General features: G+C 39.9%; 1 long non-coding RNA gene across 5 annotated transcripts; it reads left to right on the top strand.

Moving 5' to 3' along the window:
• The first annotated feature begins 6,649 nt into the window (after window positions 1-6,649).
• LOC117081959 lies at window positions 6,650-45,472 on the top strand. Of its 5 annotated transcripts, none has more exons than XR_004436398.1 (6): window positions 6,650-6,686; window positions 6,904-7,304; window positions 11,961-12,163; window positions 13,965-14,102; window positions 15,786-15,897; window positions 24,608-26,027. It is a non-coding gene; the product is annotated as an uncharacterized LOC117081959 (long non-coding RNA). The 5 variants fall into 5 exon arrangements; XR_004436396.1 differs by lacking the exons at window positions 6,650-6,686; window positions 6,904-7,304; window positions 24,608-26,027 and adding exons at window positions 8,094-8,273; window positions 44,281-44,409; window positions 44,765-45,472; XR_004436395.1 differs by lacking the exons at window positions 6,650-6,686; window positions 6,904-7,304; window positions 24,608-26,027 and adding exons at window positions 8,095-8,273; window positions 44,281-45,472.
• The last annotated feature ends 15,476 nt before the right edge of the window (window positions 45,473-60,948 follow it).

Genomic DNA, 60,948 nt, shown 5'->3' with positions numbered 1-60,948 from the left:
AACAGAAAAAAGATATTGTAACTGATACGTTGGTATTCCCAAAACAGGACGCATCCAATTAATATCCCCTAAAAGCTTTTGAAAGTCATTTAATGTTTTTAAATGATCGCGTCGAATTTGAATCTTTTGGGTCGAATATTTTGTGGTCCCAAGGCATAACCTAAATATTGAATAGGAAAATCCATTTGAATTTTTTCTGGGGCAATATTAAGTGAGTATAAAGAGAGTTGCGTTTGTAAGGATGTAAAAGCATCTTGCTGCTCTTTTTTAGTGGGTGCAGCAAGAAGAATGTCATCCATATAATGATATAAAAGAACAGAAGGATGACATTTTCGAACAGGATCCAGAGCTCGATGAACAAACTCTTGACACAAGGTGGGGCTGTTTAACATTCCTTGAGGCAAAACCTTCCATTGATATCGAGAAAGTGGCTGAGAATTATTAAAAACAGGGACAGAAAAGGCAAAACATTCACAATCGTTTTGATCCAAAGGAATAGAAAAAAAAACAATCTTTTAAATCAATAACCATAAGCAACCAATCTTGAGGAATCATAAAAGGGTTAGGAAGGCCAGGTTGTAAGGATCCCATGGGTTGAATACATGCATTAATAGCACGAAGATCTGTCAATAGTCTCCATTTACCGTTTCTTTTGCTTGTTTGTTTGTTTGTTTGTTTGTGTTTTTTTTTTTTTTTTGAACACAAAGACAGGGGAATTCCATGGAGAAGTACTAGGTTCTATCTGACCTAGGGATAATTGTTCCTGAACCAAGTTTTCCAAGGCCTCCAGCTTCTCACGTGTTAAAGGCCACTGTTCAACCCATACAGGAATATTAGTTTTCCATGTCAAGGGAAGGGCTTGAGGCTGCTGAACAGTGGCTACATGTTTAAAGATTTTTCAAGGGGATTGTAGCCCATGCAGAACATCATATTCTTGGCAGAATTAGAGACATGAGGAATAGAAACAAAAGCTCCAAATTGTTGCAATAAATCTCACCCCCATAAATTTAGGGCAATAGGAACAATACAAAACTGAACTTGGGCCACTTGGCCATCCGGCCCTCGGCAATTTAAGGATTGAGAACTTTGATACACCTCAGAGGCGGAACCTAATCCTGTAAGAGAAACAGCAACAGGCTGTTTAGGCCACTGCAAAGGCCATTGATCAGAGGCAATAATGGAAACGTCAGCTCCAGTGTCGACCAAGCCCTGAAAAATTTGTCCCTCTACTTCGAGGGGAAACAAGGGTTTTTGTTGAGTTACTAAAGTTTCCCAAAAAATATGTTTACCCGTGCTTCCAAAACCTCCGGTTCTTTCTTGCCTCTGTGAAGGAAATTGAAAATAAGGCAATACAAGGAGTTGTGCAATTCGCTGCCCCTTTTTCAGAGATATAGGTTTATGAGCTTGGGCCATAATTTGAATTTCCCCTTTATAATCAGAATCTATAACACCCAAATGAACTTGTAAACCTTGTAAAATGCTACTACTTCGTCCTATAAGCAACCCAACAGTATGTGGAGGTAATGGCCCAAAAACACCTGTGGCCAATTTAACAACTCCCATTTCTGGGGTAAGTTCAACAGCCTGTAAAATCGCCACATCAGCAGCGGCGCTACCAGAAGTAGCAGAGAAAAGCTGAGCTAATGAAAATTGGGGGTTAACATTGGCTGATTGGTCTGCTGATGCTGAACCCCTGAGCTGACTGGAAATTGCAAATGAAGAGGGCTTGTATTGTTGTTGCCCCAAGCTGAAGGGCCCCTTTGCAAGTTTCCTGATCCGGAGGTGAGAGAATTACCGTTTTTGTCCATTTTAGAGTGACATTCATTAGTCCAGTGTTGCCCTTTGCCGCAACGACGACAGGGCTCAGTAGGAAGCTTTTTAAATTCTACTTTGGAGGAGTCACTCCTATTAGATAACTTACGGCACTAGATAACTTACAGCACTCCTTTTTTTTTTTTTTTTTTTTTTAAATGACTGGTCTTTCCACATTGGAAGCAAACTCCCTTTTTTCCCATGAATGCCTTAGATAAAGCTCTAGCAAACAACTGAGCGTTGTAGGCAGCCCCTCCCACTCCTGCACAGGCTCTAATATCTTCTATTTGTAAGTTTTCAGCAGCTTTTAGAGGACGCAACAACCTCTGACATTCCTGATTAGCATTTTCAAAAGCTAGTGTGGTTACCAGGATTTTGCCTGCTGCCCCGTTACCCGCAGTCTTTATTACAGCATCTTGGAGCCGAGCAACAAAATCAAGATGAAGTTTATTGGCACTCTGCAAAACCTTAACAAAAGACAAGGCAACTTTCCCCGATGATTCTACTTTACACCAACCCTTTAAAAACAGTCCTTTAACTTGTGCTAATGCCATATCATCGAGTCCAGACTGAGCCCCTACGGTAGTAAACTGACCAGTATCTGTTAATTGCGCCTCTGTTGGCCCTGGAGGATTTTTAGCAGCAATACGGCGGGCCTGTTCTTTGGCATCTTCCAGCCACCAACTGCATAGCTGAAGCCACTGAAAGCGGTCCAAAACAGCCTTCCCCAAAGTCTCCCAAGCAAGAGGCAAAAACAAATTCTCAGAGGAGAAAGAATCTAGAAGCCCCATGACAAAAGGAGATTGAGGGCCATAATTAGCAACAGTTGCCTTCATTTCTTTAAGAAATTTAAATTGAAGAACATTATACTGCACATTTATACCCCTTGAGGAATTGGTCATTAGGACCAAAAGGTTGCCTAATAATGGGGAACAATTGTAGAGGATCCTCATCCTCTTGAGAATCCAATACCTTAATTACAGCTTTGGCAGTAGAAGCAGGAACAGCAAAAACTGTGCCTGAACGAGGCAGCATTTCCACTGACGGTGGCGGTGGGGGAAAACTGTCCTCCTCCTCCGCCTTAGGTACTGATGGGGGTGGATGAACCATGGGAAAAGTAAAAACAGGAGTGGGTGGAGGAGAAGATTGGGGGGGAGATAACTGCAATTGCAAAATTTGTTGTAACAATTGAACAACCGGCTGCAGCTCCTTTCGAATCTCTGATTCCTTTCCATGAGACACATTATCACACAAAGGACCTTCTCCTTCAGTTACAGAATTATCCAAAAGAGGGGAAGCAGCTATAGGAGACTTCAAAGACTCTACATCCCCGCCTTCTCTCTTTTCCGAATCTGTCTCTAAGAGCTCCAAAGCCTGAGTAATTGAGGCACAAAGGGTCCACAAAGACGTTGACATTACATCGCCGCGCTGATGCGCTCGACAAAGGGTTTTTAACAACCTGTTGCCATTCTCGCTTATTTAATTGTACTTCAGTTTGATATTGAAACCAAGAGCAATGTTGTTCCACATGAGCAAACAATTTCCGCAAAGTTCTCGCTTTTATATCAACCCCAATAGAAAGTAGAAGTCCTTGTAATAATCTTACATATTCCGAGGCCAAGGAACTGGAATTCCCCATAATGAAAGCTTAAGAAGGTTCCCCTTAATAATTAATTCCCGGGTTTTACCCGCTCCTATGGGGTTCCCCTTCTTGTTCCCCACTACTCACCCTGTGCACCCTGCTCGCTGCGCCACTTCTTGGGGCCTGTGCCGGGGGTGGTGGAAAATGAACAGACACAGACACAAAAGACAAAGACAAACAGAGAACATGGCGGCCGCGCCTAAAGCCTCCGCCTCACTTTATTTATACCCCATAAATCCCACGTCAGCAAAAATGACATAATACAAAACAAACTTTCTGCACCCAGATATAACCTACTGCTTAGTTCTTTGTTTCTAAGTTCTTTCTTATTTTGTCTGCCTTCTTGGCGCCTACTAGAGTTCATTAAAAGTTCAACTAGAGATAGTATCCTTGACTACTGGAGTTCATTGAAAGTGCAACTAGCTAGAGATACTGTCCTTGAGCCCTATATATTCTCAGCATATTATTTTCAACGGCCCCTGCACTCACCCAAGAACCAAACTGTCCCCCACTCTTGCCCCTGAGAGATCAAGCTCTAATCATGGCCTCCCTTGCTCACACATTCTCCATGGTTCCACACTGGCCTTGTGAGAAAATTCCTGCACCCAGCCTGGCATTCAAAGACCCTGCCCTAATTTGCTCCTGTCTACTTCTCTCTATCTTTGATAAATATTTCTGTCTAGAAGGCCTTTTTTCCCTTCTTCACCTGCCCAACTCCTATTCACACTTCAGAACTCAGCTCAGGTCAGATGAGGTGTCTCATGCCTGTAATTCCAGCACTCGGAGAGGCCAAGACAGGAGGATTACTTGAACCCAGGAGTTCAAGGCCAGCCTGAACAACATGGTGTAACCCCATCTCCACAAAAAAATACAAAAATTAGCCGTGTGCAGTGGCATGTGCCTGTAGTCCCAGCCTGAAGCAGAAGGATCAATTGAGCATGGAAGGTCAAGGCTGCAGTGAGCAGTGATTGTGCCACTGCACTGAGCTATAGAGAAAAAATAACTCAGCTGAAAAAAAACCCATTCCTCCAGCAAGCGCTCCTTGCCATTCCTCTGGAATCCTACAGTCCCCATCCTTCTCCTCTAATTCTGACCCCATGGGGCTGGCAGTAGATCTATCCAGACTTGTCTCACCTAGACTAGACAGCCCTCTAGATCAGGCCTAGGAAAGGACAGTAAAATTTGGAGAGTGCAACAGGTCAAGAGAGACATTACTGACTCCCTTCTCTTTAGCTTCCCTTGACAACTTCCTCTCAGACTGCCCCAGCTGACACCCTGCCCTGAAATACACACGCTTGCAAATCCAGCCACTCACCATTGACCTGTCCTGGACTCAGGTGTGAAGAGCCAACCAACGAATGCAGATGTGGAAGCCCAGGTTGTGTATGTGTATTCATAGTCATGTGAGAATTCCAGCCAAGTCCAGACAGACCCCTGGTACCCCATTCTGCAGATGTTGGTGAGGCTGGTATTTCTGGGGAGGTGTCAGCAAACGCTGAATGTGCCAGACATAAGGCAAAAGACCAAGGTTTAGGGAGGCATCTTCTATACACACACACACCTGCCCCCCTTGGCTTGTCCAGCCAGAAAGCAGAAAGCTGTGGCATCTGCCCAGCGCAAAGGAAGATGGGTGGATCCACTGACCCGAGGATAGAGCAGAGCAGAAAGGACAGGAAAAATCCAAGAGAGCTTTTAAGGGGAGGAGTCATGTAGTTTGGCTTAGATGCAGGGGCTAGACAGGGGCCTGAGCAGATGAGCAGGGGACTGGGCATTTGAAGCTGAGAGTCTTGCACCTCCCTACCCCTTTCTTTGCACCCTCATGCTTAAGCATTTATTATCAACTTGTGCTAACCACTGAGCTAAGCTGACCTCCAAATAATTAGAAAGCCGAAGTAAACCAACATCCATAGAAGATGAGACAGGTGACTGAGGGCCTACTGTTACAAAGCCAAGGTAGTTTGAGGCTGCAATGAGCTATGAATAACTGTGTTTTAGCCTGGGAGACAGAATGAGACCCTATCTGTAAAAAAAGAAAAAACAGTAAAAACAAAGCATAAATTAATCTCAATTAAAAAAAAAAAAAGGCAGATCAGATGGCCTGTAGTCCCAGCTAACCAGGAGGCTGAGGCAGGAGAATGGCGTGAACCCAGAAGGCGGAGCTTGCAGCGAGCCAAGATTGCACCACTGCCCTCCAGCCTGGGTGACAGAGCGAGACTCCGTCTCAAAAAAAAAAAAAAAAAAAAAAAACATGGCAGATGGTTTTACAGTTGTTTTATCAAAACTCAAAGAACAGGAAAGCCCAAGTTATTTCACCAAAGTCAGACCTTTTAAATAGATGGTAGCTGCCCAAGTCATTTTTATGAAACAACTTTTTTTTTCTTTTTATTTTTGAGACGGAGTCTCGCTCTGTCACCCAGACTGGAGTGCAATGAGGCGATCTCGGTTCACTGCAAACTCTGCCCCCCGGATTCACACCATTCTTCTGCCTTAGCCTCCCGAGTAGCTGGGACTACAGGCACCCGCCGCCACGCCTGGCTAATTTTTGCATTTTTAGTAGAGACAGGATTTCACCGTGTTAACCAGGATGGTCTCGATCTCCTGACCTCGTAATCTCCTCGCTTCTGCCTCCCAAAGTGCTGGGATTACAGGCATGACCCACCACGCCTGGCCAAAACTTCTTTATGTCAAAACCTAAGTCTAAAAAGGAAAAAGTGTCGACCATGATAGGGGCTGTTAGGCAGGGATTTCAAGGAAGTCCTCTCCAAAGAGGTGACATTTGGAGAGGCCTGAAGCACCAGAAAGAGGCAGCCAAGCCAGGAAGAGGCAGGAATGGGAAGGTCTGGGGAAAGACTGGTCCTGGCAGGGGGAACTGCAAAGGCAAAGGCCCAGAGGTGATCAGGAGCTTGGCATTTGGAAAAATAAAGAGTCTATGTGACTGGATAGCATGATAGTGTGGGTGAGTGGGCAGAGGAGGAGATGGTGACAGGGTCTGCACTGGTCAGGCCACCTAGGTCCTGGAGCCCACAGTGAGAAGCACGTGCTTGACTCTGAGAACAAGAGAGAGCCACTAAGAGTTTGGGGACAGAGGAACGTTGGCATTTAATTTTATAGCTTTTTGAGGTTGTTTTGTTTTCTTACAAACAGGGTCTCAGTCCGTTACCCAGACTGGAGTGCAGCTTGAAATATTTTCAAATTTATCTTGTGGTTTCTTTTTTGATCCAATGATTTAGAGGTGGGTTGTTAAATTTTCACATATTTTCAGATGTCCAATATTTCTTTCTGTTGTTAATTTCTAATTCTGTTTCAGTCAGATAACTTATTTGTTTTTCCTCTCTCCTGTCTTCTGATCCTGTTTTTCCATTGACTACCATTTTTAAAATAAACTTATTTCAGTGTGGCATTTACAATCCTATTTTATTATTTTGCTCTATTTCTGATGTGTTTTTCAGTGCTTGTTCCAGGGATTATGATGTGCTTTTGATTTTTTCCAACAAATGACGGACGAAGTGATAGACTTCTTCCCCGGCTGGGGCTCTGGAGCGCTGCCCGGAGGCAGTGGATGGAGGGCACGGGGCATGGCATCAAGAGCTCTGCAGCCAGGGTCTGGTGCATCCTCTTGTTCCACCTCCCAGGAGCCACGCAGCCAGCACCCGCAGCGGCCTGTGCGCCCCAGCCAGGCTTGACCTCAGCGCTGTGGCAGCCATATACCTCACCTGGGCAGGCCTCGGGCTGCATGCAGACCGTAGAGTGCCCAGGCCCCTTGAGGCAATCAGAGGGCTGGATCTGCAACACGGCCCCGGGGAATGGATGATGCAGAGGCGACGAAGCTACACTGTCTTTCCTTTTGGAGGTGAGGGGGAAGAAAAAAGAAAACAAGGAAATGAAAGATGGAAAATGTATGGGCTCTCCTTCCTTTCCTTTGCTCCTGCGTGCTCTCTGGGGTTGGGGGGCACAGCGAGCTTCAAGAGGTGGCCGGGATTCCCCCTGCCTCGCCCTCAGTTCCCTGGGAGAGGTCAGCACGGCCCCTCCCGTGGGCGTCACAGAGACCAATGCGGGTCCCCCTCTCTGGGAAGGGGCGAGTCTGGAGTTCGCAGGGCCCCTCACGGGCGCTGACGCAGAGAGAAGCTGAGGTGGCACCGTACCCCAGGGTCCCTGCCTGCCTTCTGGGGAGCCCGGTGACCCAGGCAGCCCCGGTGAGGCCGCGGTTGTCTGGGCCCTACCGAGGCCCCCGGGCTCCCACAGGATGGATGGGGACAGTGAGGCTGGGGAGGCCCTGCTGCCCTCGGTACTGTCCCTCCAGCTCCCAGCTTTCCGTAGTTCTCTGGGCCCCCTCAGCAGAGGGTCAGGGGAGCCCATCCTGGATCCTGAGGCGCCGAGTTTGAGGGACCCCAGAGCTCCGGTCAGGCCGCTTCCTTTGCTGATGGTGAAGCTGAGGTCCAGAGGAGGGCAGGGGCAGGTCCCAGGCGCTAGGGAGCCGATCTCGGGGCTGGGGTCCTAGGGAGGCTCCTGCGACCTCCAGGGCCCTAGAGCCAGGGAGGATGAGAGACCCGGCGCCTTTCGTCCAACCCTGGGGGTGGGCAGAGGCTCAGCCTATGCCGCAAGGCAAGCTGCTTCTGGCCAATCCGTGCCGCGACCCCTTTAAGAAAGGGTGGTGCTTCAGCCTGGCGCGAGGGACGCCGCCAGCCTGCATTCCCATACCGAAGCCGAGACTGCGCGTCCTGCGCGCGGTCCCAACAGCCTTAGTTGCTTGGTCAGAGCGAGCTTCGGAGAAGCAGTGGTGGTTTCCATGTGACGGCGGAGGAAGAGGGAGGTCTTGGAGGTAAGTGGCGGGGGCATGGACACCACGGGGAACCCTCCTGGCCTCCCTGCACCTTCCTGGCCGCTCCCTGCTTTCGGGCTCTGACTTCTTGGTAGGCATCTGGGCCCGAGTTGTTTGCGTGGGGCCGGTTGTGGGACCCTGGCCGCGGCAACGTCTACATCCCTGTCAGGAAGTCTATGCCCCTGTCCGACCCGCGTTCGGTGTACAGGAGCGCCCTGGCCCAGAGCCGGCGGTGAAGCGCGGGACCTGGGTCCCTGTGAGCCCCACGGGACTCTGAGCTGGGGTCTAGGGTTATTTTTGATGCCTCAGGACCGTTAGAAAGAGACCTTGTTAGAGCAAGGGACAGCTGTAGTCTCAATTCTTTGAGGAGTCTCTAGCTATTTAGCGGTTTTCCATGGTGCGTATCCTAGTTTTCATTTCCACCTACAGTGTGTGTGTGAGTTCCCCTTTTTCGAAAAGCACACACACATTCCTTTTTTTTTTTTTTTTTTGAGATGGAGTCTCGCTCTGTCTCCCAGGTAGAGTGCAGTGGCGCCATCTCGGCTCACTGCAACCTCTGCCTCTCAGTTTCAAGCAATTCTCCTGCCTTAGTCTCTGAAGTAATTGGAACTACAGGCGCCCACCACCATGCCTGGCTAATTTTTGTATTTGTAGTAAAGACGGGTTTCACTATATTGGTCAGGCTGTCTCAAACTCCTGACCTCGGGTGATCCTCCCGCCTCAGCCTCGCAAAGTGCTAGGATTACAGGTGTGAGCCACCGCTCCTGGCCCCTCCTATTTTGAAAAAAATTTCTAGGAGTATTCAATAAGTGTGAGATTATCTGCGTGTGGTTTTGAATTACAGTTTTCTAATGAATAGTTAATTTTGAGGACCTTATCTCTTATCTGTTGTTAGATTTTATGTCTGCGCAGACTTGTCCAGGTTCTTTGCGACATATTAGATTGGATTATTTTGCTACTTTGTAGTGTTTTTTTGTGTGTGTACACATTAGATGACAACTCTTCATGAATTACCTGATTGCCTGAAGTTTTTGCCTAATCTATAGGATGCTTTTTTATTTGGAAAGTAGTTTTCTTTGCTGTGTAGAAACTTTTCAGGTTGATGTAGTCCCATATGTTTATTTTTGCGTTTCATGCATGTAATTTTGGTCACCCATATAAGAAAATATGTATCAGTGACAAAGCATTTAATTGTCAATGAGGTTTTTCTTCCAGGGTATTACTTTTCCTCTTTGCAAAGGTGAGCAGAGATTCAAGTGACCCAAAGTATATGCTCAACCTGTGTGTTAGTTAAAAACATTTTGTGATTTATGGCCTTCAATTTGAGGGAGGTGATTTTCATACATTGTGTAAAATAAGGGTCCTATTTCTCGCTGCTGGATCCGGATATCATTTTTCTTAAAGGTATTCATTGACCAGACTCTGCCTTCCACATTATGATGTTCTTTATCAAAGTCGTTTGACTATGTCCATATTTGTGTTGGTCATGTTTTTGTTCTCCTTGTTTTTGTCCATAGTTGTAGGTATTTGTTTTTATGCAAGTACCATATATCTGCTGCATAACTACCCCTTGGCAGTTTAATTTGATATCAAGCATTGTGGGTCCTCGCTTTGATTGTATTTCTCAGGATTCCTTTAGATATTCATTACTTTTGTGGTTCCCTGTGATTTTTAGCAATATCTATTTATTTCTTTTAACATTTTTTTGCAACATAAAGGTCCATAATTAGGGGTACATTTTCATACATGTAGATTGGGTAATGATCAAATCAGAGTACTTAGGATGTCTATTCCCTCATGGAGGTATTTTTTTTTTTTGTGGAGAGAACATTCAAAATTCTACCTTCTTGCTCTTTAAAAAAATGTAATTTTGTTAACTCCAGTCACCAGGCTGAGGAGGAGAACACTCAGATTTATTCCTTTAAAGTTAGGATAACTCTGTTTCCTTAACCAATCCTTCCCCATTCCGCCTCTATCTCCCAGACCCTGGTAACCAATATTGTGCTTTCTACTTCTTTAAGATAAACATCTTAAGATTTCACATGAGTCGTATCCTACAGTGTTTGTCTTTCTAGGCATAACTCATTACATTTAACATAATGTTTTCCAGGTTCTTCTGGGTTGCTCTAAATGACACTGTTTCATTATTTTGATGGCCAAATAATATTCCCTAGTGTATGTATATGAGAGTTTCTTGATCCCTTTACCTGTGAATGAACAGGTAGGTTGAATGTGTATTCAGTAGTGCTAGATGGTATGTTATTTCTTTTTTTTCTATTATTTGCAGGACCCCCAACTGTTTTTTATACTAATTTACATTTCCACGAACAGTTGTACTTTCTGGAAATTTGTACCAGGAATTATCTTTTTAAATATTTTTATCTTTTTGTAATATTCATTCTAGTTGGAGTGAGATGAGATCAGAGTGTGGTTTTGATCTATGTTTTTTTCCATGAGTAGTAATGTTAACCACATTTTTGTAAACATTGGGTCAGTTTCCTGTCTTCTTTGCACAAATAGCTCCTCAGGTTATTTGCCCCATTTTGGTCTGGTTATTTTTCTGTTTTTCTTTTTTTTTTTTCTGCTAGCTGGTAGTATTACTGGCCTGTACCTTTTCAAAAATAACCACTTATTCACTGTATGTTTGCCCAAACTTTTCTTATAATTTTTAGTGTACTTTTTCATTGTGTTCATTGTTTCCTTTGTTGGGCCCAAACTCTTCGGTTTGATGTGGTCCCAAATGTGTATAATTTCTTGGTTTGCTGTGCTGTTGTTTACTAATCAAGGAAAAACAAAATCACCAAAGCAGTCCATTGTCAATTATTTTTTTCCCTTGTATTTTTGTTACTTTTTGCATACATGAGCAAAAAGTGAGCGTACATCCAAGTATATGCACATCCCTAAGTATATGCACACTTGAGGTTGTCTTTATAGTAACTTTATGGTTGCAAGTTTTGTGTATAATCTTTAATCCTTTTGAGTTGATTATTGTTTGTTTAGTACCGTAAGAGTCTTGTGTTATTCTTTTGCATATGGATATCTAGTTTTTGAAACCTTTTCCATTGTGTCATTTTGGTGGTGTTTTGAAAAATGTGTTCACTCTATATAAATTTGTTATTTGTTCACTCTATATAAATTTATTATTGAGTGTCCTCATTTTGCTTGTTGGTCTGTGTTTCTCTGTGTATGCCAGTGACATATGGGTTGGTTAACTAGGGATTTTCATTTAATTAGAACTCAGGGAATGTGATGCATCCTGTATGGTTTGTATTTCTCAGGATAGCTTTGGAAATTCAGGGTGTTTCACATTTCCGCATAAATTTTGGCATTGTTTCTTATATTTCTTAAAACACCATTTGCCATATACTAAATGCATATAATTAGAGAGTACAAGGAAGATTTTGATACATGTATATGTTGAGTAATGATAAAATCAGGTTATTTAACATCTCTATACCTCATATAGTTAATATTTTTGAGTGGTAACAATATTCAGAATCTTTCCTTCTAGCTACTTTGAAATATATGATACATTTGTGTTAAGGCTAGTCACCCTGCTGTGGAATGGAAAACCAGAATTGATTACTCTTTTCTGAGAGTAAGTTTGTACCCATTACTGATTCCTTCCCAGACCACCTCCACCTCCCCGGCAGCCTCTGGTAACTCTATTCAACTTTCTACTTCTAGGAGATAAAACTTTTTTCAGTCTACATGCCTGCGATCACATGGCATGGGACTTTCTCTACCAGGCTCATTTTTTAGATCTGATGTTCTCCAGATTTCTTTATGTGGCTGCAGATGGCAGGATTTCTCAAAGCTTTGTGGCTGAAACATATTTCATGGTGCATCTGTACAGCAGTTTCTTCATCCCTGCAGCTGTGTACGGACAGGTAGGTTGGTTCTGTACCTTGGTCACAGCTACAAATGCTTTAGTACCCACGGGAAGGCAGATAGTTCTCTTCAACCTAGGGATTTCAACTGCTTCAAATGTGGAACCAGTGGTGGGGGCTGCAAGCTGACATGGTAGTTCTACTGTGAATTTTTTTCGGAATCCCTAGCTGTTTCTTCATAGTGTATATACTAATTTACAAACCCACCAATAGCGTGTAAGAGGTTACCCTTCTGTAAATTTACACTGGCTGTCACCTTCAAAAATTTTGTTTTGTTTGTTTTTGATAGTATTCATTCTGAGAGGAATGAGACGGAATCTTGGTGTGGTTTTCATGGACATTTTTGTGAGGATTAGTGATGTGGAGAAAGTTCTTTGAGAAATCCCCACATTGCTTTCTATGGTGTCTGAACTGGTTTGCATTTCCACCAACAGCAGACCAGCATCCCTCTCCTCCTCTGCCTCGCCGTCATTCATTCTTGTGGACTGTGTCATAATTTTCATTCTGACAAATGTAAAATGCTATCTCATGGACCTTTTGCTTTGCATTTTTCTGATGATTACTGAGGTAGAGAAATGTTGTCCTGTCCATTAGTAGCTGTAAACCTTCTTTTGAGATGCGTGTTTTCATGCCCCTTGCCCTTTTTCTTCATTGAGTTTTTGTTTTGCTGATTTATTTGCTTAACATATTTGAGGTAGATTCTCGATAATAGACTTCATCAGGTGCATATGTGGGAACATTTTCTCCCGTTGTGTAGGCTATCTGTTTACTCTGTTGGTAATTTCTTCTGCTGTGCAGCAGCTCATTTGTATATTAGGTCCTACTTGTCAATAATTGTTTTAGTTGCACTTGCTTTTGGGGACTTAGGCATATCCATGCTCTGCCAAATCCTCTGTGAAGAAGGGTATTTCCTAGGTTTTCTTACAGGCTTTTCATAGTTTGAGGTCTTGCATTTACATATTTCATTCATCTTGAGTTAATTTCTGCACACGATGAGACACAGGGGCCCGCCAGTTTTTCTTCTGCAACTGGCTAGACATTTATCCCAGCGCCATCTATTGAGAGGAGGGAGTCCTTTCTCCAAAGCTTATTTTTGTGGATTTTCTTGAAGATCAGATGCTATTAGGGGTGCAGGTTTATGACGGGGTCCTCTAATCTGTTCCACTGCTCTGTGTGTTAATGGGGTCCTTAGCTTTTCAATGAAATTTAAAATCGGGAAGTGTGACACAACTGATGTACTTTGGATTTCTCAGGATTGCTTTGGAAATTCAGGGTGTTTTGTGGTCCATATGAATTTTAGCCTTGCATATTTACATATTTTTCAAAAGGTTGGCCACATAGTAAAGTTATACAATGGGGGAAGTTAGAATGGGGCATTTTGGTTAATGCAGACACAGAGGAATGGTAAAATCAGGATATTTAGAGTCTCTATTATCACAAACAGTTGTTCATTTCTTTGTGGTGAAAACAATTTGGAATCTTGCATTTGCAAGAGTCTGTATTATCACAAACAGTTGTTAATTTCTTTGTGGTGAAAACATTTGGAATCCTTTTTTCCGGATTTTGTGAAAAAGGTATAATGTTGTGTTAACCTCTAGTCACTGTACTGTGGAACAGAGAGGAACAACTCGTTCATCTAAGTGTAACTTTGCACCTATTTCTGATCCCTGCCCATGCCCCCTCTTCCTCCCAACATCTGGTAACCACTATTGTGCTCTCTAGATCTATGCAATAAAGCCTTTTATTTTGGATTCTACGTGAGTGAGATGTGGCAAAGTTTTTCTTTCTCTCCCTGGCTTAGGTCATTTACCATGATGTCCTCCAGGTTCAACAGTGTGGCTCCAAATGATGAAATTTCATTCTGTTTTTCTGGTTGAAGAATATTCTATTCGTGTACATCCACCACAGTTACTTTATCCCTTCATCTGTGGATGGATAGGTAAGTTTGTCCTTTATCTTGGCAATTGTGAATAGTGCTGCAGTCCACATAGGATGGCAGATATCTCTTGCATGGACTGATTTCTTTTGCACTGAAAGTGTACTTAGTAGTAGAATTATTAGTGAATTCTAGTAGTTGAATTGTTAGAACTACCACTGAAGTGGTAGTTGTAGGTTTAATTTTTGGAGGAACCTCCCACTGGTTTCTGTAGTATGCACACTAATTAACATTCTTATCAAATGAGTTCCTTTCTGGAAATTTACACCAGCATTTATGTCTCTTTTAATATATTTTATCGCTTTGGTAACATCCATTTGAATTATAGTGAGATGATATGTGTGCTGTTTTGATTTACATCTTTCTCATCATTTGTGATGTTATCCAAGTTTTAAAAACTTGTTTTCAATGTTATGTCTTCTTTGCAGAAATGTCTATTCAGGTTATTTTGCCCCATTTTGTTTGGTTATTAGTTTCTCTTTTGTGTTTTTGCTAGTAAGTAATGTTAGTTGCTTAGACATTTTGAAGACAATCTTTTTTCAGATGTGTGTTTGCTGAAACCTTTCTTGTAAACTTCAGGATAATTTTTTATTTTTTTCATGGTTTTCTTTTTTTTTTATCTGCTTGGGCACAAACTCTAGAGTGTGAGGAGTCCCATATGTGTCTGTTTTCTTGGTTCCCTGTGATGTAGGTGACTGATGAAGAAAATCAAATTATGACCAAACTAATCCATCACCCATGCATTTTCCCCCTGTATTTTTTGTTTTGTTTTGGCATACTGTGAACACAGGTCCACGCTGACCTAAATATACCCACACCGTATGTCCTCTCATTGGAGGAGCTTGATGCTTTCAAGTTTTGTGTGTGAGTTTCTAATTCATCTGAGTTGATTGTTGTGGCTTTTACACAATAGGGGTCCTATTTTATTATTTTACATAGGAATATCCAATTTTCAAAACTATTAAACAGATTCCGCTTTCTTCATTGTGTTTTTTGGTGTTCTTTTACAAAATGTGTACACTACCTAGGAATTTGGGTTTGTGATTGAGCTCCCTTATTCTGTCTGTTGGTTTGGGTTTCTTACTTAATGCCAGTCATCTATTGTTTAAATAACTAGCTTTTCAATATATTTTGAAATGGAGGACAGTGATGCATCCCATGTGCTTTGTATTTCCAGGATTGTTTTAGAAATTCAGGATGTTTCATGGTTCCATGTGAATTTTAGCATCATTGGCATCTTTTTTTTTTTAAAGAAATCACCCTAGAGTGTATGTATATAACTAGAGGGTGCAGGAGCCATTTTGATATAGGTACACCTAGCATATTGATCAAATCACAATATTTAGCGTTTATGAAGTCCTCTAAGTATTACTTGTCTGTGGAGAGGATATTCAGCATCCTTTCCAGCTATTTGGAAAATTCGCTGCAGTATTAACCCTAGTCACCCTGCTATAGAAGAGAAGGGCCGGATTGATCTCAGTTTTCTAAGTGTAACTTTGTACCCATTACCAATCCCTGCCCAGGCCCCCTCTTCTCCCCAGCCTCTGGTAACCACTGTTGAACTTTGTACTTCTATGAGGTCATTTTAGATTCCACATGCGTGTGTTTTAGATTCCACATGTGTGAGATTATGCAGTATATGCCTTTCTCTGCCTGGCTCATTTCATTTAACATAACGTCCCCCAGGTTTTTCCACATGGCTGCAAATGACTAGATTTCACCCATTTCTATGGTTGAAGAATATTCCGTTCTGGATGAACATTGCAGTTTCCTCATCCCTTCATCAATGGATGAAAAGGTAGGTGTATTTCCTATCTTGGCTATTATGAGTACTACAGTATAGAGGGCAAGGCGGGTGTCTCTTCCACGTAGGAATTTCATTGGCTGTAAATGTACAGCCAGTGGTGGGTGGCTAGATGAAATGGCGTTTTTACCTTGTTTGAGGAGCTTCCAGCTGTTTTGCCTAGTCTGTGTACAAGTAGACATTCCCACCAATAGTGTATGAGAAGAGTTTCTGCTAGTCTATACTGGTGGTTTCCTTTTCAAACTTTTATTTATTTATTTATTTTTTGTTTTCAGTAACATTCATTCTATGTGGATGGAAGTGGTATCTCAGTGTGGTTTTCCTTGACATTCTTGTGAGGATTAGAGCTTGAGAGAAACTTTTCTTTTACCTGTGAGTCAATTTTACATCTACTTTTCAGACATGTCTATTCAGGTCATTTGCCCAGACTTAACTTGGGTATTTGTTTTTGTTTCTGTTTTTGTTTTTCCCTCACATGGTACTATTAGTTTCTTACACATGTTTTATAATGACCCCTTCCAAAGATAGGATTTTCCCTAGTTTTCTTCCAATCTGTGAGATGCTTTCTCTTCTGGTTCATTGTTTCCTTTTCACTACATAAGAGCCAATGTTTTCTGTAGTCCCACATGTTTATATATTAGTGGTGACTTGTGTGTGCAATTAAAAACAGTGAAAAAGATTGCCAAACCATGGCATTGTCTATGGGTTTTTTTCTTCTAATTTTTCTTTTCTTTTTATTTTTATATTTTACATTTTGCAACTTGTGTGCATAGATTAGTCTTCTAAAGTATACACTCACCTTGTGTTTTCCTAAGAGAAGTAAGTGCTTTCAAGATTTAGTTTAGGTCTTCAGTGTAATTTACATTGACTTTTGTCCTATTTCACTGTTTTTCATGTGGTTATCCAGTTTGCTCAAAATCATTTATTGAACAGACTTTCCTTTTCCCATTGTGCCATTTTTTGTTATTTTGAAAAATGTGTTCCCTGTATATACATTTGGGTGGCATATGGGACTCCCTCATTCTGTCCATTGGGTAGCCTTTATATTTTTATTCCAGTAGCAGATTGTTTGGATAAATATAGTTTTTAGTTGTTTTATCTTTTTGCCCACTTAGTACCTTTAGTTTCTTGTGTATGTTAGATAATAGTTCCTTTCAGATACATGATTTTCTGTAATTTTATCCCAATCTGCAGGATGCCTTTTCTTTGGGTTCATTGTTTTCTCCTTGTTTAGGAATTTTAAAGTTGTCCTTTGTCTAACATGTTTATATTTGCTTTTGTTAGCAGTGATTTCTGTGTCCCATTGGGAAATAAGAGAGATGGTGAAGCTATCGTATTGTTTATTGTTACATTCTCCTTAATTTTTTCTTTTTGCAACTGGTGTGCACAGATTCAGGTTTCCCTAAAATAGACACCCACTCTATGTTTTTTCCTAGGAGTTTTTTTTGGTTTCAGGATTAGACTTAGGTGTTCAGTTTATTTTGTGTTGACGTTTGTGTCTTGTGCAACGTAAGGGTCTTACTTTAGTCCTTTGCATGTGACTATCCAAGTTTCTCAACCTGGGTGCCTTTGGTGTGTTTCTAAAAAATGTGTTTACTCTATGTAATTTTGGTCTGATTATCTGGCTCCCTTATTTAGTCTGTTTGGTTGTCTTTCTGTGTTTATGCCATTAATGGATGGAGAGGATCAGTGTTAAGTTTTATTTTGTTTTCTTTGTATGTGTGTGTTTAAGCTTTCAACCTTGATTTTCTAAAAGAATACCTACTTTTACTGTGATTAACAATATTACGAACACAGTACCAGTCGGGTGGTTCATCAATCTAGAATCTGTATCTCAACAGGGGTAAACGTTAATGAAATAATAGAAATCAGAGAGGTATTTGTCAAAAGAGCACTCTAATACACAAGTAAGTTCCAGTATAAAAAGTTTCAGTAGGCCAGGCACGATGGTTCATGCCTGTAATCCTGGCACTTTGGGAGGCCGAGGCAGGCAGATCACCTGAGGTCCAGAGCTTGAGACCAGCCTGGTCCAAGTGGTGATACCTCGTCTCTACTAAAAATACAAAAATTAGCCAGGCGTGGTGGTGTGCACCTGTAATCCCAGCTACTTGGGAGACTGAGGCAGGAGAATAGCTTCAATCCCAGAGGCGGAGGTTGCAGTGAGCCGAGATCGTGCCGTTGAACTCCAGCCTGGGGGACAGAGCGAGACTGCATCTCAAAAAAAAAAAAAAAAAAGGTAAATGTCACTTAAACTGTGTAAGAGTTATAAAGCAGTTAAACATTACCCCCAAAAGTTTGGAAGGATATATAAGGGTGATACAAGATCATTAACTGGATTGAGATATGCAGAATACCACAGACAAATAGGACATATGGATGTAAAAGTACAACTTATAAATATTAGAAGCCATTGTATCAACACATTAGGATATTGTAGCATGACCAGACATCTTTTGTGGCAGGAGGGCAAGTGAGGTTCAGCATTAGGGAATCCACTAATACTATTAAGCACATTCATAGAGTTGATGAGAATGCCATGTGTAAAATGGCATTCATAGATGTAAAAAGACATTGTCAGGATTCTACAGCATAGTATATTTTAAAAATTTAACCAAATTAGAATTGCTGTAAAAATGTATAAAATGTTAAATGGATTTGTACAAATAAAAAATAAACCACAATTTTAGAAAAGTATATTTAACAGTATGAAGAGGTCAATGATTGTTTAATCAGTTGATAAATTGAGCTTTACTGCAATATAGCTACTATCTGATTGTGCTCTGGAGATTAGAAAATTCGTTGTAAAGAAGAATAAATAAAAATATCCATGGAAGTCTGAATATAAAAAATAACTTTTCAGGCCAGGTGCGGTGGCTCATGCCTGTAATCCCAGCACTTTGGGAGGCCAAAGCAAGCCTAGATCACGAGGTCAGATCGAGACCATCCTGGCTAACACGGTGAAACCCCATCTCTACTAAAAATACAAAAAATTAGCCAGGCATGGTGGCGGGTGCCTGTAGTCTCAGCTACTCGGGATGCTGAGGCAGGAGAATGGCGTGAACCTGGGAGGCCTAGCTTGCAGTGAACTGACGTTGTGCTGCTGCGCTCCAGCCTGGGTGACAGAGGGAGACTCCATCTCAAAAAATAAAAAATAAAATAACTTTTATTTTCATGTATTGTAAATACTTGGAAATTGAAAGTGAGATGTTGATTCATGACTGAGAGAACAATGAAGTATAGAATTCAAAAAATAGAATTAAACATATATGGAAATGTGCTGTACAATAAAAGCAGCAGTGGTAACAGAGGAGATGTAGGCTCTGAGTATCTCACTGGATCCAGACAAGCCCACAGATATGCAGCAAAACCTTTGTCTCCCTGATGTTTTTGCCTCCTATTGGTCGTGTGCTTTCACACATCAAGAGAGGACATTTAACATTTGAGCCTGAGTGTCTTTTGCTGTTGTCTGATGGGTGATACTTTTGCTGGGATAATCCATATTGTAATACGTTCTTGGGCCCCACAGGATTAGTCTTGGTCATCTAAGATGTTACTGACATTTTATCACCTGAAGATGTTACCGACTTTATCACCTTCAACTGACTTATATTTATTCTTTGAAATAACCAGACACACACATTGTTTCAGCAATTCTTTCAGTTGGTGATTTTCCTAGTGCAGTACTCTATGAGGTCACCTCTCCTCAAATGTACCCACGGGTGGTAACAAACAGTTTATAGGAGGGACCAACCATGTGTGGACATGGAGTGGGTCATTTCAAGATGAGTTAGTCAGCCTGTACCCTAAAATGGCACAGACAGGAGAAGCCACAATCCTTTAGAGAGGGAAAAAAATTACAAAGTATAAATACCCTTTGTTAAGAGAAACAGAGACCATCTTCAGAGGATGTAATAGTATTAAAATGTGTTCTTATTGTTCAGCTCCCACTTATGAGTGAGAATATGCAGTGTTTGATTTTCTGTTCCTGTGTTAGTTTGCTGAGGGTCATGGCTTCCAGCTTCATCCATGTCTCTGCAGAGGACTTGATCTTATACCTTTTTATGGCTGCATAGTATTCCATGGTGTATATGTAGCACATTTTCTTTTTCCAGTCTATCACTGATGGACATATAGATTGGTTCCATGTCTTTCCTATTGTGAATAGTGCTGCAGTAAACACATGGAGCAGATGGTGCTCACAGCAAAATGGACCTCTGAGCAAGATGAGCTCCAAGCATGATGGAGCTCAGAGCAGATGGAGCTCCAGAGGAGAGATGGAGCTCTGAGCAATATGAAGCTCGGAGCAGATGTTGTCAGAGTAAGATGGAGCTCCAAGCGTATGGTCTCAGAGCAATATGGAGCTCAGAGCAGATGGTGCTCAGAGCAAGATGGAGCTCGGAGTGACTGGAGCTCCGAGCAAGGTGGAGCTCAGAGCAGATGGTGCTCAGAGCGAGATGGAGGTTAGAGTGACTGGAGGTCCAAGCAAAATGGAGCTTGGTGCAGATGGAGGTCTGAGCAGATAGAGTTCAAAGCAAGATGGAGCATGGGGTCATTGGAACCCAGAGAAGACAGAGTTCAGACAAGAAGGAGCTCCAAGCAAGGTGGAGCTTGGAGCCGACGTTTCTCTGTGTAAGATGGAGCTCAGAGCAAGATAAAGCTTGGACTCACTGGAACTCTGAACATTGCTTTGAGCAGTTGGAGCTCTGAGCAAGATGGATCTCTGAACAAGGTGGTCCTCAGAGCAGATGGAAAGCTGAGCAATAAGGAGCTCTAAGCAAGATGGGACTTTGGTGCAGATATTGCTTGATTATAGATATAGCGCAGAGCAGATGGTGCTCACAGGATGTACCTGAGTTATTAAAGCTCTGAGCAAGATGGATCTTGGAGAAGATGGAGCTTTGAGCAACATGGAACTCATAGCAGATATTGCTCAGGGTAAGACGGAGTTCCAAGCAGATGGTACTCAGAGCAGGAGAGAGCTCAGAGTGATTGGAACTCCAAGCAAGCTAGCGCTCGGAGCATATGGAGCTTTCAGTAAGGTGGATCTCAGAGAAGATGTTGCTAACAGTCAGATGGAGCTCCAAGCAGATGGTGCCTAGGACAAGATGTAACTCCGAGTAGATGGCGCTCAGAGCAAAATGGAGCTCGAAGTGATTGGAGCTCTTAGCAAGATGGAGCTCAGAGAAGATGGAGCTCAAAGCAGATGGTGCTCAGAGCAAGATGGAGCTCAGTGACTGGAACTCCAAAAAGTAGGTTTGAGCAGATGGTGCTCAGAGCAAGATGGAGGTCAGAGTACTTGGAGCGCTGAGCAAGTCGGAGCTTGAAGCAAATGGAACTCCAAGCAGACGGGGCTTAGAGCAGATGGTGCTCAGAGCAAACTGGAGCTCAGAGTGATCAGAACTATGAGCAAGATGGAGCTCAGAACAGATGGAGCTCTGAGCAGATTATGCCCAGAGCAAGATGGAGCTCAGAGTAGATGGAGCTCTGAGCAGGATGAAGCTGAGACTAGATGGAGCTCTGAGCAAGATGAAGCTCGGAGTAGATGATGCTCAAAGTAAGATGAGCTCTGAGCATATGGTGCTTCTAGCAAGATGGAGCCTGTCAGAGTGATTGGAGGTTGGAACAGATGGAGCTCACAGAAGGTGTTGCTCACAGTAAGATGGAGATCCAAGCAGATGGTACTCAGACCAAGATGGAGCTCCAAGCAGATGGTGCTCACAGCAAGATGGAGCATAGAATGATTAGAATTCCAAGAAAGATGAAGCCCTGTGCAGATGGTGCTGAGAGCATGATAGAGCTTGGAGTGATTGGAGATCTGAGCAAGATGGAGCTAGGAGGAGATAGAGCTTTGAGCAAGAAGTACCTCCAAGCAAGATGAAGCTTGGAGCAGATGTTGCTTGGTGTAAGATGGAGCTCAAAGCAAGATGGAGCTTGGGGTGATTGGAGTTCTGAGAAGATGGAGCTTCGAAAAGATGTTGCTTAGAGAGTAAGATGGAGCTCCGAGCAGATGGTGCTCAGAGCAAGATGGAGCTCAGAGTGATTGGAGCTCCAAGCAAGCTGGAGCTCAGAGCAGATGGAGCTCGAAAAAGATGTTGCTTAGAGAGTAAGATGGAACTCCAAGCAGATGGTGATCAGAGGAAGATGGAGCTCAGAGTGATTGGAGCTCTGAGCAAACTGGAGCTCAGAAAAGATACTGCTTAAAGATGGAGCTCCAAGCAGATGGTACTCAGAGCAAGATGGAGCTCAGAGTGACTGGGGCTCAGAGCAAGCTGGAGCTCAGAGCAGATGGAGCTCAGAAAAGATGTTTCTTAGAGTAAGATGGAGCTCCGAGCAGTTGGTACTCAGAGCAAGATGGAGCTCAGAGTAATTGGAACTCCAAGCAAGCTGAACCTCAGAGCAGATGGAGCTCGGAAAAGATGTTGCTTAGAGAGTAAGATGAAGCTCCAAGCAGATGGTGATCCGAGCAAGATGGAGCTGAGAGTGATTGGAGCTCCAAGCAAGCTGGAGCTCAGGGCAGATGGAGCTCAGAAAAGATGTTGCTTAGAGAGTAAGATGGAGCTCCAAGCAGTTGATGCTCACAGTAAGATGGAGCTGAGAGTGATTGGAGCTCTGAGCAAGCTGGAGCTCCGAGCAGATGGAGCTCAGAAAAGATGTTGCTTAGAATAAAACGGAGCTCCGAGCAGATGGTGCTCAGAGCAAGATGGACCTCAGAGTGATTGGAGCTCTTAGCAAGCTGGAACTCAGAGCAGATGGATCTCCAAGCAAGATGGAACTCAGAGATGTTGCTCACAGTGAGATGGACCTTTGAGCAGTTGGTCCTCAGAGCAAGATGGAGCTTCATGCAGCTGCCGCTCAGGGCAAAATGGAGCTCAAAGTGATTGGAGCTCCGAAGAAGATGGTTCTCTGACCAGGTGGTCCTCAGAGCGAGATGTACCTCCATGTAGCTGGTGCTCAGGGCAAAATGGAGCTCAAAGTTATTGGAGCTCCAAAGAAGATGGATCTCTGAGCAGATGGTGTCCAGGGCAAGATGGAGCTCAGAGTGATTGGAGCTCTGAGCAAGCTGCAGCTTAGAGCAGATGGAGCTCTGAGCAAGATGAAGCTTGGAGAAGGTGTTGCTCACAGTAACGTGGAGCTCAGAGCAAAATGGAACTCAAGGTGATTGGAGCTCCAAAGAAGATGGATCTCTGAGCAGATGGTGCTCAGGGCAAGATGGAGCTCTTGCTTGATTGGAACTTCAAGCAAGATGGAGCTGGGAGTAGATGGTGCTCAGAGCAGGATGGAGGTTGGAATGATAGGAGTTCTGAGCAAGATGGAGCTTGGATCAAATGGAGCTCTGAGTAGACAGAGCTCCGAGCAGACGGTGCTCTGAGAAGATGGTGCTCAGAGCAAGATGCAGCTCAGAGGGATTAGACCTTCAAGCAAGATGGAGCTCAGAGCAGATGGAGGTCTGAGCAAGATAGAGCTCGGAGCAGATGATGCTCAGAGCAAGACAGAGCTCCGAGCAGATGCTACTCAGCAAGAGGGAGCTTAGAGCAGATGGAGCTCCAGGCAAGATGGAGAACTTTGAAGATGGTGTTAAAGGCAAGACAGAGCTCGAAGTGATTGGACCTCTTAGCAAGATATAGCACTTGGAGTAGATAGAGCTCTGAGCAAGATAGAACTTGGAGCAGTTGGAGCTCTAAGAAGATGGTGCTCTGAGCAAGATGGAGCTTGGAGCATGTGGAGCTTGCAGTTATTTGAGCTCCGAGTGAAGTGGAGCTCAGAGCAGATGGAGCTCAAAGCAAGAGAGAGGTTGAAGCAGATGTTGCCTGGAGTATGAGGGAGCTCGGAGCAGTTGGAGCTCTGAGCAGATGGAGCTACAAGCCAGATGGAGCTCATAAGCAGATGAAACTTTGAGCAAGATAGAGCTCTGAATGAGATGGAACTCGGAGCAGATGGAGCTCTGAGCGAAATGCAGTTTGGAGCAGATGGAGCTCTGAGTGTGATGGCACTTCGACCGAGATGGAACTCAGAGCAGATGGAGCTCCAAGCAATATGGCGCTCCGGTCAAGATTTAACTTGGAGTAGATGATGCTCGGAGCAGATGGTGCTTGGAGCAAGATGTGGCGGATCACATGGAGCTCCGAGCAACATGGAGCTCAGATCAGATGGAGCTATGAGCAAAATGGAGCTCAGAGCAGATGGAGCTCGCAGTAGTTAGAGCTCTGATCAAGGTGGAGTCCTTATCAAGGTTTAGGTTGGAGAAGATGGAGCTCAGAGAAAAAGGTGCTTGGTGTAAGATAGAGCTCGGAGTGATGGGAGCTCCGAGCAAGATGGAGTCATTTATGTTTGTCTCTAAACTGTTTATTCTAGTTAGCAATTATTCTAACCTTTTTTTTCAAAGTTCTAAGCTTCCTTGCATTGGGTTAGAACATCCTCCTTTAGCTCAGAGGAGTTTGTTATTACACACCTTCTGAAGCCTTCTGCCAGTCTGTCAAGCTCATTCTCCATCCAGTTTTGTTCCCTTGCTGGCGAGGTTTTTTTGGAGGAGAAGAGTTGTTCTGGTTTTTGGAATTTTCAGCCTTTTTGTGCTGTTTTTCCTCATCTTCGTGGATTTAGTTTTCTTTGGTCTTTGACGTTGGTGAGCTTTGCATGGAGTTTCTGTGTGGATGTTCTTTTGGTTGATGTTGATACTATTCCTTTCTGTTTGTTTTCCTTCTAACAGGCCCCTCTGCTGAAGGTCTGCTGGAGTTTACTGGAGATCCACTTTAGACCCTGTTTGCCTGCGTCACCAGCACAGGCTGCAGAACAGCAAAAATTGCTGCCTGTTCCTTCCTCTGGAAGCTTCTTCCCAGAGGGGGACCTGCCAGATGCCAGCCAGAGATCTCCTGTGTGAGGTGTCCGTTGACCTTTACTGGGAGGTGTCTCCCAGTCAGGAGGTATGGGAGTCAGAGAATCACTTAAGGAGAGCTCGAGTGCTGTGGTGGGAGATAAGCTGCTCTCTTCAGAGCCAGCAAACAGGCATGTTTAAGTCTGCTAAAGTTGCTCCCACAGCCTCCCCTTCCCCTAGGTGCTCCGTCCCAGGGAGATGGGAGGTTGACCTATAAGCCCCTGACTGGGGCTGCTGCCTTTTTTTCAGAGATGCCCTGCCCAGAAAGGAGGAATCTAGAGAGGCAGTCTGGCTACAGCAGCTTTACCAAGCTGTAGTGGCCTCCACCCAGTTCGAACTTACTGGCAGCTTACACTGTGAGGAGAAAACCGCCTGCCTACTCAAGTCTCAGTAATGACAGACACCCCTCCCCCCACCAAGCTTGAGCATCCCAGGTTGACTTCAGACTGCTGTGCTGGCAGAGAGAATTTCAAGCCAGTGGATCTTAGCTTCCTGGATTTTGTGGGGGTGGGATCCGCTGAGATAGATCACTCAGCTTCCTGGCTTCAGCCCCCTTTCCAGGGGAATAAACGATTGTGTCTCGCTGGTATTCCAGGTGCCACTGGGGGATGAAAAAATACTCCTGCAGCTAGCTCAGTGTCTTCCCAAATGGCCACCCAGTTTTGTTCTTGAAACCCAGGGCCCTGGGGGTATAGGCACTGGAGGGATTCTCCTGGTCTGAGGGTTGTGAAGACTGTGGGAAAAGTGTGCTATCTGGGCTGGAGTGCACCATTCCTCACAGCACAGTTCCTCAGGGCTTCCCTTGGCTAGGGGAGGGAGTTCCCCAACCCCTTGCACTTCCTGGGTGAGGTGATACCCCACCCTGCTTTGACTCACACTCTGTGGGCTGTATCCACTGTCTAACCAGTCCCAACGAGATGAGCCTGATAACTTAGTTAAAAATGCAGAAAGCAGCTGCCTTCTGCATTGCTCTTACTGGGAGCTGCAGACTGGAGCTTTTCCTATTCGGCCATCTTGCCAGTCACCAAAAATATCTATTTCCTATTGAAATGTCTTGGCATCTTTGACAAAATAAGCTTACGAAATTAATATGATTATTAATGGACCTTCAGTTTTATTCTACTCGTGTACTTAGATTTATCTTTTTTTATTATTTTTTATTTTTTTTATGAGATGGAGTTTTGCTGTGTTGCCTAGGCTGGAGTGCAGTGGCATGATCTCAGCTCACTCCAGCCTCTGCCTCCCAGGTTCAAGCAATTCTCCTGCCTCAGCCTCCTGAGTAACTGGGATTATAGGTGTTTGCCACCATGCCCAGCTAATTTTTTGTCATTTTAGTAGAGAAGAGGTTTCACCATGTTGGCCAGGCTGTTCTTGAACTCCTGACCTCAGGTGATTAACCCGCCTCGGCCTCCCAGAGTGCTGGGACTACAAGCATGAACCACTGTGCCTGGCCAGATTTATCTTCACAATAGCACTATACTGTTTATTTACTGTAACATTGTAATAAGAATGGTTATTTTTAGTATAAGCCATTGAATTATTTTTCAAATTTTGTTGTGTATATTTGATTTTCTTTGGACATTAATATTTTATAAAGAGCTTGTCAGTTTCTATTTTAAAAGGTAGTTGGGAATTTGAATTGAATCTGTAAATGTTTTTGTTATTTTTATCTAAATACTGAATATTGTTATCCCAAAACATTGACTGGCTCTCAATCTATTCAGTTTTTCTTCAATTTATTTCATTATTAAAATATTTTATTTCATCATTTAAAATATTTTAGTGTAAAGAACTTATGTTTGTCTTATACTTATGTTAACTTAATTATTAAGTTTTTAGTGAATTTGTCACATTTTTATGTAGAAGTGCATGTATTGTGTAATAAAAATTTTTTTTGTCTAATCTGGATAATTTGCTTATTTTTCTAGTATAATTTTCTTGGATAATACCTCTAGTACAATGTTGATAAAATTGGTTTAATATGAAATTCTTGTCTTGTTTCCAAGCTTATAAATAATGCTCTCATTCTTTTACTATTATGTATGTTAGCGCTAGGTTTTAATAGATGATTTTAAGCAGGACTGAGATGTCTATATTAGTAGTTAGCTGTGAGTCTTATTACAAATTGATACTGGATTTCTTAAGTTTTTTTCTATGTCTGTTAAAATAATCATTTCCCCTTTATTAAAGTAATATTATGCAATACTTTAAATTTTGAATATTTTCCAACATTGTATTTTTGAAAATATCCTGCTTTGTCATAGTATATAATCCTTTTTATATGTTGTTGGATTTAGTTTGTTAGTAGTTTTAATAATTTATGTGTCTATATTCATATAAAATATTGGTTCATGTTTTTTTACTTGTGATTTTTTGTATGTTTTTTTTTTTATCATGCTTATACTAACTAATAGATGAATTGGGAAATGTTACCTTTTCTTATATTGCTGGGAGTTTTTGTATATAATTTGCATTAATTCCTCCTTAAAAGCTGATGTAATTTACCATTTAAGCAATTTGTCACTGAGCTTTTTTATGTCAAAACATTTTAATTAATATTCTCTTAACATGTAATTATTTATGAATTTTGTTTCTTCATGTATGTCTATATAATCCATTTTTAGTTAACTTTTATAGTTTGTACCTATCAAAACATTTGTTTCTATTTTGTAGTATTCCATAAAAATTTTGCTTTTTGTTTTTTGGGTTTTTTTTTTTTTTTTTGAGGCAGAGTTTCACTCTTGTTGCCTAGGCTGAAGTACAGTGGCACAATCTCGGCTCACCGCAGCCTCCACCTCCTGGGTTCAAGTGATTCTCCTGCCTCAGCCTCCCGAGTAGCTGGGATTACATGCATGTACCACCAAGCCCAACTAATTTTGTATTTTTAGTAGAAACGGGGTTTCTCTATGTTGGTCAGGCTGATCTCGAACTCCCAACCTCAGGTGATCCACCCACCTTGGTCTCCCAAAGTGCTGAGATTACAGGTGTGAACCACCACACCTGGCCCCGTAAAAATGAATTTTCTCAGCAGTTGACATGAAAAACTCTGGAGTGGCCAGGCTTAGTGGCTAATGCCTGTAATCCCAGCACTTTAGGAGACTGAGGTGGGTGGATCACCTAAGGTCAGGAGTTCCAGAGCAGGCTGACCAACATGGTGAAACCCAGTGTCTACTGAAAAAAAAAAATAGCCAGGCATGGTGGTAGACACCTGTAATTCCAGCTACTCAGGAGGCTGAGGAAGGAGAATCAGTTGAGCCCAGGAGGCGCAGGTTGCAGTGAGCCAAGATGGCGCAACTGTACTCCAGCCTGGGTGGCAAGAGTAAAACTCCATCTCAAGTGAAAAACAAAAAAACTCTGGAGTAATAATATAGAATAAGGCTTTAGCTCAGTTAATGAATGACTTAAAATTTTCTGTGTTATAAGATAGAGAATATAACTGCTGTTTAAAACATATATTTACTGTTTGATAAAAATGAGTTACTGTATCTAAAGGAAATTAGTGAAACTGCCATTTCACTTTGGAATTCATAAAGGTGGAATATGCCTACCTCGTATTTTTTAGCAAAATTGAGGAAGGCCAAATAATAAATTTTAATAAAAATACAAAATAATACTGTGTTTGAATAATTGTTTGAATAAAAGACAATTTTGTGAATAAGAGTTGCCAGCACTTAGCATATACAATATACTAGGTATAATTCTTTTTTTTATTATTATTATTCTTTAAGTTCTAGGGTACATTTGCATAACGTACAGGTTTGTTACATATGTATACTTGTGCCATGTTGGTGTGCTGCACCCATCAACTCGTCAGCACCCATCAATTCGTCATTTATATAAGGTATAACTCCCCATGCAATCCCTCCCCCCTCCCCCCTCCCCATGATAGGCCCCAGTGTGTGATGTTCCCCTTCCCGAGTCCAAGTGATCTCATTGTTCAGTTCCCACCTATGAGTGAGAATATGCGGTGTTTGGTTTTCTGTTCTTGTGATAGTTTGCTAAGAATGATGGTTTCCAGCTGCATCCATGTCCCTACAAAGGAAGCAAACTCATCCTTTTTTATGGCTGCATAATATTCCATGGTGTATATGTGCCACATTTTCTTAATCCAGTCTGTCACAGATGGACATTTGGGTTGATTCCAAGTCTTTGCTATTGTGAATAGTGCCGCAATAAACATACGTGTGCATGTGTCTTTATAGCAGCATGATTTATAATCCTTTGGGTATATACCCAGTAGTGGGATGGCTGGGTCATATGGTACAGCTAGTTCTAGATCCTTGAGGAATCGCCATACTGTTTTCCATAATGGTTGAACTAGTTTACAGTCCCACCAACAGTGTAAAAGTGTTCCTATTTCTCCACATCCTCTCCAACACCTTTTGTTTCCTGACTTTTTAATGATTGCCATTCTAACTGGTGTGAGATGGTATCTCATTGTGGTTTTGATTTGCATTTCTCTGATGGCGAGTGATGATGAGCATTTTTTCATGTGTCTGTTGGCTGTATGAATGTCTTCTTTTGAGAAATGTCTGTTCATATCCTTTGCCCACTTTTTGATGGGGTTGTTTGTTTTTTTCTTGTAAATTTGTTTGAGTTCTTTGTAGATTCTGGATATTAGCCCTTTGTCCGATGAGTAGATTGCAAAAATTTTCTCCCATTCTGTAGGCTGCCTGTTCACTCTGATGGTAGTTTCTTTTGCTGTGCAGAAGCTCTTTAGTTTAATTAGATCCCATTTGTCAATGTTGGCTTTTGCTGCCGTTGCTTTTGGTGTTTTAGACATGAAGTCCTTGCCCATGCCTATGTCCTGAATGGTACTACCTAGGTTTTCTTCTAGGGATTTTATGGTATTAGGTCAAACATTTAAGTCTCTGATCCATCTTGAATTAATCTTCGTATAAGGAGTAAGGAAAGGATCCAGTTTCAGCTTTCTACTTATGGCTAGCCAATTTTCCCAGCACCATTTATTAAATAGGGAATCCTTTCCCCATTTCTTGTTTCTCTCAGGTTTGTCAAAGATCAGATGGCTGTAGATGTGTGGTATTATTTCTGAGGACTCTGTTCTGTTCCATTGGTCTATATCTCTGTTTTGGTACCAGTACCATGCTGTTTTGGTTACTGTAGCCTTGTAGTATAGTTTGAAGTCAGGTAGCGTGACACCTCCAGCTTTGTTCTTATGACTTAGGATTGTCTTGGCAATGTGGGCTCTTTTTTGGTTCCATATGAACTTTAAAGCTGTTTTTTCCAATTCTGTGAAGAAACTCATTGGTAGCTTGATGGGATGGCATTGAATCTATAAATAAGCTTGGGCAGTATGGCCATTTTCACGATATTGATTCTTCCTATCCATGAGCGTGGTATGTTCTTCCATTTGTTAGTGTCCTCTTTTATTTCACTGAGGAGTGGTTTGTAGTTCCCTTGAAGAGGTCCTTTACATCCCTTCTAAGTTGAATTCCTAGGTATTTTATTCTCTTTGAAGCAATTGTGAATGGAAGTTGATTCATGATTTGGCTCTCTGTTTGTCTGTTACTGGTGTATAAGAATGCTTGTGATTTTTGCACATTATTTTGTGTCCTGAGACTTTGCTAAGTTGCTTATCAGCTTAAGGAGATTTTGGGCTGAGACAGTGGGTTTTCTAAATATACAATCATATCATCTGCAAACAGGGACAATTTGACTTCTTCTTTCCCTAACTGGATACCCTTTATTTCTTTCTCTTGCCTGATTGCCCTACCAGAACTTCCAACACTATGTTGAATAGGAGTGGTGAGAGAGGGCATCCCTGTCTTGTGCCAGTTTTCAAAGGGAATTTTTCCAGGTTTTGCCCATTCAGTATGATGTTGGCTGTGAGTTTGTCATAAATAGCTCTTATTATTTTGAGGTACGTTCCATCAATACCGAATTTATTGAGCGTTTTTAGCATGAAGGCTGTGTTGAATTTTGTCAAAAGCCTTTTCTGCATCTATTGAGATAATCATGTGGTTCTTGTCTTTGGTTCTGTTTATATGCTGGATTACGTTTATTGATTTGCGAATGTTGAACCAGCCTCGCATCCCAGGGATGAAGCCCACTTGATCGTGGTGGATAAGCTTTTTGATGTGCTGCTCAATCCGGTTTGCCAGTATTTTATTGAGGATTTTTGCATCAATGTTTATCAAGGATATTGGTCTAAAATTTTCTTTTTTTGTTGTGTCTCTGCCAGGCTTTGGTATCAAGACGATGTCGGCCTCATAAAATGAGTTAGGGAGGATTCCCTCTTTTTCAATTGATTGGAATAGTTTCAGAAGGAATGGTACCAGCTCCTCCTTGTACCTCTGGTAGAATTCAGCTGTGAATCCATCTGGTCCTGGACTTTTTTTCGTTGGTAGGCTATTAATTATTGCCTCATTTCAGAGCCTGCTATTGGTCTATTCAGGATTCAACTTCTTCCTGGTTTAGTCTTGGGAGAGTGTAAGTGTCCAGGAAATTATCCGTTTCTTCTAGATTTTCTAGTTGATTTCCGTAGAGGTGTTTATAGTTTTCTCTGATGGTAGTTTGTATTTCTGTGGGGTCCGTGGTGATGTCCCCTTTATCGTTTTTTATTGCATCTATTTGATTCTTCTCTCTTTTCTTCTTTATTAGTCTTGCTAGCGGTCTGTCAATTTTGTTGATCTTTTCAAAAAACCAACTCCTGGATTCATTGATTTTTTTTTGAGGGATTTTTGTGTCTCTATCTCCTTCAGTTCTGCTCTGATTTTAGTTATTTCTTGCCTTCTGCTAGCTTTTGAATGTGTTTGCTCTTCTCCAGTTCTTTTAATTTTGATGTTAGAGTGTCAATTTTAGATCTTTCCTGCTTTCTCTTGTGGGCATTTAGTGCTATAAATCTCCCTCTACACACTGCTTTAAATGTGTCCCAGAGAGTCTGGTATGTTGTATCTTTGTTCTCATTGGTTTCAAAGAACATCTTTATTTCTGCCTTCATTTCTTTATGTACCCAGTAGTGATTCAGGAGCAGGTTGTTCAGTTTCCATGTAGTTGAGCGGTTTTGATTGAGTTTCTGAGTCCTGAGTTCTAGTTTGATTGCACTGTGGTCTGAGAGAGAGTTTGTTATAATTTCTGTTCTTGTACATTTGCTAAGGAGTGCTTTACTTCCAATTACATGGTCAATTTTGGAATAAGTGCGATGTGATGCTGAGAAGAATGTATATTCTGTTGATTTGGGGTGGAGAGTTCTATAGATGTCTATTAGGTCCGCTTGGTGCAGAGATGAGTTCAATTCCTGGATATCCTTGTTAACTTTCTGTCTCGTTGATCTGTCTAATGTTGACAGTGGAGTGTTGAAGTCTCCCATTATTATTGTATGGGAGTCTAAGTCTCCTTGTAAGTCTCTCAGGACTTGCTTTATGAATTTGGGTGCTCCTGTATTGGGTGCATATATATTTAGGATAGTTAGCTCTTCCTGTTGAATTGATCCCTTTACCATTATGTAATGGCCTTCTTTGTCTCTTTTGATCTTTGACGGTTTAAAGTCTGTTTTATCAGAGACTAGGATTGCAACCCCTGCTTTTTTTTGTTCTCCATTTGCTTGGTAGATCTTCCTCCATCACTTTATTTTGAGCTTATGTATGTCTCTGCATGTGAGATGGGTCTCCTGAATACAGCAGACTGATGGGTCTTGACTCTTTATCCAGTTTGCCAGTCTGTGTCTTTTAATTGAAGCATTTAGTCCATTAACATTTAAGGTTAATATTGTTATGTGTGAACTTGATCCTGCCATTATGATATTAGCTGGTTATTTTGCTCATTAGTTGATGCAGTTTCTTCCTAGTCTCGATGGTCTTTACATTTTGGCATGTTTTTGCAATGGCTGGTACCGGTTGTTCCTTTCCATGTTTAGTGCTTCCTTCAGGGTCTCTTGTAGGGCAGGCCTGGTGGTTACAAAATCTCTAAGCATTTGCTTATCTGTAAAGGATTTTATTTCTCCTTCACTGATGAAACTTAGTTTGGCTGGATATGAAATTCAGGGTTGAAAATTCTTTTCTTTAAGAATGTTGAATATTGGCCCCCACTCTCTTCTGGCTTGGAGAGTTTCTGCCGAGACATCTGCTGTTAGTCTGATGGGCTTCCCTTTCTGGGTAACCCGACCTCTCTGGCTGCCCTTAAGATTTTTTCCTTCATTTCAACTTTGGTGAATCTGGCAATTATGCGTCTTGGAGTTGCTCTTCTCGAGGAGTGTCTTTGTGGCGTTCTCTGTATTTCCTGAATTTGAATGTTGGCCTGCCCTACTAGGTTGGGGAAGTTCTCCTGGATGATATCCTGAAGAGTGTTTTCCAACTTGGTTCCGTTTTCCCCCTCACTTTCAGGCACCCCCATCAGACGTAGATTTGGTCTTTTTACATAATCCCATACTTCTTGCAGGCATTGTTCATTTCTTTTTCTTCTGTTATCTTTTGGTTTCTCTTCTTGCTTCATTTCATTCATTTGATCCTCAATCGCTGATAGTCTTTCTTCCAGTTGATCGAGTCGGTTACTGAAGCTTGTGGATTTGTCACGTATTTCTCGTGTCATGGTTTTCATCTCTGTCATTTCATTTATGACCTTCTCTGCATTAATTATTCTAGCTATCAATTCTTCCACTCTTTTTTCAGGTTTTTAGTTTCTTTGCACTGGGTACGCAATTCCTCCTTTAGCTCTGAGAAGTTTGATGGACTGAAGCCTTCTTCTCTCATTTCGTCAAAGTCATTCTCTGACCAGCTTTGATCCGTTGCTGGCGATGAGCTGCGCTGCTTTGCAGGGGGAGATGCGCTCTTATTTTTTGAATTTCCAGCTTTTCTGCCCTGCTTCTTCCCTATTTTTGTGGTTTTATCTGCCTCTGGTCTTTGATGATGGTGACGTACTGATGGGGTTTTGGTATAGGTTCCTTCCTGTTTGATAGTTTTCCTTCTAACAGTCAGGACCCTTAGCTGCAGGTCTGTTGGAGATTGCTTGAGGTCCACTCCAGACCCTGTTTGCCTGGGTATCAGCAGCAGAGGTTGCAGAAGATAGAATATTGCTGAACAGCGAGTGTACCTGTCTGATTCTTACTTTGGAAGCTTCCTCTCAGGGGTATACTCCACTCTGTGAGGTGTAGGATGTCAGACTGCCCCTAGTGGGGGATGTCTCCCAGTTAGGCTACTCAGGGGTCAGGGACCCACTTGAGCAGTCAGTCTGTCCCTTCTCAGATCTCAACCTCCATGTTGGGAGATCCACTGCTCTCTTCAAAGCTGTCAGACAGAGTCGTTTGCGTCTGCACAGGCCTCTGCTGCTACCCCTTTTGTTGTTTAGCTGTGCCCTGTCCCCAGAGGTGGAGTCTACAGAGACAGGCAGGTTTCCTTGAGCTGCTGTGAGCTCCACCCACTTCGAGCTTCCTAGTGGCTTTGTTTACCTACTTAAGCCTCAGCAATGGCTGGCACCCCTCCCCCAGCCTCGCTGCTGCCTTGTGGTTAGATTGCAGACTGCTGTGTTAGCAATGGGGGAGGCTCCGTGGGCGTGGGACCCTCCCGGCCAGGTGTGGGTATAATCTCCGGGTGTGCCCGTTTGCTTAAAGCACAGTATTGGGGTGGGAATTACCCGATTTTCCAGGTGTTGTGTGTCTCAGTTCCCCTGGCTAGGAAAAGGGATTCCCTTCCCCCTTGCGCTTCCCAGGTGAGGCGATGCCTTGCCCTGCTTCAGCTCTCGCTGTTCGGGCTGCAGCAGCTGACCAGCACCGATTGTCCGGCACTCCCCAGTGAGATGACCCCAGTACCTCAGTTGAAAATGCAGATATCACCGGTCTTCTGTGTCGCTCGTGCTGGGAGTTGGAGACTGGAGCTATTCCTACTCGGCCATCTTGCTCCGCCCCCCTGGTATAATTCTAAGGTATTATTTATAAGGTTAATACCTTAGAATTTAAATTTAATAACCCAAAGATTCCTTGGAAAGAATAAAGTTCACACATTTTTATTTATATATTTGTATTAAAATTTTCATAAAAATCAACTGCTTTGGCATACAACAAATAAATATACATGAATAATGTTATATAATATTATTAGAAAGCTTGAGTAAGGCATATAAATAAATGGGCAGCCTCTTTGACCAATAAAGAGAGATTGTACATTACTTTCAAATATCAAAGTATATTAAATGGAAAAACTTAAGGTTTAAAAAATGTCTTTTACTTCATAATGGCAGAAACCCAGCAGGTGTACATTTTGGCCACTGAAAATGATAATAGAAACCATTAAAGTGTAAGCAACAAATAATATTTAGCCACATGGTCATTTCATTAAGATCTTCTTCATCAACTTCTAGATTCAGTGAGAAATTCAGATGCATTATTTTTATGGATTCAGGAAAAGTCTAATGAGGAAACATTGTGATTGCAGCCAAAAACGTTAATACAAATAAATAATTCTACCAATATAGCTTAATGCTATGGAAAAAATGGTAATTTCTGGCCCTCTATACGTATTATTCTTTGTAACAGAGTATTATTAATTCAGCAATTTGTGTAAAACATAAAATAAAAATACACTCTATAAATTATTTTTATCTTATGATATACTGGGGAATGGGAGTGTGTTCCACTTGGGAATTCTCATGAGTTGCTGATGTGCCACAAAACAATACATGGGAAATGTTTTCATAAGTAGTAATGAATTGTTGTTTGCACTTTTTGGAAAAATATATATTTTAAAAAATCTTAGGCAGCTACAATTTTCAGAAAAGTACAAGAATAACTAAAAATATCTGACATCCCTAAAGCAGGATTTGAAAAAAATTTTTTATGAACAGAAACAAAAAGCATGTAGAAGTAATTATACTTATATAACATAAGATAGACTTTAATTCAAAACCAGTAAAAGAAGAAGGACATTATGCAATGATAAAGGAATGAATTCAGCAAGAGAATTTAACAATTTTAAATATATGGGCACCCAACACCAGACCATCCAAATATATAAAGGAAATATTATTAGATCTAAAGACATAGACTTCAATACATAATAGTTGAAAACTTCAGTACCACACTTTCATCATTATACATATCATCTTGACAGAATATTAAGTAAGATTAAACTGAAAATTAGACCAAATGGATCTAACAGACATTTACAGAACACTTCATCCAACAATGACAGAATGCATATTTTTCTTAAAAGCACATGAATCATTCTCTAAGATAGATCATATGTCAGGACACAAGTCCCAACAAATTTTTAATCAAAATCATATCAAATATGTTTTCAGGCCACAATGAAAATGAGATTTCAATAACATGAGAAACTTTTGAAACTGTACAAATACATGGAAATTAAACAACATGCTCTGGAATGACCACTGGGTCAAGATAAAAATTTAAAACAGACATTTTTTAAAGTTGTTGAAACAAAAATCAAAACACAATTGCACCAAAACTGATGGAATACTGCAGAAACAGTGCACAACTATACTAACAAACTAGAAAACCTAGAGGAAATGAATAAATTGCTGGACAAACCTACCAAAATTGAATCAACAAAAAAATAGAAAACCTGAGTAGATAAATAATGAGTAATGAGATTGAGTCAGTAATAAAAAGTCTCCCAACAAAGAAAAGGCCAGGCCTGGATGACTTCACTGTCAAATTCTACCAAACTGTCAAAGAAAAGTTAACACCAGTTCTCAAACCATATCAAAACAATGAAGGGGAAGAAATTCTCTCTAACTCATCTTATTAGATCAGCATTACCTTGATATCAAAATCAGACAAGAACAGAAGACTGAAAGTGTTGCAGGAAGTCAGGGACCCTGAACGGAGGGACCGGCTGAAGCCACGGCAGAAGAACATAAATTGTGAAGATTTCATGGACATTTATTAGTTCCCCAAATTAATACTTTTATAATTTCTTATGTCTGTCTTTACTGCAGTCTCTGAACATAAATTGTGAAGATTTCATGGACACTTATCACTTCCCCAGTCAATACCCTCGTGATTTCCTTTGCCTGTCTTTAATCTCTTAATCCCGTCATCTTCGTAAGCTGAGGAGGATGAATGTCAACTCAGGACCCTGTGATGATTGCGTTAAATTGTAGAGCATATGTGTTTTAACAATATGAAATCTGGGCATCTTGAAAAAAGAACAGAATAACAGCAATGTTCAGGAAACAAAAGAGAGAAGACTTCTGGCCACTGGTGAGCCAGACGGAGCAGAGCCATATTTCTTCTCTTTCAAAAGCAAATAGGAGAAATATCGCTGAATTCTTTTTCTCAGCAAGGAACATCCCCGAGAAAGAGAATGGGCCCTGAAGGTAGGCTTATAGATGGCCCCTTTAAGGCGTGCCACCTTTAACGGTCGAAGCTGAAGGGATGAAATAAACTCTTGTCTCCTGTAGCGCTCCCAGGCTTATTAGGAGGAGGAAAATTCCTGCCTAATAAATTTTGGCCAGACAGGTTGTCTGCTCTTGAACCCTGTTTCCTGATAAGATGTTATCAATGACAATGCGTCCCCGAAACTTCATTAGCAATTTTAATTTTGCCCCATCCGGTGATCCTGTGATCTTGCCCTGCTTCCATTTGCTTCATGATATTTTATTACCTTGTGAAGTATGTGATCTCTGTGACCCACACCCTATTTGTGCACTCCCTCCCATTTTGAAAATGTCTAATAAAAACTTGCTGTTTATTCGGCTCGGGGAACATCACGGATCCTGCCAACATTTGATGTCTCCCCCAGACACCCAGCTTTAAATTTCTCTCTCTTGTGCTCTTTCCCTTTATTTCTCAAACCAACCAAGACACTTAGGAAATAGAAAAGAACCCACGTTAAACATCGGGAGCGGGTTCTCCTGATAGAAAGGAACTATAGGCCAATATTCCTGGTATACATAGATACAAAAATACTCAAAAAAAAAAAACTAGAAAACCAAATTCAATAGCACATCAAAAAATAATACAGTATGATGAAGTGGGATCTATCTCTGGGATGCAATGATGGTTCAACATATGCAAATCAATACATGTTTTACTTCACATCAACAAAATGAAGGGCAAAAGTTATATAATTATTTCCAAAAGTGCAGAAAAAGCATTTGATAAAATTCAACAGGTCTTCACAATAAAAACTCTCAGCAAACTAGGCGTATCATAGAAGAAACATAACTCAACATGATAAAGGTCATATGTAACAAAGTCACCACTAATAGTATGGTGAATGGTGAAGTGCTCACAGCCTTTCCTCTAAGCACGGGAACAAGACAAGGACACCCATTTTCACTACTATTCATCATAGTACCAGAAGTCCTAGCCAGAGCAATCAGGTAAGAGAAAGAAAGAATATTCATCCATGAGAAAATTGTCAAATTGTCTTTTTTTTTGGTTGATGTCACGATCTTATATCTAGAAAAACGTAGAGACTCAACAAAGAAAACCTCTTAAGTTCAGTACAGTTTTAGATATAAAACCAACACATAAAAATCTATAACATTTCCATACACTAATAATGAATTAAGTGCAAAATCAACAAGGTAATTTCATCTACAATAGCTAAAAAAATAAAATATTTAGGGAATACATTTAATCTAGAAGGTGAATTACATCTACAAAAATACTGTAAAATTCTGATGAAAGAAATTTTAAAGGATACAAACAAATAGAAAGACATCTCATCTTCATAGATTGAAAAAACTAACACCATCAAAACGACCATACTACCCAAAGCAAGCTACAGATTAAATGCAATCCCTATGAAAATATTAATGCCATTTTTCACAGAAATAGACAAAACAATCCTAAAATTTGTATGGAGTATCAACAAATCTTCAAATTATACAATGTATGATCTGGGAATCCCACTACTGGGTGGGTATTTCTTTAAAGAAAGAGGAATCACTATATTAAAGGGTTTTCCCTACTTGTGTGTTTATTGCAGCACTATTCACAATAACATTTATATAAAATTAAAGTTTCCACCAATGAATAATTGGACAAATGTGTATGTATGTGCATGTGTGTGTGTGTGTGTGTGTGTGTGTATATATATATATGTACAGTGGAATACTATTGGGCCATATAAAGAACATGAGTGGAACCAGAGGTCATTATGTTAAGTGAAATAAGAAACAGAAAGAAAAACTTTGCACACATTCACTTATATGTGGAAGCTAAGAAGATGATTTTTATAGAGACAGAGAGTAGAATAGTATATGCCTGAGGCCTGGCACAGTGTGTGGATGAGAAAGGGAATGAAAAGAGGGTCGTAGATGAGTACAAACCCACGGTTGGAAAGGAATAAAATCTAGTGTTTAGTTGCACTGTAGGTTGGCCATAGTTAACTATAAGGTATTTTATATTTCATTGCTAGAAGAGATAACTTGAAATGTTCCTGACATATAGAATTGATAAATGCTCAAAGTGATGGATACCACAGTTACCCTGACTTGATCATGACAAACTCTATACATGTAAAAACATATTGCATGTGTCTTATAAATATGTAAAATATTGTGTAAATCAATTTTTAAATCTACTTTTAGCAATTTTGACATATACAGTGCATTATTAATCATACTCATTATTTTTTGCACTAGATCATTCAATCTTATTCCTCCTCTGTAAATGAAATTTGGGTAGTTTCTGATCAACATCTTCCCTTTCTCCATCCACCTTCTTCCCTAGTGTCTGACACATTTTTTCACTCATACTAGGTGACATTCAAATTATAGAAATTAATGGTTTTGGTATACAACAAGCAAATAAACATAATGTTAAATAAACTTGTTAGAAAGTCTGACTAGGAATAAAAATAAATGGGCAGCATTTTTGGCCAGAAAACAAAGGATAACTATTATTTTTAAATACCAGACCCAAGGATTTGAAATGAAAAGGTTTAGGCCTAAAATTTGTTATTGAATTTATGACAGTGGAAATTCAGCATATCATATTTTCTGAGCATTCTTAAGTAATAGAAATTATTCACTAATATGTAGCCAACCAATAATATCTAGCTACATTCAAATTTTATTAAGGTTTTAAAAATTAACTTCTGGGTTAAATGGAAGATTCAAACTGAGATTGCATTTATGGATTGAGGGAAATGTTAATGAGGAAGCATGTGATGAAAGCCAAAGACCTAAATTCAAATAAGCAATTTTGACAATATAAATTCTATAGAAAAACAGGGAAGTACTCATTTCAAAAATTTGTGCAAAATGTAAAATCAGTTTTCTAGTATTAAAAAGTTACACATTACAAATTTTTGTTACCTCATAGTATATTGGAGGAGAGTTATCTTTTAAATGAAATAACTTGGGATTTTTTATGAGACGCTATTGTCTGCAACCAAAATATATATTCATATATATTTTATATATATAATATATATATTATATAGATATATATAGTTTTTCTCATGTGTACACTGTTGATATTTGGGCTTTTTAGGAAAATACTATACATATTAAAAACATTTAGTACAGAGAGCTAAAATTCTCAGAAAGTCATAAGAATTCCTAAAATGCTGAATAGAGTTGAAGGGAAAATATGAACATCTCCCAGGTATATAAGTAAAATAAAGAAACAATCCAGAAACAACTCATCAACCATACAACTCAACAACTCATTTGCCATAAAGCAAATGAAAAAAAAAAAAAACCTTAAACTGACTGCAGATATCTCAAATCTGAGAACCAAATTATAACTTACATTTCACACAGAGAAATAAGTTACTAGAATGAGTGTCAGAAGAAATTCAATACAATAAAAAAAGAAAAAAATAACATGGAAAGAACAAGAAGCTATAAGCTTAAGAAGTTATATTTGGAAAACATCTGTGTAGAAGATAGATATTTAAAAATACAATTAATATAATAATCAACATATAGGTTAAAAATTAAAGTTTTATCTAAGCTGATGAGATTAGTGAACAGAAATTAGCACAATTATTATAGTCCAATACAGTAAAAAGAGAAAACATAGTGGAAAACACAAGTATAATTATACATATTTGAAGAGTAGAGGTAGAAGAATGAGAAAACAAATTAACTGTTTCCTTAAAATATATTTTAAAATAAATAGCTATAGTCAAAGAGTTGGTAATTTATAAGTGTCTACAATTGAAAACATGAATTCAGAAATTCAGTGCGTCAACAAAGAGAAAAATAATACAAAAAAACATAGTTAATCTGCATAATACCAAAAATGAGGAAAACACTAAAAATCAGCAAAAGAAAAATACGTAACTTGCAAAGATAAGAGAACACAGCTTTGTAGAGCCACAGCCAGAGAAATGAATACTAATAGAGGTGAGTAAAGTTATCATTAAACCAAGAATTAGATACTTAGCTAAAATACCTTAGTCAAAAAAAGAGTAAAATATTTTCAAAAGAAAAAACACTAAGTGATTTGATTATGAATGGCAGCTTCTTAAGAGTACACTTCAAGAAGAAAGAAATGCTTTTTATGTGTAAAAATTAAAGAGTAAGAGACTTGATTTGGGAATATCAAAACCTGGTGAACTTTGAACTAAAGAAACCAAATAATTCTTGGTAGCATCAAATTCAAAATATTTAGATATGAAATTACAATTTTACACATTTTACTTAAGTCAGATGAAAATCCCATGCTACTTCAATAATTTAACTGAGGGAGGAAATATCTATTTTTTCAGAGGATTATTTTTCTGTTATGATCTTATTAAAAATTGATGCTTCTTTTAGTTTATGTTTTGCAGAATATTGATTATTATTTTTTCAATTGATTTGTACCAAAAGACAAATTTATTTGTACCAAAGAACAAATGAAAGCATGAAGATGGACCACAAACCTTTAGATATCCAGGATAACTGGGTTAAAAGCCCACCACATGGTTAAGGAGGATAAAATAATGATGTCCACTGAACCCGTGACAACAAAGCAACTCACCAGCAGCAGGATGTATGGTTGGCCCTTTTCTCTGGAGAGGAACTGGAGCAGAGGCTGGGACTGTGAAGGTGCTGGGATCACCTCTGGTGCTTAAACTAGAGTGTCACCATGCACACACTTGAGAGCAACATAATTTCTACAAAGAAAGCATTCAGGGAAAATGCCAGAATAAAAATTAGTCCCCTGATTATACAGATTATCTAGGAGAATGAGCAGTATTTACTTGTCAGTATTTGTGAGTTGACTGGTCTGTGTCACTTGAAAGAAGCTACTGTGTACATAATCATGTTACTTCTGGAAAATGAGGAACCAAAAAAAGAAGAAAACATGGATAATGTAATTTGTGGATTTATGTTTAACTCTTACCAAGCAAGAAGTGCTAGGATTGATGGTGATGGCCTGGAGAGTACTCAGGAGGTAGGTGGTACAGAAGGAGAGGCCCCTTGTCACTCTGCTCAGGTAGAATTACATTTTATATTTGAAGTCATTCCAAAAATGCAGTGACTGAAATACATCCAGACACAACAAACACATTACTATGAGAAGCGTCACTATGTGAATAAAGGCCAAGTGACAGGTGATCAGGCCATGGGGCTTAGGCTTGTTATTCAGAGAGAATGTGAAAATGTGGGGGGGGGGAAAGTAAGTGCTGGCTTACTCCAATGCCAGCTTGGAAATAAAAGGCATCTTTTAATTGTAACATAAGTGGAAAGTATGTTCTTCTAAATGGCAAAGAGGAAACGTTTTGTATATCTGGAAATGAAAGACTTCATCTCATTAGTGTTTATTATTTGGTAGTCAATATCTTTATCACAAATCATCTTCATTTTTACATTATCCTCTTATTCTAAATAAATCCAGTCTATCTCATATAACTTCTTGATAATTCAGTCTCTACATTATTTTCTGCATTAAATCGTGTATGCAATAATATCAATAAAACATATATGTATTAATATTTGTCTCACCAAGTCATTCACAATGATGACCTTATAGGATGTACACTCATTGTACCTGGACCTCTCCTTTTAGATTTTGTTTTATATTCTCTCATTTTATATTTAGCATGTTGATACTATTAACATATAAAATTATTCAATTATATGTACAGTTTATGCAACTGGGCGGAATTTTTTGATAATATGGAGAAAATTACCAGAGCAAACAGTTGAAAAAATATCTGTTTGTCTTTCTAAGGTGCCATCATTTTGACACTTTTTATTCTCCGTTGCTTTCATATTTCTGGACCCTTGTTATTACACTGAACTCACCATTCTAATTCATGATAATATCCCCATTTTTCATCAGAAGATTAGCAATCTTGATCTTATGTACAACTTTATATGCCTATTGCCATTAGTTATAATATAATCCCAGTATCTGAGAAGTAGAACATAAACATCTTTGGAGGGCATTATTGTACTTACCAAAACCTTCTTAGCTGTACCACCTAAAAATGACCCTGGGTCTTTCCCAGTTTCGTTTCCATCTAAGAGATTCTTTATGTAAATTCTTTTCAACACATCAGCATATTTCTGATGTCTATCATTGACTTTTCAAGAGGATAAACACTAAACACTACTGCAATAACTTTATGAAAACCATAAAGTTACATCAAAATGATCACATCATGATCCTTTTTTTGGAGATCCTACTTAATATAGGAATACCTTCTTATGCCTTGAAAAATACTTTGGTCTCCAATTTAAAATATACTTTTCCTCAAATTGTCTCAGGAAATCCACAACATCAGAACGCCTTGCACGATTTCACTGAACAATTTTGCAGCTACTAATGTTATTTGCCAGGAGGTAGGCATCATTGTGTTATCAAATGTATTTAATCCAGTGACTCAAATGATGTAGCTTTACAACACAGAAAAAAATGAAAAACTACCACAATGACTCAGCTTCTTCTGAGATAAAAGTGGGTCCAGTTATATTTCATTGTGAATTATCACTATACTGTATAACACTACTCTACATCCTACTGATATCTATGAGTTTAGAAGAAACACATTTTGTAGTTAAAATTGTTGTTTATCTTTGTCCAAAAGCTTAAGTTAGTAAAGAAACACATTTATGTTACTGCCAGAACCAATAACTGATAGTTCTTCAGCATTTGTCTGCACCCTCAGCAAAATTTTGCTCTGCTGTCATGATGGAATCAGGAAAAGCATCAGGATACTCTTGACTTAAGAACTTAATAGTCTCTATATGTTGAGGGTTCAAAATTCTTAAATCAGTGGAAAATTACACATACGACAGGAATTACCTATAATTCCCAAGGACAGGCCATCATTGAAAGAGGTAATAGAACCTCAAAACTCAATTGGTTAAACAAAGAAAAAAGAAGAAGAAGAAGAAAAGACAGTAAGGAGTATAACAGTCCCCAGATTCAACTTAATCTAGCACTCTATACTTTAAAATTTTTTAACATTTATGGAAATCAGACCTCTACCTCTGCAGAACAACATCTTACTGATAAAAAGAATAGCCCACATGAAGGAATGAAGGAAAACTGGTTTGGTAGAAAGATAATAAAAATAAAACATGGGAAATAGGGAAGGTGATAACATGGGGGAGAGGTTTTGCTTGTGTTTCACCAGGAGAAAATCAGCTTCCTGTTTGGATACTCATTAGACATTTAAAGTTCTACAATGAACCCACTGGAGATGGAAAGAAAAGCACCTCCATGAAGATGGAGACACCTCAATCGAGCATCATCAACTAGCTAGGTAAACAAAATGGAGTTTCTTATGTCTTCCTTTTCTACATAGGCACAGTAACAGTCTGATCTCTCTTTCTTTTCCCTGCGTATCCCCATTTTCTTTTGACAAAACCAGTAATACAATACTTAAACATACATTAATAATATTGGCAACTATTTGTAAATTACATGTTTATATACTTTTATTAATACAATACATTATAAGCCACACACCAAAAAAGATAAAAAATAATCAGATAACATAAGAATTTGAATATTTTTCTCTATTACCTAAGATATATTCAGCTCACCCCATGTATTTTATGTCCCTCTTTCTGCTAATAACAATAACACACTAAAAAATACTTGCTCTGAATCATCAGATGGAGTCTTCCTTCAACAGTGCTCTTCAGGGAATTGGTGCTGAGGCAGGACAAGAAAACAGCATGATATCATGGATAAGAATTGATAACTAAAGTATAAATATTCTCATTATTTCTTTGGAAAATTTACAGAATCTAACAGCTGATAATAGCCAACAGAATACATGTGCACCCCAAAGTTATTTGTTGTTTATTTAAATTTTAGAGTTAATTTTATGTCCTATATTTTGACTTGATGAATCTCTCCACTATAACAAATCATAAAACTTGCAATAATATGGTACAGACATGAAAGTAATAGTCTAAAATAAAAAAAACAGAGAGCTCATCTATGGGTGGGTCAGAGTGCACAAGAGAATTGCATTCTACCTGATACTTTAAAAGCTCATGAATCTGAATGTACACCTCAGTTCTCACTCTGAGAAATGTCAACCAGAAGCTGCTGGGAATGACGATCAAGTTCTTGGGCACCTCAGGAGACAGATAACACAGATCAAGTTTATCCTCATTACATTGGCTTTCACCTTAGACCATTCAAAATATTGTAAGCCTAATGTGTCTGTGTAATCACAAATAATGTGGGGAAAATATTACTATTAAATAAACCCAAAACAAAAGACTGATTATAAAGTCTATGGGCTTAAAAGAGACCTCTGAAGAAAAAAGGAATATACTAAAAGAAACAAGCCATTTATAAAAATTTAGGAGCTAGGGGCAGAGCAAGATGGCTGAATAGGAACAGCTCCAGTCTCCAACTCACAGCATGAGTGACACAGAAGACCGGTGATTTCTGCATTTTCAACTGAGGTACTGGGGTCATCTCACTGGGGAGTGCCGGACAATTGGTGCTGGTCAGCTGCTGCAGCCCAAACAGCGAGAGCTGAAGCAGGGCGAGGCATCGCCTCACCTGGGAAGCGCAAGGGAGAAGGGAATCCCTTTTCCTAGCCAGGGGAACTGAGACACACAACACCTGGAAAATCGGGTAATTCCCACCCCAATACTGTGCTTTGAGCAAACGGGCACACCCGGAGATTATACCCACACCTGGCCGGGAGGGTCCCACGCTCACGGAGCCTCCCTCATTGCTAACACAGCAGTCTGCGATCTAACCGCAAGGCAGCAGCGAGGCTGGGGGAGGGGCGCCCGCCATTGCTGAGGCTTAAGTAGGTAAACAAAGCCGCTGGGAAGCTCGAAGTGGGTGGAGCTCACAGCAGCTCAAGGAAACCTGCCTGTCTCTGTAGACTCCACCTCTGGGGACAGGGCACAGCTAAACAACAACAACAAAGAAGCAGCAGAACCTCTGCAGACGCAAACAACTCTGTCTGACAGCTTTGAAGAGAGCAGTGGATCTCCCAACATGGAGGTTGAGATCTGAGAAGGGACAGACTGCCTGCTCAAGTGGGTCCCTGACCCCTGAGTAGCCTAACTGGGAGACATCCCCCACTAGGGGCAGTCTGACATCCTACACCTCACAGAGTGGAGTATACCCCTGAGAGGAAGCTTCCAAAGTAAGAATCAGACAGGTACACTCGCTGTTCAGCAATATTCTATCTTCTGCAACCTCTGCTGCTGATACCCAGGCAAACAGGGTCTGGAGTGGACCTCAAGCAATCTCCAACAGACCTACAGCTGAGGGTCCTGACTGTTAGAAGGAAAACTATCAAACAGGAGGGACACCTATACCAAAACCCCACCAGTAGGTCACTATCATCAAGGACCAGAGGCAGATAAAACCACAAAGATGGGGAAAAAGCAGGGCAGAAAAGCTGGAAATTCAAAAAATAAGAGCGCATCTCCCCCTGCAAAGGAGCGCAGCCCATCGCCAGCAACGGATCAAAGCTGGTCAAAGAATGACTTTGACGAGATGAGAGAAGAAGGCTTCAGTCCATCAAACTTCTCAGAGCTAAAGGAGGAATTACGTACCCAACGCAAAGAAACCAAAAATCTTGAAAAAAGAGTGGAAGAATTGACAGCTAGACTAATTAATGCAGAGAAGGTCATAAATGAAATGACAGAGATGAAAACCATGACACGAGAAATACGTGACAAATGCACAAGCTTCAGTAACCAACTCGATCAACTGGAAGAAAGAGTATCAGTGATTGAGGATCAAATGAATGAAAAGTGAGAAGAGAAACCAAAAGAAAAAAGAAGAAAAAGAAATGAACAACGCCTGCAAGACGTATGGGATTATGTAAAAAGACCAAATCTATGTCTGATGGGGGTGCCTGAAAGTGAGGGGGAAAATGGAACCAAGTTGGAAAACACTCTTCAGGATATCATCCAGGAGAACTTCCCCAACCTAGTAGGGCAGGCCAACATTCAAATTCAGGAAATACAGAGAACGCCACAAAGATACTCCTCCAGAAGAGCAACTCCAAGACACATAATTGCCAGATTCAACGAAGTTGAAATGAAGGAAAAAAACCTAAGGGCAGCCAGAGAGAAAGGTTGGGTTACCCAGAAAGGGAAGCCCATCAGACTAACAGCAGATGTCTCGGCAGAAACTCTAAAAGCCAGAAGAGAGTGGGGGCCAATATTCAACATTCTTAAAGAAAAGAATTTTAAACCCAGGATTTCATATCCAGCCAAACTAAGTTTCATAAGTGAAGGAGAAATAAAATCCTTTACAGAGAAGCAAATGCTTAGAGATTTTGTCACCACCAGGCCTGCCTTACAAGAGACCCTGAAGGAAGCCCTAAACATGGAAAGGAACAACCGGTACCAGCCATTGCAAAAACATGCCAAAATGTAAAGACCATCGAGGCTAGGAAGAAACTGCATCAACTAACAAGGAAAATAACCAGTTAATATCATAATGACAGGATCAAGTTCACACATAACAATATTAACCTTAAATGTAAATGAACTAAATGCTTCAATTAAAAGACACAGACTGGCAAACCGGATAAAGAGTCAAGACCCATCAGTCTGCTGTATTCAGGAGACCCATCTCACATGCAGAGACATACATAGGCTCAAAATAAAGTGATGGAGGAAGATCTACCAAGCAAATGGAGAACAAAAAAAAGCAGGGGTTGCAATCCTAGTCTCTGATAAAACAGACTTTAAACTGTCAAAGATCAAAAGAGACAAAGAAGGCCATTACATAATGGTAAGGGATCAATTCAACAGGAAGAGCTAACTATCCTAAATATATATGCACCCAATACAGGAGCACCCAAATTCATAAAGCAAGTCCTAGAGACTTACAAAGAGACTTAGACTCCCATACAATAATAATGGGAGACTTCAACACTCCACTGTCAACATTAGACAGATCAACGAGACAGAAAGTTAACAAGGATATCAAGGAATTGAACTCATCTCTGCACCAAGCGGACCTAATAGACATCTATAGAACTCCCCACCCCAAATCAACAGAATATACATTCTTCTCAGCACCACATCGCACTTATTCCAAAATTGACCATGTAATTGGAAGTAAAGCACTCCTCAGCAAATGTAAAAGAACAGAAATTATAACAAACTCTCTCTCAGACCACAGTGCAATCAAACTAGAACTCAGGACTAAGAAACTCAATCAAAACCGCTCAACTACATGGAAACTGAACAACCTGCTCCTGAATGACTACTGGGTACATAACGAAATGAAAGCAGAAATAAAGATGTTCTTTGAAACCAATGAGAACAAAGATACAACATACCAGAATCTCTGGGACACATTTAAAGCAGTGTGTAGAGGGAGATTTATAGCACTAAATGCCCACAAGAGAAAGCAGGAAAGATCTAAAATGACACTCTAACATCACAATTAAAAGAACTAGAGAGGCAAGAGCAAACACATTCAAAAGCTAGCAGAAGGCAAGAAATAACTAAGATCAGAGCAGAACTGAAGGAGATAGAGACACAAAAAACCCTCCAAAAAATCAATGAATCCAGGAGTTGGTTTTTTGAAAAGATCAACAAAATTGACAGACCGCTAGCAAGACTAATAAAGAAGAAAAGAGAGAGGAACCAAATAGACGCAATAAAAAATGATAAAGGGGATATCACCACCGAACCCACAGAAATACAAACTACCGTCAGAGAATACTATAAACACCTCTATGCAAATCAACTAGAAAATCTAGAAGAAATGGATAATTTCCTGGACACTTACACTCTCCCAAGACTAAACCAGGAAGAAGTTGAATCCCTGAATAGACCAATAGCAGGCTCTGAAATTGAGGCAATAATTAATAGCCTACCCACCAAAAAAGGTCCAGGACCAGATGGATTCACAGCTGAATTCTACCAGAGGTACAAGGAGGAGCTGGTACCATTCCTTCTGAAACTATTCCAATCAATTGAAAAAGAGGGAATCCTCCCTAACTCATTTTATGAGGCCAACATTGTCCTGATACCAAAGCGTGGCAGAGACACAACAAAAAAAGAGAATTTTAGACCAATATCCCTGATGAACATCGATGCAAAAATCCTCAATAAAATACTGGCAAACCGGATTCAGCAGCACATCAAAAAGCTTATCCACCATGATCAAGTGGGCTTCATCCTGGGATGCAAGGCTGGTTCAACATTCGCAAATCAATAAACGTAATCCAGCATATAAACAGAACCAAAGACAAGAACCACATGATTATCTCAATAGATGCAGAAAAGGCTTTTGACAAAATTCAACAGCCCTTCATGCTAAAAACGCTCAATAATTCGGTATTGATGGAACGTACCTCAAAATAATAAGAGCTATTTATGACAAACCCACAGCTAATATCATACTGAATGGGCAAAAACTGGAAAAATTCCCTTTGAAAACTGGCACAAGACAGGGATGCCCTCTCTCACCACTCCTATTCAACATAGTGTTGGAAGTTCTGGTAGGGCAATCAGGCAAGAGAAAGAAATCAAGGGTATTCAGTTAGGAAAAGAAGAACTCAAATTGTCCCTGTTTGCAGATGACATGATTGTATATTTAGAAATCCCCATTATCTCAGCCCAAAATCTCCTTAAGCTGATAAGCAACTTCAGCAAAGTCTCAGGATACAAAATTAATGTGCAAAAATCACAAGCATTCTTATACACCAGTAACAGACAAACAGAGAGCCAAATAATGAATGAACTTCCATTCACAATTGCTTCAAAGAGAATAAAATACCTAGGAATCCAACTTACAAGGGATGTAAAGGACCTTTTCCAGGAGAACTACAAACCACTGCTCAGTGAAATAAAAGAGGACACTAACAAATGGAAGAACATACCACGCTCATGGATAGGAAGAATCAATATCGTGAAAATGGCCATACTGCCCAAGCTTATTTATAGATTCAATGCCATCCCATCAAGCTACCAATGAGTTTCTTCACAGAATTGGAAAAAACAGCTTTAAAGTTCATATGGAACCAAAAAAGACCCCGTATTGCCAAGACAATCCTAAGTCAAAAGAACAAAGCTGGAGGCGTCACACTACCTGACTTCAACGTATACTACAAGGCTACAGTAACCAAAGCAGCATGGTACTGGTACCAAAACAGAGATATAGACCAATGGAACAGAACAGAGTCCTCAGAAATAATACCACACATCTACAGCCATCTGATCTTTGACAAACCTGAGAGAACAAGAAATGGGGAAAGGATTCCCTATTTAATAAATGGTGCTGGGAAAATTGGCTAGCCATAAGTAGAAAGCTGAAACTGGATCCTTTCCTTACTCCGTATACGAAGATTAATTCAAGATGGATTAGAGACTTAAATGTTAGACCTAATACCATAAAAACCCTAGAAGAAAACCTAGGTAGTACCATTCAGGACATAGGCATGGGCAAGGACTTCATGTCTAAAACACCAAAAGCAACGGCAGCAAAAGCCAACATTGACAAATGGGATCTAATTAAACTAAAGAGCTTCTGCACAGCAAAAGAAACTACCATCAGAGTGAACAGGCAACCTACAGAATGGGAGAAAATTTTTGCAATCTACTCATCAGACAAAGGGCTAATATCCAGAATCTACAAAGAACTCAAACAAATTTACAAGAAAAAAACAAACAACCCCATCAAAAAGTGGGCAAAGGATATGAACAGACATTTCTCAAAAGAAGACATTCATACAGCCAACAGACACATGAAAAAATGCTCATCATCACTCGCCATCAGAGAAATGCAAATCAAAACCACAATGAGATACCATCTCACTGTGGTTTCTCAGTTAGAATGGCAATCATTAAAAAGTCAGGAAACAACAGGTGTTGGAGAGGATGTGGAGAAATAGGAACACTTTTACACTGTTGGTGGGATTGTAAACTAGTTCAACCATTATGGAAAACAGTATGGCAATTCCTCAAGGATCTAGAACTAGCTGTACCATATGACCGAGCCATCCCACTACTGGGTATATACCCAAAGGATTATAAATCATGCTGCTATAAAGACACATGCACACGTATGTTTATTGCGGCACTATTCACAATAGCAAAGACTTGGAATCAACCCAAATGTCCATCTGTGACAGACTGGATTAAGAAAATGTGGCACATATACACCATGGAATACTATGCAGCCATCAAAAAGGATGAGTTTGCATCTTTTGTGGGGACATGGATGCAGCTGGAAACCATCATTCTTAGCAAACTATCACAAGAACAGAAAACCAAACACCGCATGTTCTCACTCATAGGTGGGAACTGAACAATGAGATCACTTGGACTCGGGAAGGGGAACATCACACACTGGGGCCTATCATGGGGAAGGGGGAGGGGGTAGGGATTGCATTGGGAGTTATACATGATATAAATGATGAATTGATGGGTGCTGACGAGTTGATGGGTGCAGCACACCAACATGGCACAAGTATACATATGTAACAAACCTGCACGTTATGCACATGTACCCTAGAACTTAAAGTATAATAAATAAATAAATAAATAATTAGATGTGCATCCTTCTCTCATTGATTGGCCAAAAAATTCCCTTTGGTCAAATCATAGGTTAAAATAGACTCAAAAAAGGCTTAGCCTCCTAATTTTCAGGGATACCAGTTCAACAACTGGAATACTGTTAATGAAATTATATGGCAGTTGTACCATCAGAGAAATTATAAAGCTGAAAATTAGAAATAATTTTGGAGGAGACGAAAAAAAACTTTGGCTGCATATGTTTGCTCATAGCCTAAATTATTAATGAAAAACTTAATACTATAATAGGTGAGTGCCTACACAATATTCAGTTTTCTTTAAAGCTGATCAATTAAAAATGCAAATGATTTCATTAACACATTGAATGTTAAGTATGCAAATCTAAATTGCTCATGATATTCAAAATGACATAATGATTAATGTATTTATTATGTATACACATACCATTCAAAGCTCTCTTGTGCTGAGTGGCAGCAGCCAGAAAAGGTACAAGCTTGCCTGAATTTCTATACAGGGATTTCCTTAAAATTACACTCAGGTTGCTGATGATTCATAAGTCTGCATTTGTATACAAGTGTTCTATAAAAATAAAACTGTTTTTTCTTCTCTTCAAAAAAAATAAATAAATAAAAATTTAGGAGCTACTTTGCATGAAACTAATACGTTATTAAAAAAAGTTTGTTTAAATACCTTTTTAAAATCTTTATCATAATGTATCATTTTAGTGTTATTTTATTTATAAGAATGATGTTAGTGTATAAACGAATATACAGTAATCTTTGCAGTTGAGTGTAATCTATATGAGAAAATTATTCTGTTTTGTCTTATTACTGAATTAATCAAAAATGTCATTTCAGTATGCATTTTATCATATTCATTGAGTAGCATTTTAAGACCTGTGACTAGTCACTGACAACAGAAAATGATTGTGAGGATTTCAGGTGAAATAGCAATGAAATATTTAGGTACAAATCTAATAAAATAAATAGAAGATATATATGAAGAAATCTAAAAAACTGTGATTAAAAACATCAAAGAAGATCTAAGTAAGGGAAGAGATAATCCACGTTTAAGAATAGAAAGATTCAGCATTGTTAAAATGTCAGTAGTTCTCCACTTTATCTACATATTCAATGCAGCCCCACTCAAAATTCCAGCAAGTTAGTTTGTGAATTTTGACAAACTGATTCTAAAATTTATATTGAAAGACGAAAGACTCAGAATAGCAAAGAAAATATTTAAAAAGAAATGCTATAGAAGTGACATTACCCAGCTTCAAGAACTCCTATAAAGCTATAGTAATCAAGCAATGTGGTACTAGTAAAAGAACAGAGAGACAGATCAATGGAACAAAAGAGAAAGCTCAGAAATTGACCCACACAAATAAGTCAGCTTATCTTTGAGAGTAGAGGAAATGCAATTCAATTGAGAAAAGGTAATTTTTCAACAAACGGTACTGGAACAACTGGACATCCACATGCAATAGGAAAAAAAAAAAAAAAAAACCCTAAGCCCAGATCTTGCAATTTTTACAAAAATTACTGAAAATGGATTGTAGACATATGTAAAGGGAAAAACCACAAAACTCTTAGAAGATAACATAAAGCAGAATCTCAATTACCTTGGGTTTGGCTCATTTGATACACCAACAACCAAAAACATGGTCCATGAAAGCAAAAACTACTGAGTTGAGCTATATTAAAAATAACATTTCTGAACTGCAAAAGACACTGTTAAAAGAATAGAAGGAAAAGGCACAGAATGGGAGAAAATAATTGCAAAACACTTAACTGATAAGAGACTGGTATCCAAAATATGCAAAAAAATAAGTAAATTAAAAACATTTAAAACTCAAGAATAAAAAACAACCCAATTATAAAATGGCAAAGGATTCAAACAAATATGAATTTAAAAGTTGTGAGGTCTCACTAAAGAGCTTAAAAGCATGGCAAATAAGCATATGGAAAGATGCTCAGCATCATGTGTCCTTAGGAAACTGAAATTTAAAATAACAATGACATACTGCTACACCCATATTAGAATAACTAAAATCTAAAACACTGACTACACTAACTGCTAGTGAGTATGTAGAGTAACAAGAGCTGTCATTTATTGCTGGTGGAAATGTTTATATATTCTATTTCTATGTTCTATAGTTTTATATATTCTACTGGATTATATAAATGTATTTTTACTTCTCATATTCTTCCTATATCTATAATTATATTTGTATTTTTATACTTTGTCTCTATTTGATGATATTCATTCTGCTCAATATTTCAGTTTACTAATCTTTTTATCATGTGAGTCTAACTTAATATTTAACCCAAATATTGTGTATTAAACTTATTCATTTTTTAAATTTCTCTTTGGCTCCTTTCCAAATATGCTTGTTTAGTTTACAATTTCTTAGTCTTTTCAAATCATTTTTTAAAACTTTCTATTTTACCCATTGTCTTTAGTTAAATATTTTAAGTATATTTAAAATAACTGAAATTTATACAAGTAATTTTTTCACATTATTTATACTGGTAGCTTATTTTTTTGTGTGTTTTATATTTTATGATTTGCTTCTCACATTTGGGATAAATTCAATCAGTACTTTTTCTTTGGTTATTTCAAGGGGGTAAATTGGACAATCCACACAAGTTTGAGGTCCTTGCAATCAACCAAGACCTGAAGGGAGCAGCGGCTTTTCAGTTTTATTACTCCTGTAAATCCTTCTAGTTTTCTACTTTATTTCTGGTCCTGCGGAAATATTTTTTCTATCAGTTGCATCGGACATGTTGAGGATTTTTGAAACCTTTGAAGATTTTCAGTTCTCTGCGTTAAATAATACTTGGGTATATATATATATATAATGTGTGTATATATATAATGTGTATATATATATAATTTTTTTGTTCTACATCATATAGCCACACTGCACATAGATATTTTCTGGTAAAACAGCATCTCATAAAAAATCTTAAGATTCTATAGTTAGAATACCATAACCTTCATATGCTACATGGTAATATTAGTAGAATATACATTTTTTTTAAAACTTAAAAGTATGTTTATATTTTGTACAAATTTCTTGAGTAATAATCCTCCTCTTTAATTAAAAATATATGTGTATAGCCAAAAATCATGATTTTTCTGTGAACTTAAGACAGTACTGGTAGAATTAATTAAATAATTTTTGATTCTTTACCTCCAGTCAAAATGCTTTCTTAGCAAATCTCAGGCTCTATAAAGGTAATCGCAGTTTAAATTTTCTATTTACTCCAATAGTTACTTAAAATAATCTTAGAGGAAATTCGCATGTGATTAGATATTGCTTGTTGGGTATACTTTGATACTTTCGTCTGTCATTTCATAATACTTAGATATTACCTATAACACTTAAGGTTTTATCAAGTTATTGATACTTTTTTCAAGTTTAGTGCTCATAATTGCTGTTCATTTGTGTATCTAGTCAAACTTTCTAATAAAGCTATTCCACACTCTTTATAGTTATTTGTTTTATGTCAGAACAGTTGATTTCTATAATTATTTAGTAGTTTAACCATTACCAAAAGGAGTTATCTCAAAAATACAAATTAGGCTAAACATCCAAAAATTACTCAGTGTAACACAAAAATACAACAAAATACAAAAAAAGTTATTTGATATACACAAGAATATTTAACAAAACCAACATTTATTTGTAATAAAACCCCAAAGCAGTCTAGAAATACAAGAAAACTTTCTAGGCCTGCTATACAGCATCTATAAAATATGCAGCTAATGTCACATGTAATGGTTAAAGCCTGGGTTTGGGAACATTACTTCAGAAAAAGACAAGAATGTCTGTTTCTACCACTTCTATTCAACATTATACTTGAGGTCTTAGCCAAAGATATCATGCAACAAAAATAAATTAATGGTGTCCACATGGGGATTGAAAACTTTACAGATGACATTATCATGCAAATAAAAATTTCTCCCCGTCTCTACAAAAAATACAAAAAATTAGCCAGACATGGTGGTGGGCACCTGTAGTCCCAGCTACTCAGGAGGCTGAGGCAAGAGAATGGTGTGAACCTGGGAGGTGGGGCTTGCAGTGAGCCGGGATCGCACCACTGCACTACAGCCTGGGTGACAGAGTGAGACTCCATCTCAAAAAAAAAAAAAATCTAAGGAATTTTTAAAAACCCACTAGAGCTAATACATGAGCTCAGCAAGGTGGCATGATTCAAAATCATACAATTTTTTAAAGATGACTGACTAGGAGTATTTCAAGCCAGCCTCATCCATGTAGTACCATAATAGCATATAGACAATCATACATTGAGTAACATTATCAAAGAGAGAACACAAGAGTTCAACAGAAAAGTGACAGGAAACTTCAGAAACTAGAAAGGGGGAAAAAAGGCAGCCTGTGTGCCCAAGACTGACTGGAAATCAGAAGTGACTCTATAACAGGAGAAAGTAAGCAACAGCTTTTCTGTGGTCCATTTTCTCACTGGGGAATCATACAATCTAGACCACAGGAGAGCACTTTGACCCTCCCAATCACTGAATCTAGCACAGGGAGCAGTCAGGCGACTGAGGGAAGGAACTACTGAAGGGAGGGAACATGCCCTTGTTTCCAATCCCTTCCTGAAGGCTAAGCAGCTATAGCAAGATGCCATTCTTAATCCTCGATCTTAACAGTGTTCACGGTCCTAGCTACCAGGGTTGCCAGTCCTAGGCATTAAGGAAACTCAAGCTGCTGCTCACGGAACTGGGGCATGAGCAGGGAGGGGGCTAACACAACCAAGACTGAGAAGCAAGCATGGCATGGACTGCAGCCAACAGCACTGAAAGTGGGCATTACCCCCAGGATTTGAGCAGCGTGACAGTTGTCGCAGTGGCTTGGTCTTGAGCTGGGGAGGGGCTCCTGTGACCCAGGGTTGAACTAAAGAACAGCATAAATTTCTCTGGTCTGACAGAATAGCTAGGTTTTCTGTGACAGATGGGAGGAGGGAGCAAGCCCCAGTAGGACTGGGCATAAGAGGGATAAAAGTTCCCCACCCACCAGTCAAAGTTGTGGCTGCTGAGACCACCACCACCCTCCCTGTGGCAGGACCTCATAGCAGTGACAGTTGCCCCTTACCCAAGCATTTCACCAGTCCCCCGAGGATTGTCTCACTCCTACCTATTACATCTGTGCAGGTACTCATCAGTGGGGAAACCTGAGTGCAATTCAGCTCCACCCAGCATCAGCCCTTCCTTGACACAAAGTGGAGGATCCAGGGCCCTGGGGAGGTTCCTCAATGTAATCCACCACCTGGGACAACCAATTGTGTCTTTTGGGGGCACTGAGGGTGGGCGGAAACACTCTACTACTACCACTTCTGCTGGCCTTTACCTACAAGTGCCACCAACTAGCCTAGAGGCTGGCCTACACAGCCCATTGCAACCATTGCCAACACAACTGGGACTCAGAAGAGCACTTGAGACTTGGAAAAGCATTTCACCACCACTGCTATCTCCATTGTCCATGCCACTTTGGCTATCCAGAAGTTTGAGAGTCCATTTGCCCTCCCAGTACACTACAATTACAACTGGCATCTGAGTAAGCTACGCTGCTGGTGGCCTGCCTGGAGTCACCAACACAGGTGACAGCATATGTCACCCTATGGCAAAAGGATAGATAAGCTTAGTTCACCAGTGCTACCACTGAAACCTAGAGATGAGCCCACACAGCATTTCAGTGTAGCCATCACAACTTCACTGTAGCCTCTAGCAATAACCACACTGTAACACACTGAGGAAATCACAGATACCACTAATGATATGATATTTACACAGAATAAATCACACAGAGATTTCACGATTGAATGCAAAGCCAAAAAAACCCTACCCAACCAACATTATAGTCACATCTTCAGGAAAATATCCTCACCCTCAAGGAAAGTAAATTCAAAAATAAAAAGTGACTGTTATATCAGATGCACAGAAATCAATGTACAGACACAAGAAATGTAAGAAAGCAAGGAAATATGACATCCCTAAAGGAACATAATAATTCTTTAACAAAAGATCTTAACCAAAAATAAATCCTCAAAATATCAGAGAAAATATCCAAAAGATTGATTTAAAGTCAACAGGTTCACAAAACTTCTTACCACCACGTAATGTGTCATATGTTCTCCAGCTCTAATAACATTTTCATCATTGTCCTTCAGCCTTTCACTATCAGTCTCTTCGTGGCTCTTCCAGCTTCTGCCCACTGCCCAGTGTACCAATGTCAAGGCCACATGTTTTTGTTACAAAAGCACTCCTGACTTCCATGTGCCAAATTCATTTCTTGTTATCTACTGCTGCATAATAAACCACCCCAAAACTGTCCAATGGCTTTAAATAACAGATGTTGCATTATAATATATCCCATAATTTCAGAGGTCAGGAAATCAAACAGGGCTCAATTGGGGTAACATATTTTTTCCACGTGATAATATATTTTTTGCCACATAACAAAGGTTACCCTGTGGTATTCAGATGGCATTTGGGCTGGTCTGAGCTGGTCACTCACATATCTGGCACTTTGATGGAGAAGGCTGAGCTCATCTGGGAGCTTCACCTGGAGTATCTACACATGGCCTCTCTAGCATCACAGTCTCAAAGTAGCCAGACTTCTTAAGTGGCAGCTCAGAGCTTTCAGAGAGTGTTCCCAGACAGCTGTGCCAAAGATGCAAGACCTCTTAAGACCTATGTTCAGAAGTTCCAGTATCTGCTATATTCTAATGGTCAAATGATGCACTGAGGCCAACCCAGACTCAGTGAGAAGGGAATTAAAATCCATCTCTTACTGAGAGAAACAGAAAAGAGTTTGTGGCCCTATTTTAACATCCTGATTGATGTATAATTGCCATACAATAAATTGCACGTTTATAATATAACATTTGGTTAAGATTTGACACATGTATACCCATAAAACCATCACCACTATCATGATAATAAACATATTCATCATCCCCTAAAAAACACAAAACATTAATTTTAAAGAAGCTTAGATGCAAGAGATATCTGAAAACCAATAAAAGAAACACAGAAAATCAATTCAGGTTACAAATGAGAAAGGAAATAAATATCTTGAAAAGAAAAACCAGAAATTCTGAAAGAAAAAAATTTATTGGAGGTGTTGGGAAAAAGGCTTATGGAGTGCCTGCATAAACTGACCTTAAAAATATGGACAATAAGTTGTGGAAAGCCACAAGAGCCCTCTGAGGAGGAAAGCCTTCTTATCGCCATTATGTTCCCATGCTCTGAGTACAACCTGCTCTCTTTTAAACTCTGTGCTCAAGGAGAAAGACACTCCTCTGAAGCATTGGAATGTGGCTGGATATGCAGGCTCCTAGTCAAGCCTGGTCCCACCAGCTAACTAAAGATATGCTGTTTGAGCATAAGGAGGTTCACTTAAACTGCCACTGCTACAGATTACGTGTATGACGTGCTGTCTCCCTTTCCCTGTTTCACCCTTGAGCATCTGCTTCTCAGATCTAAATGATTGTACTCAACAAATAGTGTGAAGACTAGAGCTCTGAGCCTTTGCAGCCTCCACATTTGGCAATGGCCCCCTGGCTCCCTACCTTTCACTCTTAACTTGTCTTTTTTCATTCCTTTGTCACCACCAAACCTCGGGTACCCACACATGGTGTTGAGGCTAGACCCCAACACTCTGGCCCCCAACATGGGGCTTGAAGTACCAGTGAAGGAATGGTCGAGCATGTGAAATGGAGGACTGACAGACAAAGGACTTCCAAGGATGAAAAAGTTTTAAGCTCTGCAGGTAAGTGGGGCGCTCAGACAAAGCCAGGGACACAAATGAGACAAACTGAAAGTAAGTATGCCGTGTATTTGAGCTTTCTGTGGCAGCTCTTGAAGCGTGGTGGTTAAGTTGATACAGAAAATCTTACAGATTTGTTTCGTGCTGTGGAACAATTTTGCCCTTAGTTCCCTGAACAGGGAACTTTGAAATTAAAAGATTGGGAAAAAGTTGGAAAGGACTTTTAAAAAGCACATAGAGAGGGAAAGGAAATTCCTTTGCCTATTTGGTCAGTTTGGTCATTGGTGCATGCAGCACTGGAGCCTTTTCAGACAGCTGATGAGGCTGAGTCAGAGGAGAAGAGAGAGGAGTTTGATAATCAAGACTCTGAAATGTCTCTACCACGTACTGCCAAAAGGAAAGTCCGGAGGTAATTTATGCCAATCCCCCCAGTCTCCCTAAACCTACTCAGAAAATTGTTCAGCCCACGGCTCCTTCAGAGGAATGTCCGGAATGGCCACCTCTTCCTCAGCCGAGTGAGTGCTGTGGGAGGGAGCCTGAGACTCGGCTCACTGAGACTTGGCTCACCATGCCCATTATTGCCTGACCTGCAGTTCATTATGGAGAGGGTGCAATTCAGGCCCGTCCTGCAGTTTACTATGGGGAAGGGGCCATACAGGCTTCCATTCAACATAAGAAAGTGGGGACTTGGAGGCTTGGCAGTTTCCAGTGACTACAATACCGCCTCAGCAGGCTGGCAGGCATGCTGAGGCTCACTGGGAACCTTTTCCTTTTAAAGTATTAAAAGATCTAAAACAAGCAGTAAGGTAGTATGGACCTAACTCACCTTATGTTCAGACCTTATTACAGGCTGTGACTTACGAAAAATGTTTGTGCCCCTATGACTGGGAGACATTAGCTCAGTCTACTTTACCCTCATCTCAGCTTCTAATAACATAACTGCTTGGCTAAAATAAATTAACATGCCCCAAGTGGGGTTCCTCATTAATAACATATAGTAAACTAAAATGCCAAGGAGCACTACAGGTCACTCTTTAATTGGAAAAAAGTGTTGCTAATTATACTCATGTTTGTCTTCTGTTGTTTACTAATCCTAGAATACAAAGCCAAAATAAGAGCAGTGACCTCCCCGCATGACAAACCTGTGGCTGCACATATGTATGCTCTGCAATTAAAAAAAAAAAAAAAAAACCTCTAATACAGAAAACAAAAAAGGGGGAGACACTGGGATTCACTCAGGATGGTGGCTATGATTGCAGTAATTGCTATGACAGTAAGTCTCCCTGTGGCTACAGCAGCCCAAAATCATACCTATTGGGCATATGTCCCATTCCTGCCTTTAATTAGGCCTGTCATATGATTGGAACCCCCAGCTGAGGTTTGTGTTAATGATAGTGTTTGGATTCCTGAGCCTACAGATACTTGTGGGCCCTGTCACCCAGAGGAGGAAAGAATGCTAATAAATGTGTCCATGGGTTGTCAGTTCCCCCATCTTTGCATAGGGCCAGCTACT

Source organism: Trachypithecus francoisi, unplaced genomic scaffold (assembly GCF_009764315.1).
Source record: "Trachypithecus francoisi isolate TF-2019V2 unplaced genomic scaffold, Tfra_2.0 Lachesis_group9, whole genome shotgun sequence".
Lineage (NCBI taxonomy): Eukaryota > Metazoa > Chordata > Mammalia > Primates > Cercopithecidae > Trachypithecus > Trachypithecus francoisi.
The sequence above is the reverse complement of the archived record's forward strand: the minus strand, read 5'-3'. Positions and strand labels throughout refer to the sequence as shown.